This window comes from Cricetulus griseus (assembly GCF_003668045.3).
Source record: "Cricetulus griseus strain 17A/GY chromosome 1 unlocalized genomic scaffold, alternate assembly CriGri-PICRH-1.0 chr1_0, whole genome shotgun sequence".
NCBI lineage: Eukaryota > Metazoa > Chordata > Mammalia > Rodentia > Cricetidae > Cricetulus > Cricetulus griseus.
The window spans coordinates 257889800-257961422 of NW_023276806.1; the positions used below are offsets into that span (position 1 = coordinate 257889800).

Below are 71623 nucleotides of genomic sequence, written 5' to 3' on the forward strand. Positions count from 1 at the left end.
CAGAAGCAGCATGTTGTATACATAATAAATAAATAAAATCTTTAAAAAAAATCCTGGTTACTATGCTGATTGACCACACACAACACAACATACACACAATATGACACACAATACACAAACATACAACCCAACACACACACACAGTATAACACACAACACACACACAATACAGCACACCCCACACCACACCAACACAATACATACAACACATACAACACACACACAATAACACACAACACATAATACAACATACAACACACACAATAAAACACAGCACAAAATACACACACACACACACACACACACACACACACACACACACCTCAGGACTAGGGAGATGGCTGAAGCAATAAAGGGCTTGCTAGGTAATGTGAGGACATACATTGGGACCCCAAAACCAAGTTTGTTTGTTTTTTTTAAATGTGGAAACAGTGGCTCAAAAAAAAAAAAACAAACATTCAGGGCTGGAGAGATGGCTCAAAGGTTAAGAGCACTGGCTGTTCTTCCAGGAGACCTGGGTTCAGTTCCCAGCACCCACATGGTAGGCAGTTCATGGCTGTCTGTAACTCCAGCTGCAGGGATCTGACGTCCTCACACTGACATACATGCAGATGAAACAGCAAAGCACATAAAAAAATTCATATATCTTCAAATCCCTCACGTAAGTTATAGATGCTGATATAAAAACATGTTCATAGACACACAGGTAACTGACGCCCGGGTTCTTGTCTTTATCTTCTCCTTTTAAAGCGGAATCTCATGTCGTCCAGGCTACCTACAACTCACTATGTAGCCAAGGATGACCTTAAACCCTTGAGCCCCAGGGTTCTGTTTCCCAAGTGCTGGGATCACAGGCATAGGACACCACATGAGGTTTGGAGAATGGACCCCAGGGCTTTGTGCACTCTGTAAAGTATTCTGTCCATTGAGACGTATCCCCAAATGTTCTTTGGTCATGTGATTTAAAAGATTTATATTTGAATGATGTGTATATGTGCATGGGTATGGGGGTCCACACACATACAGGTGCCCCAGATGGGATTCACAGGTAGTTGTGAGCCACCCAGTATGGGTAGGCGCTGGGAACTGACCTTGGGTCCCTCTGCAAGAGCATTGAGTGCTCTTAACTGCTGAGGCATCTCTCCAGCTATGTGATCACATGATCTAATGGATCCAAACAGGCTGTCACAGAGAGCTACCCATTGCAGGTAAGCAGCCCTGTCCCCCTTCCCCCCTCCCCCCCCAGACACACACAGACACACTGGCTCTGAGCTTGCCGAACCCTCCAGGGTTTTGGTGACCACCCTCTACAGGACATGTTGAGAGCAGGCTGAACCATGAGGATGGGCCCCAAAACACCAGCATCCACGTGTCTGAGTGCACAGTACAGTGAGGAGGGTGTGTGGTGCAGCTGAGAGGCCCGGGGGAACACAGGACCTGCAGGTGTCCCTCGTGCAGCAGCCCATTAACTGACCGAGTTAATTGCATTAGGCTATCCTCCCTCTATAAAAACAGTTCTCATTCTGGATGGACAGTGGGCGCTGCTCCCTGTGGGTGAGCTGCATCTGCCACGCCCACAGGCCTGACCTCTGCTGCTGGTCTTGGGAGCCACACCCTAGCCACCAAGCCCAAGCCAGGCTTTGGCCTGAGACAGGTATCTATTTACAAGCTGAGTAGGCAGGCAGGAAGGACCATTAAACTGCTCCGGGGATCTTCTGTTTCGGACAGTGACTTCCCAAGCCATCAGGATTCCACTTCCTTCTACACCGATGTGCTGGGGATGCTGAGGGAGACAGTGGTGGGCAAGAACAAGGAGCTGAAAGCCACTGGGAAGCAGAAGCCACAAGAGAGTCAATGGCTGTAGTTGACTTTGGTCTTGGCTTCCAAGGCTCGGAGAAAGAATTGGGGTGTCCCTGTAGAAGAGCTGTGCTGTGTCACTTGGGGCCCCTCCCCTGGCTTCTCACCTTCCCAGTGCAGCTTTCCTGTGGCGCCTCCATCCTTTTTGTCAGTAGCCAGAGTGGGTCTGGGTGTCCCACCAACTGTGGGACCCTCGGTGATGTTCGGGGAGGTCACAGGTCCCTGAGGGGCTATCAAGCAGAAGCTCAGTATTGGGGTTACTGACCCCACAGTCAGGCTGCCTTCATGACAGCCGGTGGCCTCCTCTGCCCCACGGGAAGATGGAAGATGTCTTCCCTGGGCTGGGGGACTTTGTCAATAATCTCTCTTTGAGAGGAAACTGGCCTCTGAATTAATTCCCTGGGTCTCAGATTGTAGCGTCTGCTTGATTTTTTGTTTGTTTGTTTGTTTGTTTTTTGAGACAGTGTTTCTCTGTATTGTTTTGGAGCCTGTCCTGGAACTCGCTCTGTAGACCAGGCTGGCCTCGAACTCAGAGATCCCCTGGCCTCTGCCTCCCGAGTGCTGGGATTAAAGGCGTGCACCACCAATGCCCAGCTTTGATTTTTTTTTTTTAATGTGTTTGTAAGATTTTTTTTAGGAGGGGGGTTGTTTTATTTCAGGGTCTCTTGTAGCCTAGGCTGACCTTGAACTTACTATATATATCTGAGAATGACTTCAAACTTATCAAATCTTGTTATTAGTTGTTATTCTGAGACAGGGTCTCACTTCGTAGCCCTTACTGGCCTGGGACTTGATACATAGACCTGGGTAGCTTTGAACTCAGGTATCTACCTGCTTCTGCCTTCCAAGCCCAAGAATTAAAGACATGCACCTGCCGGGCGTTGGTGGCGCACGCCTTTAATCCCAGCACTCCCATGTCCAACCACACAGCTTGTTTTGACACTTCAGCAGGCTAAAGGATGTCAAGTATCCTTGCCCAAAGCATGGCACAGGGACGGAAGGGACGTTGTGCCCATCTGTCCTCTCTGGTCTTGGCTTTTCTGATTACAGGAACTGGCCTGGGTGATGTCTGGGAAGGAGCCTGTCAGCACAGCTGGGCTTGACCACAGGAAACCTTCCCAGAAGGCCTCTCTCTAGAGAGAGAGGTCCCCAGGGTACAATTGGTCTGTAGCATCATCAGTGGATGCCCAACTGCATTCTGGGAAGTGGGAGGCTGTTGGGAAGTTCTGCTATGATGAGAGCAAGGATGAACAGAGTGTACAGTCTCTCAAGGGAACCAGGGAAGTGGGGAGGGAGGGCTGCCCAGCCCTGTGCGCATCTCCAGCCCTGCCTGGGAAGAGGGGAGCTGATGAGAGACCAGTGGCCTTGCTGCCTCCGGGGAGGCAATTGTGCCTCTCAAAGAGCAGAGCGGTGACTCACTAGAGCACCCCACAGCTTGTCACAAACATCTCCCGAGACATCTAACTCCCTCGGCCTTGATTCTATATTAACTCAACCGTGCTCCTAGGTTCCATAATTAATTAGGTTTCCTAGGTACCTCGAGACTAGAAGAGGGTGTCCCAACCTGTGGGCACATATATTACTAACTCCATGGGAGCTCCCACATGCACTATGAATAGAAAAAACAGCCCCCTCCATGCTCTCCTCCTCTTTGAGAACAAATTGGCATCGGTTGCTTTGTGAAAGGTGAGGGGCGGCCAAATAGCCTAGATTTGAATGATTCTAAAATGTCAAGGGCTAGACAAGAAACTCAGTGGGAGAGTACTTACCCAGCATTCATGACACCTTAGGTCTGATTCTCAGAACTGCAAAAGAAGACAGAATTTAAAATAAAAATAAAAAAAAAACAAAAACAGCTAAACTTTTTGGCACATGACTGTAATCCCATCAGAGAGCAAGACAAGACAGCTGGGATGTATATGTCCCTGTTGGTAGCACGGTTGGAGACATTAAACAGGCTCTGGTGGCCGTGCCTGGCCTGTCATCTCAACACTCAGGACATGGAGGCAGGACATGGAGGATCAGTTCAAGTTCATTCTGATGTAGCCTGGGCTACATGAAACCGTGTCTCAGCAAAAGCACAGGGCCTGGGGAGATGGCTCATCCACTAAAGCGGTTGCCACAGAGGCACTGGGCCCAGCACCCAGGTAGAAGGCCAGGCATAGGAACACATGCTTGCCATCCCAACCCGGGAAGTCAAGTGGCCAGCCAGTCACGCTTCATCCAAGGTACCCTGCCTCAAACAGCAAGGTGGGGCCGTCCAGACGGCTCAGTGAAGAAGAGTGCTTGCTGCCAAACCTGCTGACCTAAACTCAATCCAGGGACCCATGTGTCGGAGAGGATAGGTCCTCAAGTTGCCTCTGGTGTGGTCAGCAGCACATTTGATCTGTAGGTGTACAAACATGTATGCAGATATGCACACACAGAAGATAGACAAGATCTTTTAGAGAGAAATCAGGGGGCTGGAGAGGTGGCTTAATGGTTAAGAACATTGGCTGCTCTTCCAGAGGACCTGGGTTCAATTCCCAGCACCTAGCACCCAGTGAGAAACCAAAATTTTACATGTTGTTTCATTTTAGAAATTTTTTTATTCTTATCTATTTGTGGGGTGGGCTGGGCTGGGAGGGGCATTGTGTCAGCCAGCGCTGTTGCATGAATGTGGAGGTAAGATGGCAACCTGCAAGAACCAGCCCTCTCCTTCCACCGTGTGGGTTCCAGAGATCACTCTTGGGTCATCAGCCCTGGCAGTAGGTGGCTTTACACACTGAGCCATCTGGCTGACCATTTCTGTCATCTTAAATTTAACAACTCAATTCAGTTGTCAGAAATATGTAAGGAAGAAGTTGCAGAGGCAGGTCAGCAGTTAAAACTGCTTACTGCTCTTGCAGAGAAAGGACCAGAGTTTGGTCCCCAGCGCCCACATGGCAGCTCCCAATCACCGGTAACTCCAGCGCCCTGAGATCAATCTGACACCCTCTTCTGGCCTCTGAGGGCACCTAAACTCATATGCACACACCCCTAGACACACATTAAAATTATAAGATAAATCTTTTGAAAGTATGTAAGGCAGTTTGAAATAATTCAGATACAACAATCTTGTGGAGTTTTATGTGCTGGGGATGCACAGCCCACATCCATTTCAAAAAGAGCTTGTTATCTTCTGCTTTTGAGACAAGGTCTCACGATGTAGCCCTGGCTGACTTGGAATTCACTAAGTTAATCAGGCTGGCCTCAAAATCATAGAAATCTGCCTGCCTCTGCCCCCTTGGCCTCAAAGACTTAGTTTTAAATTTTATTTCAATTTATCTTGAAATTTATTTTTTCCTTTTTTGCAGTGCAGAGTTATCAGGCAAACCTAGGGATATATGTATGTGCGTTTGTGAGTAAGGGTATATGTATATGAGTTCTGCAGACACTCCCAGAATCCAGTCATGTAGACCTGGCTGCCCTCAGACTCCCTGTGCAGCTGAGACTGATTTTGAACTCCTGATCCTCTGCCTCCATATTCCACATATCCCAAGTTCTGGAATTATGGATGCCCAGCAATAAGTAAATATATATATACATATATAATTGAAGTTAATTGTATCTATTTCTTTTTCTTTCTCCTAATGTGGATAGTTAGCAAGCGTTAAGTCACATACATATTGGGGAAAATGGTGACAGGAAAGGTCTGGTTTAGTTCATGGTTCTGTTCCAATATTAATTTCTTAACTAGGGTGCATTTGCCAAAGTTATGCAACACACTAATCTTTGAAGGCGTGGGCGAAGGGTTTAGAGGAAGTCTCTGCAACTTTTCTATAAATGGAAGATTAACCAGGCGCTAATGATTTATACTTATAATCCAAACACTTGGGAGGATGAGGCAGGGGGATTGCCACCATTTCAGGCTAACCTGGGCCACCTGGTGAGTTTCGAGCCAACTGGATCTATGGTGTGAGACACTGTCTCAAGAAAAATTAATTGAGTTGGATGTGGTGGTGCATGACCTTAATTCTAGCACTCAGGAGGTCCAGGCAAGTGAATCTCTGTGAGTTTGTAGCCAATCTGGCCTAAATAACAAGTTCCGGGCTGGAGAGATGGCTCAGAGGTTAAGAGCACTGACTGCTCTTCCAGAGGTCCTGAGTTCAATTCCCAGAAACCACATGGTGGCTCACAACCATCTGTAATGAGATCTGCTGCCCTCTTCTGGTGTGCAGATATGCATGGAAGCAAAATGCTGTAAACATAATAAATAAATAAAAATCTTAAAAAACAAATAACAAGTTTCAAGCCTTCCAGAGCTACATAGTAAGGCCCTATCTCAAAAAAAAAAAAAAAAAAAAATTAGGCCGGGCGTTGGTGGCACATGCCTTTAATCCAAGCACTCGGGAGGCAGAGGCAGGCGGATCTCTGAGTTGGAGGCCAGCCTAGTCTCCAGAGTGAGTGTCAGAATAGCTTCCAAAAAACTACACAAAGAAACCCTGTCTTGAAAATCCAAATTAAAAAAAAAATTATTCCCAAAAGAAAACTGTAAACCCCCTTCTCCATTACATATGTAATCACGTTATAACTCTCTTTTTTTTTTTTACAACTTTTTTTATTTGAATTAGGAACAGGATTGTTTTATCATTATAACTCTTTTACAGAATATATGTTTAATGTCTTTTTTACTTTCGAGACAGAGGTTATATATCTAAGACTGGCCATGGATTCCCTGTGTGGCCCAGGATGAGCCTGAACTTCTGATCTTTCTGCCTCTACCTCCCAAGAACCGGGATCACAGGTTAAACCATCATGCTGGGTTTATGCAATGCTGGGAATGAATCCAGGCATTTGTGTATGCTGGAGACACGCTGTGCCAACTAAGCTACACCCCAAACACCTTACATACATTCCATGGGTGCATGGGTGGAGTTTGTTTGATTAATTTGTGTGTGCTGGGAATGGAACCCAGGTCCTCTGGGTAGTTCCGAGTTGAGAGCCAGTGCTCTTAAACCCCTGAGGCAGCTCTCCAGCTTTGTTTGATTATTTTTATCACAGAAGTTAAAATAGTTTTGTAAGAAGGTCTACCCTAAAACTAGGTATGGTGGTGGCGCATGTCTGTAATGCCAGCATTTGGGAAGCAGAGGCAGGGGGGCATCAGGAATTCAAGGCTAGCCTGAGCTACACAATGAGTCCAAGGCCAGCCTGAGTTACGAGACCCTGTCTCTGAGATTCCACCCTACAGTGAGGGCCTTGAGCCCTCCCACACTCTTATCTTTGAACTTCTATCCTAATGGCTGCTTCCAGTCACGAGACCCTATGTTCTTTCTGGGGGGCTTTAGAAGGAAGTGTGCAGCCACTTTTGCTCACTGCAGGAGGCTTGGAGGAGGTGAGAGATGGGAGCATAGGCTGGGGATGGGGTGAGGTTGGGGTTTCTGTAAGAGAGATTTACTAAGGACCATGGCTGCAGCTCAGCTGGGAAAGGCTGGGGCTTGTCTGCTGGGGCTTTCATTGGTTGGTAAGTGACTTTCATCTCCAGCCAACTTCAGCAAGGACCTTAGGAACAGCTGCTTCAGCCTGAAGGCAGGAATTGGCAGGCTGCTTCTGACCCTGACCTTCTCAGGTCCCGAAGCTGACACATGATGTTACAACACGGGACCTGCTGGTGTCCTGGAGTTCCAGGAGGGACCTCAGGTATGCCTTCTAACACACTTATCTACTTTAAGCCCCGGCTACCTGAAGCCACGCCACAAAGCCTGGCCACCATAAGCTGGTAGTCGCTGGGTAGTAGTCCTGTTCTCACAATAGGTCCTGAAGCAATCTCCTGCCTCAAGCCTCCCCCAACAGCAGAACATTGGCCTCTCTGTCCTATGCAGGCTTCGGCCTCCAAAGCCTTCAGGTGGGGAAGGCCAGTCAGCAAGAGCTCTCTGAAGCATGGAGGGACTGGGCCAGTTTGGCTAGGACGGATGCGGCCACCAGCCACCTCCACTGTCCAGATGTCAGCAGAGCCCTGCGGGGCCTGTCCTGACGTGCACCTCTCCCTTCACTGCCCCAAAAGTGCACTTTGTCTGCCGCAGCCAGATGCGCCGGCTTTGGTGCTGGCGGCCTCTAACGAGGTACATATGTGTAGCCTGGCCTGGGCCGACACTACCAGGGAGAAGGGAGGCCCCAGGGGAGAGCCGGCTGCAGCTGGCCACACGGTGAAGGAGGGAGGAGGAGATGCTTAGGGAAGGATTCCTGCTGGAAGGCCGGCTGGGGACATCTCTGCCTAAATAAGGACCTGGCTTTGAGCAGGGAGGGGCTTTTCCAGGCTCAGGAGTGCTAAGAAAGTGTGTGTAGCGCTCTCCCCCAGCCTTTTCCTAACAACTGGGGCATGTTTGCATTGGTTGTTTCCCTTTTCCCTAACCACAGAAATTATGGACAGAGATAAAAAGACAGTTTAGAGAACTCGATATAAACCAGGCCCGGCGACCCACACTTGTAATTCCGGTTTAGAGAAGTAAGGTTGCTGAGGCAGGAGGATCTCATGTTCAAGCCTGGGTAATTTTGTGAGATAAAGGACTGACAAATTGGCCCACGGCCGAGGGCTCAGGCTAAGGACAACTTTCACCAGTGAACATTTCCCAGCTGGGCGAGTGGCCTTTCTCCTCCTCTTTCATCTCTAGGAGTTTTGTTCTGTTTTCAGACAAGGTTTCATGAAATCTCCTTGAACTCGGATCCGCCTGACGCAGCCTCCTGAGTGTTGTGTTTACAGGGCTACACGTCGATCTGCACCCGCACGCCCCCCCCCCCCAGTTCTTTGCTTCCTTCCTCACAGCCCTGGCTGGAAATGGAACCCTCAACACCTCATTGGAGTGCACAAGCTCAGATAAGCAGCAAGCACTCCACCGAATGAACTACTTCCCCAGCCGGCCGTGAGTGAGTCGGGTTTCTTTCATAAAACCAAAGCTAAGGTAGAGAATCTAGAAGAGCATCCAGGAGCATGTATGCACAGTTACTGCATGGAGCTCCAGGACCCTGCTCAGGCCACACTCCCATGGGCTTTGTGTCACCCGTCATCATACAGAGCCACACACATGGTGTGTATACAGTACCATCCCCTTTGTATGAAGCCGGGGAGCACTGTTATGTTTGTCTCCTGTGGAGTCACAGAATTGACTGGAACGAGCAGGTCCCAGCTATCAGCCGTCCTCTATTCTCAATTTCAAACTCCCTGAGGCTTTGAAAGCCTCAGGCTAGATAAAGCCTGTGTTATCACAGCGTGCTTGGCTGCAAAACTTGACCCCGAGTGAACTCGGTTGGCAAGAAAATGGACCCGAACTGAGGTGAAGTTATTTATCGTCATTGGTTACACCTCTCGGCACGTGAATATTCATAGACTTCGCTCAGAGAGCTCTCTGTTTGCCCAGTGCTGTCCCAGAACCTGCCTGCCCATTTACAATACGCAGTTCAATCCGCTGACATCCTCTAAACGGTGAGTGATTTTGAATTCGGAAAACTCTCCCCAGCTCCAGGAATTCCAGTGAAGAATTATGGATCTATATTTATGAAATTTCTCTTTCAAAAGCTGATGAGCATGCCACGCATGGTGGTACACACCTGTGAATCATAGCACTTGGGAGGCAGAGACAGGAGGATCAGAAACTCAAAGTCAGTCAGGACTGTATAGTAAGTTTGAGGCCAGCCTGAACTACATGAGACCCCGTTTCATCATTCCAAAGGAACAGAGGCCAGGAGTGGTGGTGGCTCACCTTTAATGCCTGAACTCAGGAGGCAGAAGCAGGTAGTTATCTATTAGCCCTAGGCTACACTGGGCTGTATATTGAGTTCCAAGCCAACCAAGGGCTACAAAGTGAGACCCTGTTTCAAAGGACAGTGTGTGTGTGTGTGATTTTTGTGGCACACACTTGTAACTGTAATACTTAGAAAGCTGAGTGAGGCAGGAAAGTCTCAAGGCTAGCCATGGCTACCTAGCAAGTGTGAGGGCAGCTAGGGCTACGTGAGAGAGGGAGGGAAAGAGGGAAGAAGAAGGAAGGGGAGTAGAAAAAGTGAAGAAAATAAAAGAGTACAGCTAGCTCAGCATAATAGCACTCCAGGAGACTGGGGCAATAGATGTCTAAGTGCAGGCATGCCCACACAACAAAACTCTCAAAAACAAACAAACAAACAAATAAGGAAGAGGAAACCAGAGACATGCCTCAGTGGCTCAGGGAAAAATTGCTGCTCTTCCAGAGGACCCATGTTCAGTTCCCAGCACGCACATGGTGGCTCACAGCCATCAGTAACTCCTGTCCCAGGGCACTGTACACACGTGGAGCACATATGTGCATATAGGAGAAAACACCAAGAAAATAAAGGCTAAAAGATTTTTAAATAGGAGCCAGACATAAGGTGTACATACAATACGCCCCCATTTATATGAAGTTTGAGAGTAGACAAAACCAACTGGCAGAGGTGAAAGTCTACGTAGCAACTTCCCCTGGGTGAGAGTGGCTGTCCTAAGAAGTGGGTGAGGGAAGCTGACCCCACCTGGGACTATCCTGCAATCTGAAGGGCTGGAGGCTGAATGCCTGCATATACACACAGGTGGAAATGGGTCAGCCGGGCGTTGGTGGCGCACACCTTTAGTCCCAACACTTGGGAGGCAGAGGCAGGCGGATCTCTGTGAGTTTGAGACCAGCCTGGTCTACAAGAGCTAGTTCCAGGACAGGCTCCAAAGCCACAGAGAAACCCTGTCTGGAAACACCACCACCACCACCCCAAAAAATAAAGTCTGTTTTAGCCTCAAAAAGGACCAGCACCTAAAGCAGCTCTTGCTGTTTGTTGTCCTTTGTTTCTGAGACAGGGTCTCCCATATTCCAGGCTGGCCTCCCCAGTTATGTAGCCAAGACTTGCCTTGGACTCCTGAGCCTCCTGCCTTAACAAAACTGGGATTACAGATGTGTGACACCACACCTAGCTCTAACCTTTGCTTTGAAAGTACTGTATGGACAAAGAACTTTGGGGGGTCAGGCTTGCCTGGGTGAGCCTTCAATGCACCAACCCACTCACTCTGCCCCACACCCCCAGGGCACCTTGGATGCCTATAGACCCTGCCCACCTCTAGTGCCTAGCTCACAACACACCCAGACTATGGTGTACATGGATCTGGGGCTGGTGTACAGCATCCACCCACGATGCTGCCAGTCAGCACTTGCACCCAGACAATAATATCCTGTAATTGCATCTAGGATTTGGAATTTGTATCTGAGAACAGAAGGGGACAGGAGGTTCCCTGATTAAACAGGTCCGATAACAATATATTGCTAATAGGACAGAGGTAACTTCTCCCATAAGTTCTTCTTGCTCAATAGCTCATTGCAGGCAGCTTTGTCCTCCAACCCTCAAACCGGCTCCACCTCCTCCTTCCCACCTCTGTCCTATCTGGGCCCCAGAGTTGGCACACTAGGGCCTCACTTCAGCAGCCAGTACCTCCCCTGACCCGACTCTACCCACGCCCAGCCTCCCCGTGTCCACGCAGAGCGCACTGGCCTGCCAGGTGGCCTTGCTGTCCTCTGCTGCCCCAGTCCCTATAAAGAACACTCAGAATATAAACAAACAAGTCCACTTGGGGTTTTTCCTCATCTTTGCAGAATCACACTGCCCGCCAGAGGCTGCTGAGCCAATGGAAATAACCCATGCCTGTCTAGTCTAAAGTGCTAGTCACCAGCCAGCACCCTGGGCAGCCAGGGTACCATCAAGAATTAAACTTTAGCTGGGTGGCAGTGGCACACACCTTTGATCCCAGCACTCAGAAGGCAGAGGCTGGCAGATCTCTGTGAGTTCAAGGCCAGCCCGGTCTACAGAGTGAGTTCCAGGACAGCCAGGGCTACACAGGGAAACCCAGATTTGAAACAAACAAAACAAAGCAAGAACTAAACCTTAATGCAAATGTGCTTTCATCTTTTCTTCTATTTTCCTTTGGTTAATTTTATTGCTTTAGTAATTACCTGAAGTGGTTATTTTCATGTAGTTTTAAAACAATGTTCATTTATTTAATTTTTAATTGGGAAGGGGATTATTGAGACAGGATATCATGTAGCACAGGCTTGCTTCCTACTCTCAATGCAGCTGAGGCTGGCTTTGGACTCCAGGTTCTCCAACCTCCATCTTTGTAGTTTGGGAATCGTGTGTGTGGTGTGTGTGTGTGTGTGTGTGTGTGTGTGTGTGTGCCCACCGTAGTGAGCACCTGGGGGTCAGAGGACAAGCTGTGGGGGTCAGTTCTCTCTCACCTTGTTTGTCCCGGGAACTGAATGCAGGATGTCAGAACCTTTACTCACTGAACCATTTTGCTGGCCCTGGGTGGTATACTTTTTAAATTTTTGTTAATTTTCTTCAGTAAGATTATAATGTAGTGGGTTTCATTTTTATGTAAATTCATCATTATGCAAATTCATCTTTTCTCTTACTTCCTCCGTTGTTCCCACTTTCTCTAATCTCCATCCTCCTCTGACCCAGCCACTGTGTAGACCAGGCTGGCTTTGAACTCACAGAAATCTTCCTGCCTCTGCCTCCTGAGTGCCAGGACTAAAGCCTTCACTCCTGGCTAATTTTTTTTGATATAGCTATCTATAGATAGATAGATAGATAGATAGATAGATAGATAGATATAGATATAGATATAGATATGTCAGGCGTTGTAACAATTGTCACTCTTGCAAACAGGACCTCTAGTGTATGGAGTCACCTGGAGGCCCACCCTAGCATTCAAGAGAAGTTCAGAAACCAGCACTGTTGGAAAGTTGCATTATGGGTCTTTTCTAGAACACACTGAGGAAGCTCAGGAGGACCAGGCCACGAGTACTTGGTGCAGGTCATATCCCTGTCCAAGCACTAGACCTCAGCAATGGTAGTCCTGCTCCAACTCCTCAACATACAAATTCATGCTCCCATCCCCTAAAACTATATACTTCTAACCCACACCCCACACTAAAACTCCCCAGACCCACACCCTTGTACCCTCATTCCAAGCCCCAAGTCCATATACCTCAACCTCACACATACCCACACCTCAGACCCAGACCTTGACCTAATTCCTGGGGCCTTGTTCTTCTTACTTCTTCCTTATTTTGGTAGGGGTTTTTGTTTTTGTTTTTTGTTGTTGTTTGTGATTTCTGGGGGCTGGTGAAACAGCTGAGCCATTAAGAGACCTGGGATCAATTCCCAGCACCCACATCAGGTAACTTACAACTGTCTGTAACTGCAGCTTCTGTAAGCACATTGTGCAGAAAAAGCTGTGTATCCACATATACAAAATAAAAATAAATACTTAAAAAACAAATACATACATCCAGTGAGTTCTGACTATACCCCAGGCTAGCCTTGAGTCTTCAATCCTCTTGCCTCAGCCTCCCAAGTGCTGGAATTTCAGAATTTCAGGTATGCAGCCCCATGCTTGGCTCATTTATTCTGCTGGAACTAAAGGCTTGAGCGAACACACCAGACCTCATTTTTTTTTACACTTTATTTATTTATTTATTTATTTATTTATTTATTGTGTGTATGCATGAGTGGTCATGCCTGCCACAGTGGGTGTGTGGAGGTCAGGAGATGACTTACACAAATCAGTTCTCTCCTGCTACTGTGTGGGCTCCTGGGATTCAGGGTGTCAGGTTTGGCAGCAGGTAATTTTACTCAGGAAGCCATCTCACCTGTCCCCATGCCTTCTTATTTAGATAAATTTAACAGGTAATCCCAGCACGTGGAAGGTAGATGCAGGAGGATTCCTAAGAGTTCCAGGCCCACAAGATCTACTTAGTGAGACCCTGTCAAAAAGGAAGGAAGGAAGGAAGGAAGGAAGGAAGGAAGGAAAAGAAAGAGAAAAGAAAAAGAAACCTAACCCCTCTAGGTTTGCCTGCTTCCACTCACCTGCAACACATCCTAACTGGACATTTGCCATCCTTCCCTTCTATAGGAAAAAAAGCCATAAATAAATAAAAAATATCAACAAGCTGGGCAGTGGTGGCACACGCCTTTAATCCCAGCACTCGGGAGGCAGAGGCAGGTGGATCTCTGTGAGTTTGAGGCCAGCCTGGTCATCAAAGAGAGTTCCAGGACAGTCTCTAAACCTACAGAGAAACCCTGTCTTGAAAAACAAAACAAAACAATTAAAAGAAAATAATATCAATAAGTATTTAGCTTTGAACTTTGGGTTTTTCTTTTATCCACATTACACAACTTACTATACACTACATTACAATAACCAATTTACATCTGAAATCCAGGGGCAGGACAATTAGGGGACCCAGTGGGTAAGGACATCATGAGGCCCAGAAATGCCAGCATCCCAGGAATACAGAAAGGGTCTTTCTCATCTTTCTTTTCTTGCTATGTGGAGAGAGTGACCTTGAAGTCCTTGTCCTCCTGCCTCTACCTCCATAGTGCTGGGATGGCAGGTTTGTGCCATCACCCTTCATTGTTTGTGTTCTGGGGTGACAATCAGGACTTCCCACATGCTAGGCACCTCCTACCTTTCTTGCCTAGAAATACCCAATGGTAAGCTGTGTCACCTGTCCCCTCTCTCTGAGGACAAGCCCCAGGCACATGGATTTAATAGGCTAACTGTGTGACCCCAGCCCAGGATGCTGTTCTTATTAACTAGTGACTCAATGAGGCTCTGAAACCCCAGTTTCTCAACCTGGACCCGGGGCTCTGCAGCCACGCCCAGCAGCTGCCCCCAGCAGCTCCTGACTGGCTGAGCCTGCTCTCCCACTCTCCCCTCTCAGAGTCAACCCAGCCTGAGCTCTCTGCCGCTGAGTGTCTCAACCTTTTACACTCACGGTAAAAAATCACGATGGGCGTTGGTGGAACACGCCTTTAATCACAGCACTCTGGAGGCAGAGGCAGGCGGATCTCTGTGAGTTCGAGGCCAGCCTGATCTCCAGAGCGAGTGCCAGGACAGCCTCCAAAGCTACACAGAGAAACCCTGTCTCGAAAAACCAAAAAAAAAAAAAAAAAAAAGACTGGTCCAGTGTTCCAGTGTGGGGATGGTACAGGATCTTAATCACTACACTCAGGAGGCAGATACAGCTACATCTCTGAGTTCAAAGCCACACACACACACACACACACACACACACACACACACACCCTAAATGAATGAATCTTTCCCTCAGAGGTCTTCCGAGGGTTTCTCACACACTCTGATCTTCCGGGCAGATAGCAGCCTGGGCTCTGAGTGACACTCCTGGTACTCAAGGTGAGGTTCAGGCATTATCAGCAGCAGATCTGGAGAAACTATCCTGGCTGGATGTGAAGAGACCACAAAGCAAGACTCACCCCACCCTTGGTGGACTCAGAGCCCAGCAGACAGGGTCTGGACCACTAGCTATGGCTGCCTCCCTGACAGTCACTGAAGGCAGACTCTGATGACAGACCGAGACCCAGAGGCCAGGGTGCTGGCTGGAACCAAGCTGGGAAGCCATGTTTTCATGGAACTGGAGGAGCCAGCCCACGCTTCTCAACCCAGCATGCCTCTCCTGTTGGTATGCCCAGCAGTGGCTCTGGGCCACCCTGTCTCAGACCTCCCTGGAAATGAAGCTGCACCTTAAAGCAGACATGCTTGGAGCAGCCTCTCCAACTATGGGAAAGCGCTCAGCTCTCCTTGGTATAGGTATGTCTGGACCCCCTGCCTTGGCAGACAGCTGATGGCCTGCAGCCCAGGTGCCTCGCCCAGGTGGGACCTGATCTGAGAACCTGGAAGTCAAGTAGATGAACTCTGAACATCCCCCACCACACCCCTTGCCTCGGGGGACAAGGCCACACACGTGGCTTTTCCTGGAGAGACACTTTCCATTTCAGAAAATCCCTGATCTTGGCCTCTGCCCAGAAAAAAATGAAGGTGGTGTGAGCTAGAGAGGAAAACGAGCAGCTTTATCCTTCCAGGGCACAATAACCCTGGTCACAGCTGGCCTAGGGTCACAGTGACCAGCCCCCAACACACAGCTCCCCACTCAGCAGGTGACCAACCTAGAAACTACAAGCACAAATGTGCATTCTTTCCCCATGAGAAACTCCAACTCTTTAAAAGCTCCCCCACCCACAGGAGGGCAATACATTAAGCTGCTATCAGTCATCTACACTTTAACATGAATTAGCTTGATCAGTACACCAGGAAATCGCCCTAGTCCAGCCCACTACTTCTTACGCGTGCATTCATGTTTTGCTTGTATTCATTTGTGTGTGTGTGAGAGAGAGAGAGAGGAGAGAGAGAGAGACAGAGAGAGAGAGAGAGAGAGAGAGAGAGAGAGAGAGAGATCCCCTAGACTGAGTCAAAGACAGTTGTGAGTCTCCTCATGGGTGCTGGGAGTTGAGCATTGTTGAGCCCGGGTCCTCTGGAAGAGCAGCCAGTGCTCTTAATTGCTGAGCGATCTCTCCAGTCCCCCATCCCCACCCCACACACACACCTTTTTTTGAAGAAACCAAACGTGGGAGATAAATGATGGACTCAAGGTCAGACAGACAGGTAGAGCTACTCACTCAACGGCAGGAAGAGCTACTATTACTATTGTCAACAGCTGACAGGGAAGAGGAAAATAGTGAAGAGGGTGGCGCGTGTCACTTTGTCACTCAGAACTCTCACATGTTTTCCCCCAGAGCAGGCACAAAGCCGACCCAGCAGCAACCACACCCGACCCCACCCCAGAGCATAAAATGTCTTTGAAGTCTCCTGTTTTTATCTTGAAGTTCATTCAAATGCAACACTCTACCATCAAGCAGCCGGTTTGTTTGTACACCATCAAAATAACAGTGAGATCAATTTAGTGTGGTTCCCTTTCCAAAGGTGTCTGCACCTTTAATCCCAGAATTTGGGGGAGGGGCTCTTTGAGTTAGAGGGCAGCCTGGTCTACAGAGCAAGTTCCAGGACAGGCTCCAGAGCAAAACACAGAAACCCTGTCTCAAAAAACAAACAAACAAACAAAAATTATGGTTAAATTTTAAAATACAGGACAGAGTAAGATGGTACACATCGAGGAGCGTGTCATCAACGAAGAATATAAAATCTGGAAGAAGAATACACCGTTTCTGTATGACCTGGTTATGACCCATGCTCTTCAGTGGCCCAGTCTTACCGTTCAGTGGCTTCCTGAAGTGACTAAACCAGAAGGAAAGGATTATGCCCTTCATTGGCTAGTGCTGGGCACTCATACATCTGACGAGCAGAATCATCTGGTGGTTGCTCGAGTTCATATTCCCAATGATGATGCACAGTTTGATGCTTCCCATTGTGACAGTGACAAGGGAGAATTTGGTGGCTTTGGTTCCGTAACAGGAAAAATTGAATGTGAAATTAAAATTAATCATGAAGGAGAAGTAAACCGTGCTCGTTATATGCCACAGAATCCTCACATCATTGCCACAAAAACACCATCTTCTGATGTTTTGGTTTTTGACTATACAAAACACCCTGCTAAACCAGATCCAAGTGGAGAATGTAATCCTGATCTTAGATTGAGAGGTCACCAAAAGGAAGGCTATGGTCTTTCCTGGAATTCTAATTTGAGTGGACATCTCCTGAGTGCATCTGATGACCATACTGTCTGCCTGTGGGATATAAATGCAGGACCAAAGGAAGGCAAAATTGTGGATGCTAAAGCAATCTTTACTGGCCACTCAGCTGTTGTAGAGGATGTGGCCTGGCATCTGCTGCATGAGTCCTTGTTTGGATCTGTTGCTGATGATCAGAAACTTATGATATGGGACACCAGATCCAATACCACTTCTAAGCCAAGTCATTTGGTGGATGCACACACTGCTGAGGTCAACTGCCTCTCATTCAATCCCTACAGCGAGTTCATTCTAGCAACTGGCTCTGCAGATAAGACTGTTGCTTTATGGGATCTGCGCAATCTAAAACTAAAACTCCATACTTTTGAATCGCATAAGGATGAAATTTTCCAGGTTCACTGGTCTCCACATAATGAAACTATTCTGGCTTCAAGTGGTACTGATCGCCGCCTGAATGTGTGGGATTTAAGTAAAATTGGAGAAGAACAGTCAGCAGAAGATGCAGAAGATGGGCCTCCAGAACTCCTGTTTATTCATGGAGGACACACTGCCAAGATCTCAGACTTCAGTTGGAACCCCAATGAGCCTTGGGTCATTTGCTCAGTGTCTGAAGATAACATCATGCAGATATGGCAGATGGCTGAAAATATTTACAATGATGAAGAGTCAGATGTCACGACATCGGAACTGGAGGGACAAGGATCTTAAACCCAAAGTATGAGGTGTTTCTATTGAATGTATTGCTACATGAATGCTTGATTTATCAAGCGCCAAAAAGGCATTGTATAGTAGGAAATGTAAGTGGGATGGCTTATGGCGTTCTTTACCCTCTGATTCTAGCACTTTCAAGTGAGCTGTTGCGTACTGTATCATATTGTAGCTATTAGGGGAAAAAAAGGAATGTTGCTTAAGAAAGGACATCATTATTGTTTTAAAATACACATCGCTGGGTATTGCCTTTGATTAAACTGTTTTAAGTCCTCATTTTCTCAAACTTTTAAGTGCTTGCTGAAGTTCCCAAATATGCAAGGATAACTTTTACACTTTTTCCTTCCAACACTTCTTGATTGGCTTTGCAGAAATAAAGTTTTAAAATAAAAAAAAAAAAAAAAGATGGTACACATCTTTAATTCCAGCACAAGGGAGGCAGAGGCAATTGGATCTCTGAGTTCAAGGCCAACCTGGTCCACATAACTAGTTCCAGGTGAATGCAAGCTACGTAGAAAGACCCTGTCTTTTAAAAAGGGATAGGGAGGGGGTACTGAAGCCAAAAGGATGTCTCTGAGGGTTGAAGCCCTTGCTGACAAGCCTGAGTGAGATATGGTTTTGATTCTCAGAAGACTCATGATGGAGAGAAGAACTGAATTTAGCAGGTTGTCCTCTGATTTCCCCACCTGCTCCCTGACACAGACAGACAGACAGACAGACAGACAGACAGACAGACAGAAAATGAACTGGAGTGATGGATCGTCGATTAAAATCAGTGGCTGCTCTTTCTTTTTTGTTTATTTGCTTTTGTTTTGTTTCTCTGTGTAACAGCCCTGGCTGTCCTGGAACTCTGTAGACCAGGTTGGCCTCGAACTCGCAGAAATCCTCCTGCCTCTGCCTCTGCCTCCTGAGTGCTGGGTTTAAAGTTTCACACCACCACCTCTCCGCCTGGCTGCTCTTTCATATATTAGTGGTGCCTGTGTTTTTTCCCCATTGGCTTCAGTCATTTATCACACTCTTATCCTATTGGCTAGTCGGAAAAGAACTGGCATACTAATGGAGGAGCAGGAAAAAGGGCCGCTACTCCAAGTTATCAAATCCTTAAAGCAAGAGGCCTTTGTGTAAACAAAGGCTTTACCAGGAACATAATTTTTATTTGTTTGCTGTTTATTTTTTCTGACACTGTTTCTCTGTGTAGTCCTGGCTGTGGTTGAACTCACTCTGTAGACCAGGCTGGCCTTGAACTCAAGAGATCTGCCTCCTCTGTCTCCCGAGTGCTGGGATAAAAGCACAGCCATCATGCTTGTGTTTTACTCTTGGCTGGGGACTGACCTCGCAGTCTGATCTGATTGATTGGAAAAAAGACACAGGAAACAAGGGAGGAAGGGGTGGGGGTCACAGCTCAATGACATCAAATCCTTGGGATAGAGCTAGAGGTCTGTGTAAACAAGGACTTTACTGGATGAAGGGATTAAAAATTTTGGGTAAGGGTTCGAGAGATGGTTCAGAGGTTAAGAGCACTAACTGCTCTTCCAAAGGTCCTGGGTTCAATTCCCAGCAACCACACAGTGGCTCACAAGCATCTATAATGATATCTGGTGCCCTCTTCTGGCATGCAGACATACATGGAGGCAGAATGTTTTATTTATAATAAATGAATGAATCTTTTAAGAAATTTTGCATAAAAGTCTTGAAAAACAAAAGAAAAAAGAAAAAGACTCATATGATATTGCTAACAGTTCCAGGGGATCTGTCACCCTCTTCTGGCCTTGGAGGGCACTGCATACATGCCGTGCACATACACTCATGCAGGAAAAACACCTATGCACACAAAATAATAAAAATTAAGAATATAAGTAAGATTAATTTGTTGGGGTGCAGGATGTACCCTTCCTGAAGCTGGGGCTTCTCCTTGCCTCTCCTGCCACCCTCCTGTCTGGGCTGGGGTCTGCCTGGAAGATGGGCACCCTCAGTATTGTACTTGTGGAGGGTTAAGCTGGAGCTACCTCAATGCAGAGATGGGAAGGGCCGTTCTAGCCTCAGGTGGGCTGGTGACCCAGCAACGGATGAGAAGGGGCTACCCCTCCCAGCTTCTGGTCAGCTTCTCATACCTCGGACCCTATAGCCAAATAAATAAATAAGATTAAATTTGTAAAAAAACAAATGTGGGACCTGGTGGCTGAGGCCTATAAACACACCCACTTGGGAGGCTGAGGCAGGAGGATAAGAAAGCTCAAAGCCTGTCTGGAAACAGTGAGAAGTAGAGAGGTACAAATACAGCTCAGTGATGGAAGGCTTGCTTAGAAAGTATATGACCCCAGCTTTAATCCCCAGAGCAGAGGAGGAAAAAAAGTGTGAGCTGTCTGTGTCTGGGGCCTGGGGCATCCTCCACCTGAGATGTCAGCAGGATATCCAAATGTGAAGGCCACACACCTCTTACCCAACAGTGTCTAGTCTGAAAATCTAACCAACACCCAGAGCAAATGATGACCAGACAGACTGCTGTCTTACTTCTGCTGGCCCTGGGGCTGGTCTGAGCATCTTTGAAGACTTGTCCAGTTTTCACAAGGACCAGACATCCTGCCTCTCACTCCAGGCCTGCTGATTTCCTCATGATCCTTCTTGAAGAAGCTCAGATCATAACAGTAAAATAATAACCACCCATGCTGTCAGCAGGCTTGATTCATGCCTGCCTGGTCAGTTACCTACACCACCCCAACCCCTTTACCTGCACAATGACCTCCTGGAAAATAGATCTGATGACCACCACAGTGTGTGACAGATGAGGACATGAGTCCATTAGCACTAACCTAATCTAAGGTCACACTGTTGCTGGGCGGTGGTGGCGCATGCCTTTAATCCCAGCACTCGGGAGGCATAGGCAGGCAGATCTCTGTGAGTTCAAGACCAGCCTGGTCTACAAGAGCTAGTTCTAGGACAGCCTCCAAAGCCACAGAGAAACCCTGTCTCAAAAAACCAAAAAAAAAAAAAAAAAAAAAAAGAAAGAAAGAAAAACATCACACTGTTAACCTGGCAAATGGCAGGTACAGGGTTGGTATCAAGGCCCAGGCTTTGAGTCCTGGTCAGGGCAGTTGGCATATGCTGGCATGTTAGCTGTCATTGCTATGCAACTTCTATCTCCCAGATCCTCATGCAGGCTGCTTAGCAATGTTTTAGACTTTACTCCCTGACTTCGGGAAACAGGGAGGGAAGGGCAGGCTTAGGGGAAATGAAAGAAAATAGAAGATGCCACACCTAGCTCTTAGGAAGTTGACAAGCATTGCTGCGTGCAGATGACAACAGACTGACATGTGTATAACACTTGCCAGTGTTCAAACTCCTCCCATTATCTCACCAAATCTTCTCCACAACCCTGCCAAACAGCATTCATGATCTCTGCTCTGGGATGAGGAAACGGGAGGCTGCAAGTCACAAGGGGCTGCCCCCAAGATCATCTCGCTGCCGGGGAAGAGCTGTAACTTGACCCCAAGTCCTATGACAGCCCTGGGCCAAAGGGAAATGACACACAGTCTTGACAGCCCCTGACAGTGGCTTCCAACTTGCTCTGAGGACTCCTTGGTCTTTTCCCTGGAGATTGCTGCTGTCTTGCAAATAAGAGCATTTATTTTAGGATTTGGTCTGCTGGGAAAATTCTAGGGAGAAAAACCCAGGGCTTCAGCACGGTGGAAGCAGTGAGCCAGGTGTTTGCTCAGACTGTCCGCAGACAGTATTTGGAGCACAAAGAAGTTCAGCCACTTCTCTCATTAACTCATCCCCACAGGCAGGTAACTGCTGGCTGGGTCCAGACTGCTAGGGCCATTCAGGAGAGGAGACATCACCAAATATCCACATGGGTGACCATGGCATGGGTAGTTCAACAGGATGAAGAATGGAGAGGCACAGAGTGGCAAGGACAGGGGACAGGCCTTGGGGAGGCCCAGCTGGAAAGTAGGTAGATACTTTTACTGGCAGGAGATGAAAGACGGGCTCTAAGTCCTTAGGGGCCATTTGAACAGTTAGGCTGGGGACCAGCGGCTGGAAGCCATGCCTCATGTCTGTAATCCTAATCCTAAACAGACTAAAGCAGGAAGTTCACTGAGATTTTTTAGGTCAGCCTGGGCTACATGATGAGTTCCAGGCCAGTGAGGGCTACAGAGTATGAGCTTCTGTCAGCAACTGTGAGTATGCTCACTCACAGTTTTGGGGAGAGATTATGGGGAAGAGATTGTGTTCCATAATTCGGAGTACACCAAGTGTGTGCCTCATGCCTACAAAGTCAGAATAGAACACACCAGATCCTCAGGAGATGGAGTTATAGATTTTGTGAGCCAGCCAATGGGTGTACGGGGAATTGAACTCAGGTCCTCTGTAATAGCAGGATGTGCTCTTAACCACAGAACCATCTCCAACCCTGTTTTTATTTTTAAAAACAGGTATCACGTAGCTTAGGCTGGCCTCCTCCAACTTGCTATGTGTTCAAGGCTATACCTGAACTCCTCATTCTCCTGCCTCCACCTCCCAAGAAGTGGGATTACAGGCCAATGCCGCCATGGCTGGCTTGCTATTGAACTTCAGAGAAAGCAGCACAGTGCCAGACCATACAGTATTTCGTTCCAGCCCCACAGGGCATGGTATGGTGCACTATAGTCAAACCCTGCAGAGAAGTCTTTGGACAATCAGGAGAGGGAATAAAGGCAGCTGGCGGCAGGCAGTTCAGTTCAGGTCTCAGTGCTAAATATATTTTGTCTTCAGTCCTTCTAGGCATTTGGAGTCATAGATAAGGAGTTGTAGACCTAAATAGATGCCAACACTGGCAGACTTACTGCTCCGCCCTTCTGTGAGGGCTTCTTCCCAAGCTGATCACCTCAGTTACCAGAGAAACCAGGACTCAGAGACACTGAGTGACCTGTCCCGAGTCACTCAGTTGAGCAGAGGCAGGATCCCTAACAGATCCAGTCTGTGTAATTATTATTGTTGTTGTTATTGTTGTTATTATTTTGGTCATTTGGGCTGAGACAAGGCCCTGAGTGGCCCAGGGTGATCCCTATGTAGCAAAAGGTGACCATGAACTCAGGAGACTTCTGCTTCTATCTCCCTGTTGCTGTTTTCACAGACATGCTCCACTAGGTTCTTCTCCACCTAGGGAGAAGTCCATTCCATCTACTTGGTTTGGTCGACTGCATTTCAATGTTAGGATTACCCACCATAGAACAGAGACATCCATAGCAGGGCAAGTGAGTTCTCACTGGTTCTTTTAAATATTTTTAAACCAGATAGGATGGTTCATACCTGCAATCCCAGCACTTGGAAAACTGAAGCAGGCAGTCTCCCGTGAGTTTGAAGCTAGCCTTGGGATATCTCAAGTTAGCCTAGGGTAACAGTTAAAAACTCTGTCTCTCAACAAAATAGAACAACAAAAAGACCCTGCAAGAGGGTGAAAATGGAGACAGGAGGATCAAAAGTTCAGGGCAACCCTGAAGTAGACAGGGATTTGGAAGTCAACTTGGGGTCCATGAAACCCTGCCTCAAAATAAATCAATAAGTGGGCTTTTTCTTTAAAACATATTTTGCTGCCCCAATCAAGCACTCTTCTTGTACATGTGGCCACCAGACAAACCCTGCTTCCCTGGATTTCTTATAAGAAATCCGGTTTGCAAAGGTTATATGAACTGTGACACTCGACTCTGCTGGGCAACAGATGACAAACCTGCCCTTTGAGAAATAGCTGTAGAACAAGGCTCTAGCACATGCCAGCCTAGGGACAGTCAGTGCCATGGAGGCCAGAGCTGCGAGAAGGCAGAACAATAGATGAGTCACAGTGTATGTGTGTGTCACCCTTGCTCAAGGTAAAATGGGATTGTTGGGTAACAGTCAGGACAATGTCACAAGGCATGATGAGCCAAGTGCACGCCTGAGAGGCCCGTGGCCAGCACTGGATCAGAAGACAAGTGGGTGGGGCTGTGCTGGCTGGGGGCGGGGCTTGGAATTTGCTGGCGCTAGCGTGCTGCTGAGTGGTCGGGTGGTAGTCCAGCTTTTAGAGCTGGCGTCCACATCCCCAGCTGATCTCATTACACCTCGAGCAACTCCACACCCGGCTTGTTGAGCTCTCCATCAGCTTTTTTTTTTTTTTTTTTTTTTTTTTAATAAGGCAGGGGTTCATGCAACCCAGACTGGGCTCCTACGGATTCAAAGCTGTCCTTGAACTACTATCACACACACACACACACACACACACAAAAAAAAAAAAAAAAAAAAAAAAAAAAACAAAACAAAAAAAAAAAAAAAAGGAAATCTTAGCTGGAAGCCCAGCTTTGCTCCCAGCACTAGGGAGGCAGAAGCTGGCATATCTCTGTGCGTTACAGGCCAGCCTGGTCTACAACCTCTGTGAGTTGGAGGCCAGCCTTGTCTACACGCTGACCTGCAGCCCTGTCTCCCCTCTCTTGCCCCAGCTGTGGTGCAGCCTCCCTGCTGCTCTGGAAGCCCCCCGATCCTCAAGTTCTTCCTTTGTTTATCTGCTCATTTGCTCTTTCCCAGATCAAAACCTCACATGTGTGCCTCTGACTGGTGGAACCTAGGTCTCATGCCTACACTGTAGTTGCAAGGATATCTGGGAAAGTCAATATCTGTCCTTTATTTTGGGAAAGTGGGATTTATGAGGTCGGAAGACCCACACACAGGACAGTTGATCAAAGGACGCTGGTGCCCATGAGACATGACAAATGTTCCCCCAAACTGTGGCTTGGCTTATTCCCCTACAGATGTGAGATGATTTAATTACAGTACTGCCACAGTCTCACACAGGTCAGGCTGACCTCAACTCATTTGTAGTTTAAGATGACCTAGAACTCTTGATCCTCCTGAACCCTCACTCCTGCCCTGCGTGTGGGAGGGAGTCAAGAGTGGAGAGATGGTCTAGCAGTGCCATTGCAGAGAACCAAAGTTTGGTTCCCAGCACCCACCCGAGGTGGCTCACAATGGCTTTTAACTCCAGCTTCAGGGTATCTGATGCCCACACAGAGGACCCAACAATAATAAATCTTAGCCAGGTACGGTTATGGGTGGTACACGCCCTTACTTAATCCCAGCACTTGGGAGGCAGCAGCAGGTAGATGTCTGAGTTTGAAATCAGCCTGGTCTACATAGTGAGTTCTAGGCCAGTTGGGGCTGCATAGAAAGACCTGGAATCAAAATACAAAATAAAACAAAAACCAAACCCCAAAACTTGAGTGGCTGAAAAGACAAGCCAGCAGTTAAAAAAACACACTGCTCTTGCATAGGACCCCAGGTCAAGTCTCAGAAGCTCACAATACAATAGTCACTTACTCCAGCGCCTCAGGGAACCTGACACTCTGACCTCTGACAGGCCTGCAGGCACTCATATGTATACATGCATACACACACACACACACACACACAAGGACCGTCATACATACACACTATTTTAAAGACAGACAAGGTTTTGGAAGAACAAAGTCCATAAACATTGCGTAGTGACCACAGACCATCAGTTGCGGTATTCCCAGCCCCCCAGGGGGAGTCAGATCTCCCCAGCCATCACCCACGTTTTCCAGCAGAGCCAGATTCCATTCTTATGGTTAAATGATGGACGCCTGTTTCTTCTGGTCTATAGGGAGCTTGCATTACTGTGTCCCAGACCAGGAACGACAGACAAGGCCTAGCCACACCGGGGCAGGGCAGGGCTGCAGGGTGAGAGGGGTTGAGGCCCATCACAAAGACAGTCTGCAGCCTCCCCCTAACCCCCGGTCCCCAGAGAAGAGCAGCTGATGGGTTTCTGGAGCGATCCAATCCAATTATGGCCCCCTCCTCTCTGGTGGAGGCTGAGCCGCCACGCCCTTCCCCGAGGTGGAGACTGGTGGGAAGGCAGAGAGAGCGATGCTGAGCTCTGCACATATTGACCCCGCACACCTCCTGGCAGCAGTCTGGCTCACCGTTACGCTGAGGCTGCTATGACAGCGCCGGTTTCCAGGCGACTGTTCTGGGGGAATGGTCTGTTTTGGCAACCAGAGGGCCCCTGGGTAAGCCGCCCCCCCTCCTCCCGCGCGCCCTGTAGGCCGCACCATTTGCATGGCAACCTCCTCCCCTCCCAGGAGCAACTCTGCGACATGTGACAGCCGGGGTACCCGCCCCTGTTCTCGGCCAGGCCCGCCCCGCGGCTCGCTCGCTCCCGCAGCCTTGTCAAGGCCTGTCCTTTGGGAGCACTGGCTACCCGCCCAACCAGGGTATTTCCGGAGAGGCTAGTACCCTGGAGACCACGGAAAGTGATGCTTGGGGGACAAACACAAATGGGGGAGGGGTGATGAAATACAATCTTTCAAACCAGAGTCTGGTAGCATCCCAGTGCATCGTGGGTAACGGAGGATGGCTCAAAATGTTTATTTAGGTAATCCAGTAGTGAGGTCCTGGTTGGTATTCAGAAAATACCTTTTGGGTCAGGTCATTGGTAGTGTGTGAACATGGAAACCGGTGGCTTGGGCGGGGCGGAGGGGGGCACGTTTATTTTTTATTTATTTTTCTTGAGGTAGTCTCATGTGGTCCTCGTTGGCCTAAAACTTGCTATGTAGACCAGGCTGGCCTTGAACTCAGAGAAATCCACCTACTTCTGCCTTCCAAATGCTGGAATTAAAAGGCCTGCGCCACTATGCCCCGCCCAATACTGATTTGTTTGTTTTTACTATTCAAAATGTTATATTTATTCTTGAAGAGCTTTTTTGTTTTAGTAGTATATATCAATTGTACATAACAGTAAATTTCCTTATGACATTTTCACACATGTGCAGGATATATTGTGATCATGGTCATACCCCCTATTAACAAAGACTTCCTACCTAGAAATATCTGCTGGTGATGTTCTTGGGAAATATTGTCAAATACTTGGAGGGGAGTTGGTCCGTCCGAATTTCTTGGAAGAAACTGAAAGAGAAAACAGATGATTCTTTGGGGCCCTTGCTGCTTCCTGTGCACACCCCACCGAGTCCATGATGCTTAGTGAGAGGCCAGGCTGGACCTTTAGACCACAGGAACTGCCCAAGGACACTTGCCTTGACTGAAACCCAATAGGGGGCTGGGCAGGGGCAGGTCACTCCAGCTCAGCGATCACATTTCCCTGGCAGCTGTCCAAGGGGCAGTTCCCAGCTGCACCTGTTTGTAGGACGATTGCTTTTATCAGTATTGACACAGCATGGAGCCCCGGGAACAGCATTGCAATAAATAAATGAGGGGGTGGAGAGCCCAGCGAGCCGGGGGCAGCTGAAACCTATGAGGCCTTTTTCTGCTTGTTTGTCACGTCCAGTCCAATTCCCTGACCCTGGAATTTTCTGAAGATCCTACAGGCTGGCTTGTGCATAAGAGCCCTGGGTCTTAAAGAGACAAAATTGCAGAATCACCTAAGATCCATTCCTTCATGCCTGGCTGCTCAATTAGAAGCACTTGCTGCTTGTGCAGACAGCTTAGGTTCGATTCCCAGCGCCCACGTGGAGGGTCACAATTATCTGTTACCTTAGTTCCAGAGGTTCTAATGCCTTCCTCTGACCTCTGAGGGAAGCAGACACACATAGTACACACTCATAAACATAAAATAAAAATAAATCTAAAAGAAAAGCTTCCTCATACCAGCTGTCTCCAATCAGTGGATTTCAAGGTTACTCCATGCCCTTAGCTGACATTTAGTTTGTCCTGGACCTGGGCATCAAGGGAATTCTTCCCTCTGCCAACTTTATCATCAGAGAGAGGGGTATAATTAAAGTGCACATTTTTTGGAGTTATTCAAACCTAGAATGAAACCATGGCAGAGTCTAGCTGTGTGATTAGAGATGTGTTCACCAACCAGTCAGAGCCTTCACTGGAGGCTTTGGGGTGGGAAAATGCAAAACAAAACAAATCTGGGCTGACATGGGACTCAGTTTGTAGAAAGCTTGCTTAGCGTTCAGGAAGCCCTTGGTTGGATCCCCAAGGCCACAAAACCCAGGACGGCAGTGTTTAGCGTGTGCCTGTGATCCCATCACTGCAGGGTGGAGACAAGAGCACCAGCAAGTTCATGGTCATCTCTCCTGTGAGATCAAGACCAGATACCTACCCAGTCAAACAAAACAAAACAAAAGCAGATCTGGTCTATTCTGGAAACAGCAAGGAGAAAGAGGCTAACAGCATCTGCTGAGAACAGCCAAATGTGTCCCCTTGATAGCTGCCATCCTGTTCTGGTCTTCGGGAGGCCTCTGAGCTAGGTCCCCTCACCTCTGCTCCAGAGTGGTCAAGTACCATAAGGCATAAACAAAAGCTGCCCATCTGAGGCCACCTAGCCACGCCCTGAGATAAATTGCCTCTGTCAGAGCTACTTGAGGTGAGTCACTCACATGCCTGCCACAGACAGGAAGGCAGGGCTCCAAGGGGCACCCCGGTGCCAGTTGCCAGCCTACTGAGCTCCAACCCCAGTCCTTACGCCCACCAGTTACGTGCCTGTGGGAAGCTTACCACCACGATCCTGGCGTTCTTGGTATGAGGTGGAGATCACATCCATGTGCTTGCTGTTATTATCCAGTGTGTGGTGGGTGCTCCATGATGTTAGCACTTGGGGTCATTGTGCTTAATGAGGTTGGGGACCCCAGCACAGCCATCTCTATATCCCCAGATCTTTACGTTGAGTTGGCACTGGGCAGAAGGCATCACTGACTGGTGAATGAATGAATGAATGAATGGCCCTCAAAAAGTTAAAAAGCTGGTGTGGGGATGTAGTTCAGTCCCTACAGTGCTTGTCAAGTGTTCTGAAAGCCGTGGGTTCAATTCCCAGGTGCACAGAAAACCCACCAGGGACATCCAAGGCTGGCTGTCAATGCAGCTCACATGTGGAGGCTCACATAGGGTTAAAAGCCATCTTGCCTGTCCCCAAGCCCCAGAGGCAGGCAGCCTCTGGTCCCTCAGTTTTATCCATCTAGGATAGATAGATACTTCAGGAAAGAAAAACAGGAAGCATCCCTGAGAGCCAGTGTGGCTCTCTCCCTCCCCTTCCCCTTCCTCCTCCCCCCTCCCCTCATTTAGTGGAGGGTTAGGAGGTGGGAGGAAGATGGTCTTCTGGGTCACATTTTGCCAGGAAACCAGGTCCCTCCTTTCAGACTGTGGGTTCCAAGGGGACAGATAAATAGCAGAGAGAAAGATGCAGCCCACAGACAGCAAGGCAAGCTCCTTGGCAGCCCAGGCACCATTACTGCACCGTTTATGGTTCCAGAAGGAGCCCTCCTCTCCATTCATTCATTCATTCATTCATTCATTCATTCATATGCTGCGGTAAGTGCTGACTACTACTATGTCCTGAGAGATGGACTTCATGCGTGGCAGGAAAGCACTTTGTCACCCAAGCTCTGTCCCCAGCTCCACTAATCAGATTTCTGTACATTGTTTTTGTTTTTCAAGACAGGGTTTCTCTATGCAACCCTGGCTGTCCTGGAACTCTTTTTGTAGACCAGGCTGGCCTTGAACTCACAAAGATTCCCCTGATTCTGCCTCCCAAGGGCTGGGATTAAAAGTGGAGCCACCACTGCCCAGCTTGTTTTCTTTTATGACAGTGTTCTATGCACTTTGTAGCCCTGGCTGGCCTGGAACTTGCTCTGCAGACCAGGCTGGCCTTGAACTCACAGATTCTGCCTCTGGAGTGCTAAAATGCTAGGATTAAAGGTGTGCACCACTTGTCTTGCTGCTGCCTAGAACAAAGTTTTAATAATAATTTCCAAGCTGGACAGTAGTGGCTCACATCTTTTTGTTTGTTTGTTTGTTTGTTTGTTTTTTCTGTTTTTTCGAGACAGGGTTTCTCTGTGTAACTTTGAAGCCTATCCTGGAACTAGCTCTTGTAGACCAGGCTGGCCTCAAACTCACAGAGATCCACCTGCCTCTGCCTCCCGAGTGCTGGGATTAAAGGTGTGCGCCACCAATGCCCGGCACGGCACACATCTTTAATCCGGGCACTCAGGAGGTGGAGGCACGCAGATTTCTGAGTTGGAGGCCAGCCTGGTTTACAGAAAGAGTTCCAGGATAGCCAGAGCTACATGGGGAAACCCTGTCTTCAAAGATCCAAATAAATAGATAAATAAATAAAATAAAATTTCCTTAAGTGCCAGATATAGTAGTGAGGATCTACAATCCCAGTATTGTGCAGGCTGAAGCCAGAGCGATTTTAAGTCCCATGCCAACCAGAGCTACAAGGAGCTACCCTGCATGTGGGAGGTGGGGAAGGAAAATGTCCTCATGTTGTCCTCAAGCAAATCCCTCTGGAGTTATCAGGAGGGCAGCGGAGGGACATTATCTAATCTGTTTTCCTGTAATAAATGAGGAAACTGAGGCGCACCCTAGCTCGGTCAAGGTGTTCTGAGATATTCTGAGTAGACGTGGGAATCTCTAGACAGCAGCACCCTTTGACCTTTGAACCCTCCCCTGGAGGTAGGAGTCAGCATTTAGCTGGTCTTAGCCTCTGATAGGATTTGCCCCTTATCCTGCTTTGTCATTCCAACAAGGTCTTCACCTTGCTTAGAAGGCTGAGTGGGCTAAGAGCCAGGGTCCCTGGGCTGCTCCGTGTGTCTTTGATTCTTTCCCCCTTCCCCCGCCCCATTCCTGGATATGGTAGGCAATTGCTGTAACCCTCGACTCCATCCCTAACCTTCCACAGCCCACTGTGTTTGTTCTTGAAGGCAGCCCTGAGCTTGCAGAGTCTCAGTGCCCCCTTCCACAGGTAGAAAGAGAAAGTCACATCTCAGCTAGGATTTCCAGTAACACAGAACTGAAAGTAAGAAGAACCCGGGGTGGGGTTGGGAGAGCCTGTAATCTCTTGCTCTTGGGAGCAAAGGCCTGGAACCTCAAGAGTTCTAGGTTAACTCTGGGTTACACAAGTCTGGGAAAGCCTGGTCACTAAAACAGAGTCTCCTGCCTCAGGGCAAGCATGGGGTAACCAAGCTTAAGCCTTGTATGTAGCCCAGGTTAACCAGTTGAGGAACCTCCTGCCTCAGACTCTTGAGTGCTGTCATAACAGATGTGTTCTAGCATCCCTGACTGGGTTCCTACAGGAAATGGCAGACTCTCCTGGGGTGACCAGTTAAGGACACACTTTGAAAAGTTAAACACTGGGGCTTGGGGCTTGGGGCTTGGGGTTTGGGGCTTGGGTTAGAGGTCTGTGTAGACTGCTGCCTTAGCCCACTCAAGGCTCTGGGTACTTGGGGGGGGGGTGAAAAAAAAAGAAAAACAGAGAGACCTGAGGTGGACCTGAGGATGACATGCCTCCGTTGGTAGACAGCCCAAGGTTCCATCACAAATCAAGTATATTGGTAGATCCCTGTACTCCAATCTCTGGAGATTCAGAGGCAGGGGGATCAAAACTTCAAGATCAGGTCTGGAGAGAGATGGCTCAAAGGTTGAGCACACAGAGGATATAGGTTCAGTCCTCAGCACCCACCTGTAACTCCAATTCCAGGGAATACAAGGTCTTCTTCTGGCCTGCACAGGCACACTTCATGGGCATACAAATACACATAAACGGGAATAAAACATTCTTAGAAATTCAAGGTCACGGGGCTGGAGAGATGGCCCAGAGGTTAAGAGCACTAGCTGCTCTTCCAGAGGACCTGGGTTCAATTCCCAGCAACCACATGGTGACTCGCAACCATCCGTAATGAAATCAGGTGCTCTCTTCTGGCCTGCAGGCAGAAGAACACTGTATACTTAATTTTTTTTTTTTTTAAGATTTATTAAGGTCGCCTTCAACCTCAAGCTTTAATAGGGAATTTAAGGCTAGCCTGAGCTACAGAGAGCAAACCCCTGCCTCAAAAACAACAGTAACACAGCCAGGCATTGGTGGCCCATGCCTTTATTCCCAGCACTCAGGAGGCAGAGGCAGGTGGATCTCCATGAGTTTGAGACCAGCCTGGTCTACAAGAGCTAATTCCAGGACAGACTCCAAAGCCACAGAGAAACCCTATGTCGGGGAAAAAAAAACCCAAAACAACCTAACAGTAACAGGGGTTAGAGTGACGGCTCAGCAGTTAAGAGTACTTGCTGCTCTTCCAGAGAACCCAAGCTCAATCCTTAGCACCAACATGGTGGCTCACAACCATCTGTAACTACAGTGCCAGGAGATTTGAGGCATTCTTCTGGCCTCCTTGGACAGGTACACACATGGTACATATGGACACATTGCAGACAAAACACTCATACACAGAAAATAAAATTTACAAAGCAATAACCAACAGCCAGGCATTGAGATGCATGCCTTTAGTCCTAGCACTCAGAGGCAGGAACAACCCTTTCTAAGTTCAGGCCAGCCTGGGCTACACAGTGAGACCCTGTCTCAGACAACAACAACACACATTATAGGATTGTTACAAGGCAGTCAAGACTACAAAACAAAACAAAAAACCCAACGAACTGACTAATAAAATGAATTAATTTTTAAAGCTCTAAGTATGGAGAATTCAGGGCTGGCCAGATGGCTCAGCGGTTGAGAGCACTGGCTGCTCTTCCAGAAGACCAGGGTTTAATTCCCAGCACCCACATAACAGCTCACAACTGTCTTTAACTCCAGGTCCGGGGACCCAGCACCCATGGCAAAACACCAGTGCACATTAAGAAACCAAACCAAACCATGGAGAATGCACTAGCAGTGAGAAGGAAGGATAGACCTTGGTATAAGAGGTTCTTTTTGCTTTGCATTGGAGTTGGAGGAAAGACAGCCTCCATTGATGTCTGGTACCACCTCACCCCCCACACCCCACCCCTCACCCCGAGCCCAAGAGGCTGAGCAAGCTCTCCAGTCCATGTGCTCATCCCCAGGGCCCCGTGTGTGCATCCATCTCACTGTCTGCAGTGTCACTATTTCCTAGCTCATTTTATGGCTGAGAAACCCAAAGCAAAAAGACCATTAGGGAAGTGGCCTCTGATTCTACAGCCGGGACCCAGAGCACGGTGGGCAGGGACTGCCTACCGCCAGTCCCCTCACCTGACTTCTCTGGGAGCCCTGAGGGTTCTAGAGCAGCTGGCAGCTGAGGAATGACTCCCTGACACTTTGGTGAGGAGAGAGCTCAACTTCTTATTAGCCATGTGTTCCAGGCCAGTCACATGAGCGAACAAGAGCCTTGGTGTTCAGCTGCAAGAGCCTTGATAACAAACATCTCCACCTACCTCAGGGGTGATTCGAGGGTTCCGAGAAATCAGGGACAGGGCAGTGCTTGGAACTCACTGCAAAGGGGAACAGAAACAGACAGCAAGCAAGTTCTGTCTGCTGTGGCCCCCCCAGGTCCTCAGCCTGTTTTCAAGGCAGAGGGTGATAGAAGTCAGAACCGGGCCCTCTGCAATCCCATACCATTTACTGCTCCTCTTTGGGTTTCTTTTCTTTCTTTAAAAAAAAATTATTTATTTCTGTATATAATTGTTTTGCCTGCATGTATACTATGCACCATAGGAGTGCCTGATACCTGCAGAGGTCAGAAGATGGCCTCGGATCCCCTGGAACTCAAGTTGTGAGGCTGCCATGTTGCTATGTGGGTGCTGGGAATCAAACTCAGTCTCTTTGCCAGAGCAGCAAGTGCCCTCAATCTCAGACCACCTCTCCAGCAACACTTCCCCTCAACCCCTGCCCCACCCCCACCCACCCCTTTTTTTTTTCCAGTAGGGACACACTATGTAGCCCTGGCTAGCCAAAACCTAGCTGGCCTCAAACTCACAAAGATCCACCTGCCTCTGTCTCCAGAGTGCTGGGATCAAAGGTGTGTCCCCATCATGCCCTACTGTTGTGGGTTTTTTGTTGTTGTTGCTTTTAAGACAGAATATCTGTATCCCATGGTGGTCTTGAATTCCTGATCCTCCTACCTCTACCTTTCAAGCTGGAGGGTTGCACAGGTACACCATAACACACACACACACACACACACACACACACACACACACACACACACACACACTTCTGTTTTGGCACAGAGACATAAGAGAGGGTCCACATCCAGCCTATACCTGCTTAGGCATTCCCAAGCAAACGTTTTTTCTACACTGACTTACTGGGAGTGCTACCCCTGAACTTTAGCTGGGCTCCTTTGTCCTGTTTGTCATAAAACAAACAGGCTTTCAGCTACTTGGGCAGGGTTTAACTAGCGATCAGCCCTGCAGATAAGTGGATCACACGCTCAACAAGCTCCCAGGGGAATAATTTGTACCAGAGAGCACTTTATAATTTATATTTTTGAAGCTACAGCCTGGGAGTTATCTTCCCAGTGACAAGAGACAGTCTCCCCCGAGCTCCACACCCCCCTCCTGGACAGGCTGGAGATAATTGAGAGGCAGAAAGCACAGTCAGGAGACAGAGCAGTGTGCTAACATCTCAGGCGCATTGTATGAATGGCTCACTCAGGGCAGGACCTCTTGCCATCCAGTTTTCTGAATATCGTCACCCCCACCCCTGCCCATTTGCAGTTCTGTGTACCATCACTTCCTTAATGCAAAGGAAATTGGGAGGAAGAGAATTCAGGGGTGGGCTAAGCTTCCTGGAGGTCAGGACAAGCACGGCCAAGGTCCACTTGTTTGGTTCCCTTCTGTCATGACCCTTCCTTCTGAAAAGTCATTTGCTGTCTCCTTCTCATGCTGTGTTCAACTCAGTCTAAGTGGACAGGTCCTGTTTTCCATACCCCCAAGTCAAGGGATGCAGTTTGGGGCCAGAGGGCAGCTCAGTTGTTAGAATACTCTCCTAGGGGCCGGGCATTGGTGGTGCACGCCTTTAATCCCAGCACTCGGGAGGCAGAGGCAGACGGATCTCTGTGAGTTCGAGGCCAGCCTGGTCTACAGAGCGAGTGCCAGGATAGGCTCCAAAGCTACACAGAGAAACTCTGTCTCAAAAAACCAAAAAAAAGAAAAAAGAAAAAAAAGAAAAGAAAAACCGGGGGAAAACAAAATGCTGTCCTGGAATACACAAAGCCTTAAGTTCTCAGGATCCCACAGACTGCACCTAGAGATACATTCCTTCCAATCCCAGGAGCATTTGGAAGTGCAGGCAGGAGAATCCTTTACTTTCGAGGTCAGCCTGGGGTACAGGAAACCCTATCCAAAAAAAAAAAAAAAAAACTGATAGAGGGGAGTCAGGGACTTGGTGTTAGATTTTTGTTTAAATTAGAAATAAAGAAGAGGAGGTGCAAGATGAAACAAAAGATGAGACATAGTAGACATATTAACCAGTTTATTATAGGCCTGGCAGAGTAGAGAGACTAAGAGAGAAGAGGAACATGGTGAATGGCTGACCGCCATTAGAGAGGCAGAGACAGCTCGAGGGTGGGAGAAGAGAAGAGCAGAGAGAGCATAAATGGGCAGTCTTTTACAGGGGTCCTCTGCAACTGCATGCAGACTTAGTTCCCACGGAACCCTGGTCTGACCCGGTACTGCCTGAGTGGATTCTGCCAGGTAACAGAGGCAGCCAGCATAATGCCTGAACCTTTCACTTGGGTTGGGGGGGGGAGGTGTGTGGTTCAGTGGTGAAACATGTGCCTTGAATGCAGAAGAGGGAGAAATCCAAGCACTAGGATGACATAAGCAGGAACATCAGGGGTTCAAAGCCACCAATACCCGCCTTACCCCCCTACACACACACACACACCAGAAAGAGGGACTAGTTCGGTCAGTTGGTACTTGCCTAGCACACTTCAATTCAACCACTTGGGTTCAATCCCAGCAATTGCATAAAGCAGGTGTGGAGGACTCCTGCAACCCTAGCACTAAGAGGTGGAGCCATAGGGCTGGAGAGATGGCTCAGCAGTTAAGATCATGCACCACCTCTAGCAGAAGACCTGGAGTTCAGTTCCCAGCACCTATGTTTGGAGGGCCACAGTCACCTGTAACTCTGGCCTCTAAGGGAGTCAAGTGGTGCCTCTACCTTCTGTGGGCACCTGCCCTCATGTGCCCATACCCACGATTACGTACACATAATTTAAAAATAACGACAACAAATCCTTAGAAATTCCAGATCACTGGGTGTGGTGGTGGACAACTTTAGTCCTAGTACCCTGGGGGTAGAGGCAGATGATCTCTGAGACATGTGTTTTGAGGTTCCTGTCTCAAAAACAGAACAAAACAGAGTTCTAAGCCATCCTTGACTATATAGCCAATTTGGGGCTAGCCTGGGCTACAGGAGACTCTGCCTAAACCAACTTTCCAATTAGTTAATCCCCACCCCCCTTAACTAATCCACACCTCCTATTCTGAATTTCTTGATTTTCATCCTCACAGGCCCTTAACACTGCTGCTCAGAGCTCTCCCCGGCAGTGGAGAAGGCCTTACTCAAGCTCACCCTGCTTTTTTCCCATTGAAGGTGTATCTCTCCCAAGCCCCTTGTCTGGGGCTTTTATCTTCAACACAGAGGCACAGTGAGAGGCACAGAGTCAGGCTTGAAAATGTCTTAGGAGGCTGGCAGTCGATGACTCACGGGATGTGTAAATTTGTCCAAACTCTGCTTTCTCTTCTGCAGTCTGGGATAAAGTGCCCAGGCTCCTATCTAAGGCAAACACCCTCCGGGGCCAGCACTCTGCCCCTCTGGTTCATCTACCCTCAACACCCCGACTCCTCCTGCATGTTTTCCCTTCTTTGCTGAATCATTTATTTCTACATATAAGTAAATAACCCTCAGTTTCACCCATCTTTAAAAAAAAACAACTCTCAGCTGGGTGTGGTAGTTTTTGCCTTCAATACCAACAACTGGGGAGTGGAGGTCGTGGAAGATCAGGAGAGGATCAGGAAGCCTAGTGAGTTTAAAACCAGTGTGTAGGCTACAGGAGACCCTGTGTTTTGTTTTGCTTTATCATCATCATCATCATCATCGGTTTTTTTCAGACAGTTTCTCTGTATAGCCCTGGCTGTACTGGAACTTGCTCTGCAGACCAGGCTGGCCTCGAACTCACAGAGATCCTCCTGCCTCTGCCTCTTGAGTGCTGGGATTAAAGGCTTGGGGTATCCCCACCACCAACCCCACAGTTTGACCTTCTAAATCTTTGTTTGGTTTGCTTTTTGTTGTTGTTGCTGGCGGGGTGGGGCGGGACAAGAACCCCCAATGTACTCTAGCTGGCTTCCAACTCTCCATGCCCCTGCCTCCACCTAAGGAATTCCAGGCAGGGCGTCTTCTCTCCATGGGCCTTCAGTGGGGAATTCTGTCGTGATAAGGCACAGTGGCTGAAGGAAGTTGGTAAAAGCATGGGGGAAGAGGGGGAAGGGGATGGGAGGCAGACCTCCCATCCCCTTCCCCCAGGAACTCAGCACACTCTTCTAGGGGTGGAAAAGCTTACAGGTCTTGATTAGAGGCGAGGTGGAGAGGTGTAGGCCCTCCTAGTGCCCAGGCCTCCTCCCAGCCACTCCCCCCTTCTCGCTTTGGCGGCAAAATCTATCCGGGTTCCCCTGTGGCCTCCCAGCCTCGCCCTTCATCTGACCGTCTAAATGGTGAACTCTGCTCGGCGGCTGCTTCCTTTCAGGCCCTCCACACCCTCCTCCCAGGAGCTGGGTGGTCTCTCTTGCCCGAGTCCCCGGCCTTCCACTTAGCATTCCCTCAGGAGTCCAGGGCATCCCGAGAGGAAGGCATTGGCTCCCCCAGAACAATATCCAGACACGACCAGACCTCCCAGCCCCCTCCCAGGGACAAGGCATCAAATGAAGCCGAGTGGTCCTGGCACCCCTGGACAGATCCTTTTGTCCGAGTTGGAAGCAAGCTGAAAAGATGAAAGGGGCTTCCATGCTGACCCCGTCACCTCTCGTTATCTCGTGCCTGCTCCCCGAGGACTCTCAGAGGCAGTCGGCCGCTTTTTCTCAGGCTCGCCCCGGGGTTAACGACCTCCTAGCAGCTCCTGCAGGCAGGAATGCAAGGAATGTACCTGCCCCAGTGGGGGCGGGGGGAATGCGTGGATAATGAGGTCAAAACCAAGCACCGCCTCCTTCTCAAAGGACTCCCGAAAGAGAGGCTATTAGATATAGTTCATTAGTAGGGGGGGAGGGGGTGTGCGATGGGCGGCTGCTTTTTTTAGACTGTGGCCTGAAGAGACACAGACGCCTTTCGCCAAGTTTGGACTCTCCCTCCAGGTCATCGGAGGGCTGCGCTTTTGACTCAAGGGCAAGCAAGCCCGTGTGTTTCCCTGGGTTCAGGTGACAAATGACATCTGGGGGCTCCAACACTTGATTTGCAAACTGGGTGTGATAGCTGCACTGCAATTTAAGCTCTGGGGAGATGGGAGGACCCTGAAGCCAACCTGGACTACACTGTGGTTTCTAGGCCATCCAGCGCTACAATAGGAGACCCTGTCTCAAGGAGGAGTTTCTCAGACAAGCCCACTGCTCCTGCAGAGGACCTGAGCTTGGTTTCACAGTACCCATCGCTTGGGCTGCTCACATCCTCCTGTAACTCCAGCTACAAGGCATCACCAGACTGACCTCCCTGGGCACCTACACACACAAACACAATTTACAATGATAAAAAAGAGTCAGAGAGTGCTCAAGCACGTCTCTCCCCTACCCCCATCCCCTACCCCCAGACACCCCTCTGTGTAGACCAGGCTGGCCTGAAACACTCTGTAGAACAGGCTGGCCTCGAATTCAGAGATCCACCACCAACACCTGTTAGCACACACCTTTCTTTGGTGTTGGGGGGGGGGCGCTCGAGACAGGGTTTCTCTGTGGCTTTGGAGGCTGTCCTGAACTAGCTCTTTTAGACCAGGTCGGCCTCGAACTCACAGAGATCCTACCTGCCTCTGCCTCCTGAGTGCTCAGATTAAAGGCGTGTAACACCAGTACTTAGGAGGGAGAGGCAGGGGCAGGCAGATCTCTGTGTTCTAGGACAGCCTGGTCTACACAGAAATCCTGTGTTGGAGAGAGGAGAGAGAGAGAGAGAGAGAGAGAGAGAGAGAGAGAGAGAGAGAGAGGGTGTTTTTCTGTCTGCTTAGCACATGAATCTACTGGTATTTTAATTATTGTCTGTGCCTCCATGGCCCTGAAGTCATTGCCTGTCAGTCACTGAGGCCACTGTCTTGCATGGCTTCCAGTTCCTCCTCCCTGGCTCTACTGCAGCCGTGATACATAGATTTAAATTAAGTCTCTATTTTTCTATTCATCAATAAGACTTGAGAGTCAAAGGCTGGGGTAAAAACTTGCTAGCTTAAGGTCAGCAACTAGCTGACCTTGATTTTTGGCCTGAGACGCCACAAGAAGCAAGTCTATTCCATGGTTCTAGAACCAAAGAAAGCTCAAACTCTAGTCCCTGCCCTTCCTTTTCTTCCTGTGTTATGTATCTTCTATCCAAACAGCTGGCATCTAGCTGGGTGGTGGTGGCGCACGCCTTTAGTCCCAGCACTTGGGAGGCTGAGGCAGGCGGATATCTGTGAGTTCGAGACCAGCCTGGTCTACAGAGTGAGTTCCAAGATAGTCAGAGCTACATAGTGAGACCCTGTGCCAAAGCAAGGAAGGAAAAGAAGGAAGGAAGGAAGGCTGAGTTCAATCAGCAACACCCACGGTTGCGTGCCTGTAATCCCAGTGCTGTAGAAAAGGATGCTTGAGGGGCCCCTGGGGCTGTCTGGCCACCCAATCTTCATGACTGAGGAACATACTAGATGTGGACCTCTAGTCTTCACATGCATGCTCATACACTAGCACACAGCAATAGCCAGACACACACACACACACACACACACACACAGAGAGAGAGAGAGAGAGAGAGAGAGAGAGAGAGAGAGAATTTTTAGATGGCCCTTGTGCCTGAGGACCCCTAGAGGGCTACCTCCCAAGCCCTACCCACCTAGTTGCATGGCCCTCTGCCCCTGAGTGACACCTGCTCAAGAGGAATCCCAACTCCTGGCAGATCTCTGGATGCTAAAGACACACACTATTAATTTTGAATTTTCAGCTGTTGCCCGGGCTCCACCTTGTGTCACCTGCTAGCCAGCTGGAGGTGCCACAAGAAGCAGGACTCATAGTAGCCAAAAGATATTTTAGTACCCAAACTCCAGATCTGAGCTTGTAGGACAGTGTCCAAGTGCTACTTTGGGAAAGCATGCTCTGAGATGTGCACAGTCCAGCTTCTCAGCCATGGCTAGAGATGGGTGGGCGCCAAGTCACTTTTGCTACCAGGGAACTCACTGGAACAGCATTAGCTGTTTTTGTTCGTAGCTGTGAAAAGTGCATCCATCTTGGTTGCTGATACTCTTTGGGAAACCAGGTTCAAATTCAAGGGTGTGCAATCTATGAGCAGCCTTGGAATAGGCTTGGAACTTACTCTGTAGACCAAGCTGGCCTTGAACTTGAGAGCCACCTGTTGCTGCCTCCTGAGGGCTAGGATCAGGAATGTGTCACTACACCTGGCCTAATCTTATTTGTTTTTTAAAGTTTTATTTATTTATTTATTTATTTATTTATTTATTTTGGTTTTTCGAGACAGGGTTTCTTTGTGGCTTTGGAGTCTGTCCTGGTACTCGCTCTTATAGACCAGGCTGGCCTTGAACTCACAGAGATTCACCTGCCTCTGCCTCCCCAGTGCTGGGATTAAAGGCATACGCCACCAACACAGGGCAAAATTTTATTTATTAATTTTACATGTAAGAGTGTTTTGTCTTCATATATGTCTGTACACCACGAGTGTGTGTGTGTGTGTGTGGTGCCTGCAGAGAGAGTGGGATTCCCTGGGACTAGAGTTACAGAAGGTTGTTAGTTGACATGTAGGTGCTGAGAATGGAACCCAGGTCCTCTGGAAGAGCAGCCAGTGCTCCTAACTTCTGAGTCATCTCTCCAGCCTGGGCCCAACTTCTTAAATCATGAGTCATGCTACCATGTGGAGTTTGGGAACTGAACAAAGGAGAGGAGGGTGTCATGGAAAGTCAGGCAGCATTGAAAGATTTCTGAAGGCACAACCAACAAAACTTAATCCAAAAGCACACTGAGGGATTGACCCTGGTGTCACTCATCCATGTTTCCAATGACCTGGTTGTAACCTTGGTTTGGAGGCTGTCCCACCAGGACCAGCCCTGCCTGAAATCCCTCAGCTTAATATCCATGCTGTGTATACTATGAGCTGCTGTATTTGACTGTATGGACCCAAGAAACAATGATTTAAGAGCTACATAGTGATACCCTGTCTTTTTGTTTTTTTTTTTTGTTTTTGTTTTTGTTTTTTTTTTGTTTTTTTTTTTGGTTTTTCAAAACAGGGTTTCTCTGTGGCTTTGGAGGCTGTCCTGGAACTAGGTCTTATAGACCAGGCTGGCCTCAAACTCTCAGAGATCCGCCTTTCTCTGCCTCCCGAGTGCTGGGACTAATGGCATGCCCTACCGCCACCCAGCTTTATTTAAGTCTTTCTACACTTTCCAACTGTCATTCAAGTCTGTCTAAAGGTTAACAGTCCTGGCTGTCCTGGAACTTGCTCTGTAGACCAGGCTGGCCTTAAACTTGAGATCCACCTGCCTCTGCCTCCGAAGTGCTAGGATCAAAGGTGTGCTCCACCAAACTGGACAGAATGCTGGTGAGATGGCTCAGCAGTTGAGAGCACCAGCTATTCCTGCAGAGGACCCAGGTTCAGGTTCGTTTTCTGGTAGTACCTCACTGAGGCTCATAACCATCAGTAATTTCACTTCCAGGGGCTCCATCTACATATATAAATCTGAAAATCAAAGAAAAATATGTTTGTGTAACTTTGATCTCACTTAATTGTATCCTTTTAAAAAATTGTCAAGTTTCTGTAATATGTACACCCACACATATATTATATTGGAGCAGAGGGTCTTCTATTTTATCTTGAGACAGGGACTCACTCACATTGTGCCTGTGGCTGATTTGGAGCTCACTGTATAGCCCAAGGCCGTCCTCAAACTCTCAGCCATGCTCTCGTCTTAGCCTCCCCAGTGCTTGGATGACAGACAAGTCTAGTGACTTGCTCCTGTAACTTCAAACCTAGGGGTGGGATGAACCACAAAGAAGACAAGAAGGGACAAACAGGAGAAACTGTGAGGGGAAGCCTGTGACTCCCAGGCGCCATCCAATGGGCCCAGCTCCATCTGGGCAGGCCATCCAGAAACTGTCAGCTCTCATGGATAATGAAGGCCAGCCGCCACACCTTACATGGCCATCCAGGCAGCCAGCCGCCGGAATCCCGGGGATTACGCAGCCTCTGGAGGGCTTGGAACAAGCTCGGGTCACCTGCTGCAGCCACAAGTGTGTGCCTGGGCTTCTGCGGCTTCTGTCTTGTGACTGAGGAATTTTGAAATGGAAGCGCTGAGCTCACAAAGAAGAAAATGTCTCCTTGATGTCACACAGTTGCTGCCAATCCATCCAAGGTAGCTAAAGACCTGCAGCAGCCCACACAGCTGGGACTTCCCTCCCAGCAGGCCCAGAGATATGAACACTTCTAGAATGGTCCCCATACCACTGAGTGCCTCCAGCCCTCCTTTCACAGACACTGACCAGCTAGAATCTGAGGGGTCCCCTGCTCCCTGTCTAACCCTTTCTGGGATCACTTCAGGGGTAAAACCAAATCACAAGCAGGTTCTTTCAACTTTAATGAGTCCAGGCTGTGCAAACTGAAGCTTGGAATTCCACTGCCTGCAGCCAGAGCCTGTCTGGGTCTGTACTGTTCTTTTTGACTGTTTTGTAACCTGGGAAGGGAAGAGACTAAGAATACATACAGATAGGTGTGGCTATGAGTGAGGATCAAGAATTCCAGACCACCTGGGGCACTTAGGAACCTCATCCAAACAAGTTTATAAAATGGCCCTGGGTGTCCAAGGGAAACCCTGATGCAGAGAGAATCGTGAGTTTTCACGAGCCCCAAGGAGGAATGCATGCCTGTATTCCCAGCAACTAGGGAGTAGAGGCAGAAGGATCAAAAGATAGCTTAGCAATCAAAGGGAAGGAGCTTGCTGCCAAGCCTGAGAACCCTGTTTGACCTCAGGACCCACATGGTGCAAGGAGTCAACTCCCAAAAGTTGTACTCTGATGGCACCACGGGTCCTGAATGACACAAATTCCCATACAACAATAAGTGTAATTTCTTTTTAAAGTTCAAAAGCCATCCTCAACTACATAGTGAGTTTTCAGTCACCCCAAGCTTCACAAAGATCCTGTCTCAGTACATAAGAAGGTATCCAGGGGAGGGAGGTGCACTTGGGAGTCAGAGGCAGGTGGATATCTGAGTTCAAGGCCAGCCTGTTTTTATAGATGGAACTCCAGGAGAGACAGGGCTACACAGAGAAACCCTGTCTCAAAAAAGCAAGAGCGGGTAAATGAGTACGTGAGAGAGGCATCTAGAGATTTGACATAAATAGGCCGAATACTGTAGACATCTGTCAAGCTTCCACTTGGTGCTGAGGTGGAGGGCCCCACCCTCCTGCCTCTCATTAGAACCCTAGTCCTGCTTCTCAGAGCACCAGCTCCTCAGGTGCTTGGTATGGGGAACTGCAGTGACCAACTGGGACTCTTCTACTGTGCTTACATTACGTTTCTGTCCAATCATTTGCCCCTCCGGGCACTGCCCTCAATTCCTCGTGTACCACCACCCTAGGCCCCTGTCTCCGGCAGTACCTGCTTCAAAGGCCTTTGCCACACCCACAACCCCGTCCAAACGCTCTGGGATGGGATGGGCTTCAGCATTAGCCCCCCGACAGGGTCCCCAGGATGTCAGGGAGCTGTGTACACAGGAGGAGGGCCTGGTTGCAATGTCGCTGAGGCGAAAATCTGAATCATAGTCAACGAGGGCAGCCAAATTCCAGGCTGGGAAATCAGGGCAGTCTGGAGGGTGAGGCTTCGCCGTAAACAGAATGAGTAATGAGGTCAGAAGCTGCGGGGACCAGCATCATGTCTAGATGCCTGCTGTTCAAGGAAACGGAAGCAGCACAAGACCGGGTCTGTGGACTGAATAATAAAAACGTCCTGGAGACTCAACACACAAGCCGGTGGGAGAGAACGCTAACTTCCTGGGATTTCCAACACCCTCTGTGCCACGCGGACCTGGATCCTTCCCGCTTGCTCGCTCGCTCGAGTGAAGGTGGTCCCTTGTCACCGCCTCCCCTGCCCCAGGGGCGATGCTTTAATGTCAAAATGGCTCTGTCACCTAGCTCACTCTGAGCGCACTGTGGAAGAGAGCTGAAACTCCCAGTCCCAGGTTGATGGATGGCACCCCACCCCCACCGTGGGTCTCTCATACGTGAGGTGAAGATAATAGCCCAGCTTCGTGGCAGTCTTACATAATGGCATCCCCAGTCTGAAGAATAGCCCTGAAAATATTTGAAAAATGCTTACAACAGTGCTTGGCTCACAGAGAATGCTGTATTAAGTGTTAGGTAAATAAAAACAAGCTGCTGGGCTGGTAAATAAGGCCAGTCCTCAAAGCCAATTCTAAATTTAACATTTGAATCCTCAGGCCCTCAGCCACTGGGGTCAACAGCAGGGCACCATGGGCTGAAGGACTACAGGCCTTTCAAAAATTAATTTTCATTTCAACTGAGAATAGAAATCCATGTTGACTTATTTTACTTGCACAGACAGAAAATAGCCTTCTGGCTCCTCAGTTTCTCTGTGGAAACCACAGAGAATTCCAGAAGGACCAGTTCAGATATTGTGCCTTCCCTGATTTAATAGGTCTGTTTTAAAGAGTCACACTGGGTGCAGTGACACACCTGTAATCTCAGCGTTTAGATAGTGGAGGTGGAAGCATCAGGAACTCAAAGTCAGCCTCAACGGCATAGACATCTTGGGCTGCCTGAGACCCTGCCTCAAAAGAAACCATCGAAAGGAACAAACAAAAACAAGGGCCAGAGAGGGAATTCGGAGGAAGCCTGAAGACTTGGGTTCTGTGCTCTGGGCTGTGTAAAAGGTGGAAAGAGAGCACAGACTCCACAGCTGTCCTCTGACCTACACATGTGCACGCCCATCACACGTCCACACACAATAATAAATCATTCTCAAAGGCAGTTTTAAAAAATACTTATTTGCCCAGTGGCGGTGGCCTCATGCCTTTAGTCCCAGCAGAGGCAGAGGCAGGCATATCTCAGTGAGTTCAATGTCAGCCTGTACTGGAAAGCAAGTTCCAGGACAGCCAGGACTGTTACACAGAGAAACCCTGTCTTGAAAAAAATAATCAAAGCTTGGCAGTGGTGGCGTACACCTTTAATCCCAGCTCTTGGGAGGCAGAGACAGGTGGATCTCTGTGAGTTCCAGGCCAGCCTGGTCTACAGAGAGAGTTCCAGGATAGCCTCCAAAGCTACAAAGAAACCCTGTCTTGGAAAAAAAAAAAATCAAGCAGAAAAGCCACAAAGAAATATCTCTACTAAATATATATCAAATGCATATAGATAAGCTTCATGAGACAGCTCAGCAGTTAATAACATGCCTTGCTCTCGCAGAGTTCCGAGTTTGGTTCCCAGTACCCACATCTGGCCCTACCAGCATCCCAAGAGACCGAGTCTCTGGTCTCTAAGGGTACTACCCAGCGTGCACATCCTCACATAGACACACACATACACATAATATGTATCCCGAGCTATCAGAAGCAGCAGGGTTGGGAAAGACAAAGGAGGGAATTGTTCGTGCGCCTGTGGTCTACAGCATGATAGTGAACCCTGCTGCTGTGACTGCTTGGTGGTGGCAGTTGGAATAGATTGCTAGACTCCATCAAGCAGAAATCTTTATTAACTGAATCTCTCCGTCAACTGGGAGATGGTACTAATAGATGTCTGAAAATGATGACCCTGATAAACCGAGAACCCTGAGCCTCTTTTGAAAGGAGGAGGGGGGACCAAGGAAGCTCAGGATAGTCTCTGACAGGTGTGCTTTATTGTATTCTAATTTTTTTTTAAACAAGCAGCATTTTTTTTTGCCATGTGTAGTATGACAGACACAGTTTATTTACTGCCTAAATAACTTCCTGCCCATCATAACATCAAGACAAAACATTGCTCCATTATGGTAGGAATGAGCGCTTAATAAATATTGTTTGCTGCGTGAGGGATATAGCTCAGGTGGTAAAATGCTTGCCTGAGTGTGTATGACGTCCTTGGCTCGATGCCTAGCGCTGGCATGTCAGCCATACACATGTACTCCCAATCTCCTCAGGAGGTGGAAGCAGGAGCTTTAGATCTTCCATGGCAATGTAATACGTAGCCTGGGCTACTTGTAACCCTATCTCAAAATAAGAATTATTTGGGCTTTTTGTTTTTTAATGGATTTAAGATGGTGTAACAGTCCTGGCTGTCCTGGAACTGGCTTTGCAGACCAGGCAGGCCTGGAACTCACTGAGATAGGCCTGCCTCTGTCCCCTGAGCGCTGGGACTAAAGGCGTGCACCACCACCACACGGCAGCAATACTTATTTTTTCTTGAGTTGGACATTTATAGGATGAGGAAGGTGACATCAGGAGTTCAAGACTACCCTGGGTTATCTAAGCATAAGGCCAGATTAGGTTGCCATGAAGCCTGCAACTTTCTCCTTCCCGATGTTTCATGTCTGTGCAGACTTTCTGTTGTTTGGGTTGGTATTTTGAGACAGGATCTAGATATGTAGCCCTGGCTGACCTTGAATCTGTGTTCCTTCTGTTCCAAGCTGTGTACTTTCCTGGGCCAGGATTTCGTGACTGGTCCCAGCTCCTCCCTGACGGCCTTCACTCGTGAGACGGTATTGCAAGCCAGAGCTAAGATGGTCCAGCATTACAGATCTCACACACCAAGTGTTGGTCCTGGAGGCGGGGGCACTAGGTGCTGTCATAACAGAAAAAAGGAGAGATGCATTTTCAAAATCTGCATCTGTGGAGGTGCCAGGCAGTCAGGAGTCCGCGGTGCACAGCAAAGGTAGAAGAGAAACAGATCCTTCAGGGACAGGACGCCCCTGGGACTCCCGAAACACAAAGCAGGCCTGCGATCCCACACCCTCGCTGCAGCCTCTCCCGCCTTCCCCGTTACCTCCCCTTTCCCGCGGCTTCCCCTGCTCGGCCCCTGCGCTCACTCTCTGCATACCACAGAGGTCAGGCACAAATAAAATCCATACATGGATACGGCTCTCGGGTCACCGGTTTTAGCCAACCACCCGGGCAGAGGAAGGCCCCAGCACCCCTCCAGGACAGCGTGGCTTGTCAACACCCATCCCTTAGTAAGTAAGGTCCTGGATCGGGCGCCCACGGGCCACTATCCATCACCAACTAACCTTAAACCAACTGCATCTTCAGAGCCCCCCCTACCCCCCCGGGAGGAAATTCCACAGCCCTGATGTGATCTGAAATGCGATCCCCTCACTCCAGCCGTCCTTCTCACTCTCCCCAGCCAGAACTCAAACTGGGTTTCCCGGGGCCCCTCGCTGTAGGGCTTCCCTGCCCCCCTCTCGCGCCCCCAGCCTCTTTCTCTCTCCATTTTACACACTGTAACCCGAGAGGCTGGAAATCCAGCCTCCTTCATCTTCCGTTTCCCACATCCTGAAAGTTTGGAGAGAAGAAGCCCACCCAGATGAAGGAATTCCAAGCATGTGCGCCCCCCTCACTCCTCCTCCAGCCCCATTCACAAAGCAGATTACTAAAGAGCCCACGCTCCAGGGAGGCCCCCCTTCTCCAACCCTCCCCACCTTTCAAGAGCTAATTCTACACCCTCGCTCCTCACCCTCACCAGAGCCCAAGACCATGTGCTCAGAAGCAAAAGTGAGCTTTTTCCCTGGATTCTGATTGTAAGAGAAGCGTTCGAACCTCACCCAGACCAGGACCGCCCCGGTAAAGAGATTCTCACAGCTATTCAGCCGTCTCTTCTTCAGCCCTTCCAGATAAAAAGGGCTCAGAGAAAAATGTGTCTTTGGATCCGGGGATAAGATAGTAACGTAACAAGTGTGAGTTCAAAGAGATGCCGCCTGTCCCTGGGAGCAGATCACAGGCTGTTCCAACCTGGGGACACCTTTCTAAGATTTGTTTCCAGGCCAGATTAAAAAGTGGCTTAAGGGCTGGAGAAAGAGCTCATTGATAAAGAGCACCTGATGCTCTTGCAGAGGACCCAGGCTTGGACCCCAGCACCCATCTGGTGGCTCTCACAGCCATCCATAAAACCAGTTCCAGCAGATCCAACAGGCAAACTGCCCATAAACATCAATAATACATATGTGCCTCTGTGTGTGTGTGTGTGTGTGTGTGTGTGTGTGTGTGTGTGTGTGTGGTGTGTGTGCGCGAGAGAGAGAGAGAGAGAGAGAGAGAGAGAGAGAGAGAGAGAGCGAGAGAGAGAGAGAGAGAGAGAGAGGCTTATTGGATCTGTGGAGATGGCTCCCAAAGGTGATTGCCATCAAGCCTGATTATTTGAGTTATTTTCCCTGGGACCTGAAAGGTTCAGGCATTATGCTGGCCTGCCCCTGTTACCTGGTGGAATCCACTCAGGCAATACCCTGGTCAGCCCAAGGTTCCATGGGAAAGAAGTCTGTACGCAGGTGCAGAGGACCCCTTTAAAAGATAGGCTCTTGCCCCTTTACTCCTCTTTCTCTCTCTCTCTTTCTCTCTCTCCCTGTCTCTCTATGTGCTTTCCCGTCTCTCTGTTTCCCCGCTCTCTCTCTCTATGGCGACCGGCCATGGCGGTCAGCCATTACCCTGTTCCTCTTCTTAGTTTACCCATTCTGTTGCGCCTTATAATAAACTTATAGTCTTAAGTCTCATGTCTGTCTCAATATTTCTCTTTTCTTCTTTTTAAACAAAAGAATAACAGGACCCACATGGTAGAAAGAAAAAACTGATTCCTGAGAGTTGTTCCTCTCACCTCCATACTCAAGCTAGTGTGGTGTGCACACCTGTGTGCTCACACAGACAGACAGACAGACAGACAGACAGACACACACACACACACACACACACACACACACACACACACACACACACGCTTTCAACATTTAACAACAAAAAGAATGGCTTATTTGAGAAGATGAACTGAGGTTCTTATGTGTGTGTATCTGTGGTTAGGTTCACTTTAGCTTTGTTCTTTGTGGTGTTGGGGATGCAATCCAGATGCAGGGGGCACATGCAAGGTGAGCGTTCTACCACGAAGAAAAATTCCCGCCCCCTGACAACGTGTCTGTTTTTTTCTTTTTTTTTAATTTCTTGAGTTTCAGCTACCTGGAAATGCATGATTACAAAACATTCCCAGAGGTTCTTTGGGCTGTGTCTGAAGTTCTGTCACAGACAGGCAAACAGAGAGCCAGGGCAGCGTCTCTGACCTCAGCCCTCAGAGGTTAGGAAGTAGCCCCTCCTCCCTTGAGAATTCCTTTATTTCTTTTCTCCAAGGGTGATTAGCTACCTCAGCCATCCTTCCAGGAGGGCCAAAAAGCTGTTTTGAATCTGTACCGGCTCAGAATAATCAGTTCCTGGCATTTCCTGCTTTGTGTGAAGCAGGATTTCCTGTTTCGAGGCGGGCGGGCTCTCCTGTCCCGATGTCAGGGAGCCTGTGCACTGGATTACTAATCCACATTGTTTTTCTTTCTGTTCAGGATAGTTAACTTCCTTGCTCAATTCCCCAGCATTTGACCAAAAAGAATGATAAAAATTCCCGACCCATGGAAGCACAGAAAGTCCTGGGTTCAACAGCTCTGCTTACATTGCCTAAGAAGTCTTATGGAATTCCGAGAAGAATTCAAGAGGCTAGACCTGGAAAAATGGAGCAACAAGAATAAGGAAATAACAAGCTGTGTGCCAACAAGATGGTTTAGTGAGTAAAGGGGCTTGCTGCCAAACCTCATGACCCAAGTTCAATACCCTGAGCACCCACATGGTAGGAGAGAACAGACTGTCAAAAATTGTTCTCTGATCTCCACCTCTGTGGCATGGTGTGTAAGCATAAACACCAACACACACTCACACAAATTTAGATGTAATAAAAAGTTTTTCCAGGTGGTGGTGGCGCATGCCTTAAGTTCCAGCACTCAGGAGGCAGAGGCAGGAAGATCTCTGTGAGTTTAAGGTCAGCCTGTTGTACAGATCGACTTCCAGGACAGCCAGGACTGTTACACAGAGAAACCCTGTCTCAAAAAACCAAAAACAACGATAAAATTTTTTTGAAAGAGATGACAAGCTATGTCAGGAGAGCCACATTGTGGTCAGTCACTCAGATCATCCGAAGTGCTGTGTGGCTGGGCTCCCTTTACTTGTAGAAGGCTAAACTCCAATCCTTGTTACTGAAACCACTCTCCCTGACAGCTGCAAAAGCTGATTTGTGCTAGTCTGAGAACTAACAGTAAATGCAGATCTAAGCCCCGCCCACCCCCACAACATGCCACTCACTGCATCTCAGATGCGGTAGTCTGTGTGGAAGGTTCTCTTTTGTAGCTCAGAAACTCTCTGATCTCAGTGAGTTCCAAGAAGTTTTTGTTCTCTGACAACTGTTGGTCCTTCTTCTGTCTCTTCAGAGTCTAAGGCTGTTAACCATACTCAGTAAAACTCAGCAGCCTAGGCCAGGGGTATTGCTCAGCTGATGTTTATTCAGCATGCACAAAGCCCTGGTTTAAACCCCATCTTTAATAAATACAATAGTAATAATTTAGCTTAAAAGAGGGCTGGAGAGATGGTTCAGGGCACTTACCACTTTTGCAGAGGACCCAGGTTCTGTTCGCAACACCTAAGTCAGGAGGCTCACAACACTCTACAACTCCAGTACCAAGGGACAGTAGCCTTCTGACCCCCTGGAGCGCAGACATGCACGTAGTAGTTTGTACTGAAGGAACCGGCTTCCCTTTTGGCAGCCATAATGGTTGAACATGTGCCTTTATGACCTTGTCCTAGAAACCAGAAAGTCAGATGCCTGTCTCGTGACAAGGAACCAATCAGAAGTTAACTGGTGGCGCTATGCTTTATGGCTCTGGGTGTGCTTTACGGACAAGCGCACAGCAATGACGTAGAGAGCATAGCAACCACCCTGGGAGGGCCTATGAGCCATAACAACCAGTTGACCAATCAACACAGGGCAAGCCCTCCAAGCCTGGAAGCACACCAATCCTGAGCCTGTGCGTACCCCTAGACACTCCCCTTACGCTGCCCTATAAGATCTTTGGGGAGACCTTAGGAGCCGTCTTTTTCTAGCCGTCAGCCATGGCGGGTGGGTAAAAGACCCGAGCTAACATGGGGTTAGCTCGTTAAATTACAATAAAGCCTCGTGCAGTTTGCAGCAAGCTCTCGAATCCGCCTGGTGATTGGGGTGACCGCGAACCTGGCCTGAGACCCCGGATACTTGAGTTTTCGGGGGTCTAACAGTACAAACTCACATAATAAATAAGTACTGAAAGGTTCAGGCATTATGCTGGCCTGCCCCTGTTACCTAGTGGTACAGGCAGTACCCTGGTCAGCCCAAGGTTCCATGGGAAGTAAGTCTGCACGAAGGTGCAGAGGACCCCTTTAAAAAACAGGTCTCTGCCCATTTACGCTCTCTGTTTCCTCTCTGCTTCCTCTCTCTCTCTCACCTATGCGCTCTCTCTATGGCGACCGGCCATGGTGGTCAGCCATTACCCTGTTCCTCTTCTCTTAAGTATCCCTACTCTGCAGGGCCTTATAATAAACTTATAGTCAATATGTCTCATGTCTCAGCATTTCTCTTTTCTTCTTTTTTAAACAAAACAATAACAAGTACTTTTTTTTTTTCTTTTTTAATCTAGCTGGGCATCGAGGCCCACACTTCCAAAGGTAGAAGGATCAGTGGTTCGAGGTCCTTCCTGGGCTGGAGCGATTGCTCAATGGGTAAAAGGACTACTGGCCTTGAAGACCTGGTGGCCAGATTCAATCCCTTGAACCCACAGAGGACAAGAGTCTGATCACCCCACCAAAGTCGAACTCTGACCTCTATAACTTCATGCTGTGCCACAACTATGCCCAAACTCTCTCTAATAATAATAATAATAATAATAATAATAGTGGAACTTTTTGCCAGGCTTAGTAGTATACACCCACAATCCTGACACAAACATTCTTGATGAGGTCGTAGTTATGCTGGGGTTCAAACTCAGGACCTGGGCATCCTAGCAAGTGCTCTCAGCTCAGCAGCCAGAAACTAAGTAAAATGTAAATTCTGGGCCTCAGGGTGGCTCTGTGGAAGAGCTAGATGCCTAGGATGTCTGGGACTCAAGGCTGGATCCTCAACACTGGAAGACAAAATAACAACTTCAAGCCTGTGATTTCTTTTTTCTGAGACAGGGTTTTTCTGTATCCCTGACTGTCCTGGAGTTCACTCTGTAGACCAGGCTGGCTTTGAACTCACAGAGATCCACTTGCCTCAGCCTCCCAAGTGCTGGGATTAAAGGCGTGTGCCACCATGGCAGGGCTGCCTCTGATTTCTTTAACAGGGCAATGGAGGTGTCTAAACACAGGTCGCCAAAGGAAACAATTAGAGAAACTTCCCCAAACTGGTTTACAGCCCCTTCCTTCTGGTCTCTAAGCTTCGTTGTATTATTTATTTTTATTTATTTTTACTTATTTATTTAATTTGTTTTTTTGTTTTTTGTTTTTCAAGACAGGGTTTCTCTGTGGCTTTTGGAGACTGTCCTGGAACTAGCTCTTGTAGACCAGGCTGGTTCTGAACTCACAGAGATCCACCTGCCTCTGCCTCCCGAGTGCTGGGATTAAAGGCATGCACCACCAATGCCCCGCTTCATTTTATTATTTTTGAGGGCAGGGTCCATTCTACAGCCTTGGTTGGCCTGGAACTCACTATGTAGAGCAGGCTGGCCTCGAACTTGCTTGGCTCCTCCTGCTTCTGCCTCCTAAGAGGTAGAGTCAAAGGCATCATGCTTGGCTATCAACATTTTATAAGTGTCTGTGTGTGGAAAGAGAGAAGGCATGAGTATGATAACCAGCTCTAGGCCTTTGTTTTACTCTTTAACCTAGAAATAAATCGCTTAAATCTCCCGTGGTATTCGGAGCATCCTGTATGCGCAGAGTCTCTGCACAGTTGAGGCAGGAATGTGAGAGCTGCTACTCTTACCTGGTACCCTCAAGGCCCAACCTGCTCTTTCTACCTTTAGGCTAAAGATGTCAGGCTGAATCTCAGGCAAGGGGTGGGCCAGAGTGGCCCAGCCGAGAACTCTGCTGTCTCAAAAACTCAGCACCTCAATCAAGGGATAAAGCGATAATTAGGCCTCATTATCATGCAAGGCAGCCTCAGCTAAATTGGAATGTACGGGAAAGGCTGGAGGCAGAGCTAGCTGTGGCTGGAGACAGGCTTTGATGTCTGCTGGGAAGGTTGTGTTTCATTCAGCCGTCCAACCAACCAAAACCATGCGGGCTGGAGCAATCTGAAACCCTTGGGATCCTGGCTTTAGGAGGACCTGGGCGAGTGCTGGGCCTGAGTTCTCGGGGAGGGTGTCTGGATGCTTCTCTGCCTTCCCCATCTCAGAAAACCAGACAAGAGTGTGATCAGGGAAAACTTGCCAGAGCTTCGGCAGACTTTTTTTTTTTTTTTTTTTTTAACCCGGTGAGGGAAGGAAGGGAAAGAAAAAGGAGGGAAGGGCTTCTGTATGTCCCCGAGAGGCCCCAACCAGCATTGCAGATGCTGTCGGAGCCCTCAGAGGCTGCGAGCTACACTCAGTGATGTAGCAGAGAGAAAATGAGCCAGGAAAGTAGGTTAATCTCCCACAGAAACAGAAGAGGTGGCAGGTATTTTTTCCCCTAATACACCTTTCACTCTAATTGCTTCAGACTCAGAGCTGTGAAGCACAAGGGGTTCCTCTTGTCCTCACCTCACCCCAATGTTCAGTGAATATGTTTTGCCATTATTTATTTATTTATTAATTTATTTATTTTTCTTGTCTTTTTTGTTTTTTCGAGACAGGGTTTCTCTGTGACTTTGGAGGCTGTCCCGGAACTAGCTCTTGTAGACCAGGCTGGTCTCGAACTCAGAGATCCACCTGCCTCTGCCTCAAGCATGTGCCACCACCTCCCAGCCTCTTTTCTTTTTTTTTTTTAATCTTTTTTTGGAGAAAGTCACTGTGTAGCCCTGGCTAGCCTGGAACTTGATATGTAGACCAGGCTGGACTTGAACTCAGTTGTTTACCTCTGCCTCCCCAGCACTGGGGTTAAAGGAATGAGCCACCAAGCCAGACTTGTCTTTTGTTTGTATGTTTTGAGACAGAGTCTCTTGTAGCCCAGGCTAGGCTCCATCAAATTGAGCCCCAGCCCCAAATTCTTTACTTTGGGGATCAGCAGAATGATGATCACATACCACTACAAAACACCACCTAGACAAGTTCAGTGTTTCCAAAAACAGCTGCAGGGAGATCACTTCGAGGGTTAAAGGCACTTGCTGCCTGCCAAGCCTGACCACCCAACTTTGATCCCAGGTCAAAGGAGTAGAAAGAACAGAGTTCTCTCCCTTGTTCTCTGACCTTCAAATACACATGTGTATACACACACACACACACACACACACACACACACACACACACACACTGAAAAGAAAAAGGAAGACAAAAGACTGAGATACTGTGTTTAGTGTATACCTACTTACAATTCAAGGTCATTCTCAGCTACATAGAAAATTCCAGGCTGTCTGGAGATATGTTAAAATTTATCTAAAATAAAATAATAAGCCATTAAAAATGTAAAAAAAAAAAAATGGCAGAGTACGTTGTCCATCGGGTTGTCCTAAGAAAGTCTTGGTGTTTTAGAGGCCTAGGCAGCAGGATCAGGAGCAGCAGGGAGTTCAAGGCCAGCAAGAACTACTTGGGGACCAGTGTCAAACAGAAGGTTCTAGCTCACAGTTGTTTGTTTGTTTCTCCTCTCCTTCTGTGACTGGATGACCCTCAGCACCTGCTACTGTTGCTTTGTTTTCTGTGTGAAGCGGTACTGATGTCTCTGGCCATCTTGTGAAAGCCCCTCCTTTACCCTACCACTCTCCAGGAACTGGGTGAGACTTGCATGGAATGCATGGGTCCCTTTACTCCCTAGTGGCTCTTGGTTCTGGAGAAACCCTGAAACGACACTGACAAGAGTGACCCAGGAATTTCGGATAAATGGGTTGCACAACATTGAAATTACCCTTCTTGATAGCTCACTCTGTCCAAGTTTTGGGAACAACATGTGTATCTGTCTGTGTGTGCGGTTTTTTTGCTGTTTGTTCTTGGTTTTTGAGACTAGGTCTCACCCTGTAGCCCAGGCTAGCCTTTAAATAGAACCAATCCTCCTGCCTCAAACTCCCAAGTGTTGGGATTACAGATGTGGTGTGTCTCATATCTGGAGTTTTGTTTTTTCTCAGCTTAAAGGGTGGAGGCATGGGGGGGGGGGAGCCCCAGCAGCTGAGTGCTTTTTAAGTAATAAAATAGCATTCTCCAGAATTTCCAGTAAAACCCCTAAGATTAAAGCAGCTCATCCCTGAAATATGTGTGGGATGCTGGGAGCTCCCTGGATTTTCCAGGCAACCCAACCCCCTGCCTACACCCTCAAAAAAAAAAAAAAAAAAAGCTCCCCAGGGGGCAAAAAAAAAAAGCAGATGGGTTGCATCTGAACAAATCAAACTCCCCTGGGGCCAGGGCTCATAGCTCTAAATGCTAGCAGAGTGAATAGCCAGAAACCTACATTTGGTAAATTATTTATCTTATCTCTGGGACTCGGCAAAGCGTGGGGGAAAGAGGCTTCTGAAGAAGGGTGCTGTCTGTGGGTCGGGACTCCAGCTGGAATTTGGACTTTTACTAGAAAAGGGAAAAGTTCAGAGACCAGTGGGGCTGTGAAGCAATCTTTTTTTTTTTTTAATGGTCAAAGCAAAGCCAAGGAAAACTGACTTCAGAGTTCCGTGGAACAGGTCTGGTTCGTGTTTTGTCTAGCAGGCTTTGCGTTCCTCCCGTATTAAGAGAATGTCAAAGCACACCAAACCAATAGATAATAAAGAACCCTGGCAATTCCTTCCAGAATGCTCCATCCACCCTCCCTTGGAAAGGACAGTCGAAAGAAAGCTGAGGCAGAGAATGACTCCTAGGGTGAACTTAGTTTCCTTGCATCTGTTTTTCTCCCCAGTGCTGGGCCAGTATCTGGTACCAGTTCCTGATGCTACAGTTATTGGCTGTGGGGGCATGTGTGGAAACCTGCTGATCTGGAGTTCAGAGTGGGGATTCTAGAGTCTGAATTGGTTCTGTATGATCTAAGCACTTCCCCTTAGACTAACATGGAGATTGTTGTTTTGCTTTTTATTTTGCTTCGAGGCAGGGTTTCTCTGTGCTTAGCCCTGGCTGTCCTGGAACTCACTTTGTAGACCAGGCTGTCTTCCAACTCACAGAGATCCACCTGCCTCTGCCTCTCAAGTGCTGGGAGTGTGTCACTGACCCTTTTGTATCTTTCACCCATATTAATCCCAGCACTCAGGAGGCAGAGGCAGGCAGATCTCTGTGATTTTGAGACCAGCCTGGTCTACAAGAGTTAGTTCCAGGACAGCCTCCAAAGCCACAGAGAAACCCTGTCTTGAACCCCCACCCCCCAAAAAAAGAGTCTCACCCAAATGGTACTGGTTTTGAAGGCATGGAAGGGTCATGGAAAGCAGCTGAGACTTGGCACTGTGTGACAGGGTTGAAGTCCCTGGAGAGAACCTGGGAGAGGCTATGGGTGAAAGTGCAACCCAGTTGCAGCAGAGACCCCAGCATTTTGGAGATGCCAGTGAGTACCATGGGACAACTGTTAAGCACAGCAGCAGATGTAGAGGGGATCCAGCCTGAACCTAGGAGTCGATCAGTGGGCACTCAGGGCAGAGCTGGAGAAGTGACCCAGGCCCTTTGGAGGAGCCCAGATGATCATGATTGGATTCCAGACATTGAACATTGTGGGGTTTTTTTTTGTTTTTGTTTTTTTTTTGTTTTTTACTGTTGGAGTTTGGTTTGGTTTTGTTCAGATTGTGACTGTGCCCTGGTTCCTCCTTCTTAAAGTAAGAAAGTACTTTGTAGTTGGAATTTTCTTTGGGCCACCAACTTGCTCCTAAATAAAGACATGGAGACTTACTAGTTATGAATACTCAACCTTAGCTTAGGCTTGTGAATCAGTTCATCTGTTTCTCTTCATCTATGTTTTTCCTTGGGGCTTTTTACCTTTCTTTCATTCTGTATGTCCTACTTTCCTGCTTCTTATGTGTTTGTCTAGCTCCTGGAATCTCCCTTTCTCTCTCTCTCTCTCTCTCTCTCTCTCTCTCTCTCTCTCTCTCTTGGTTTTTTGAGATAGAGTATCTCTGTGTAGCGTTGGAGCCTATCCTGGCACTCGCTCTGTAGACCAGGCTGGCCTCGAACTCACAGAAATCCACCTGCCTCTGCCTCCCGAGTGCTGGGATTAAAGGCATGCGCCACCAACGCCCGGCAGCAACACATCTTTTCATAATTAAAGAAATACAGCACACATTTTGCATAGTTAAACAAATATTTGACAACATAAACAAATGTAACAGCTGGGTGTTGGTGGCACATGCTTTTAATGCCAGCACTCAAGTCAGAGGTAGGTGGATGTCTGTGAGTTCGAGGCCAGTCTGGTCTATAGAGCAAGTGCCAGGACAGGCTCCAAAGCAATACAGGGAAACCCTATCTCAAAAAACAAAAACAAAAACAAAAAACCCAAATGTGGGGCTGGAGAGATGGCTCAGAGGTTAAGAGCACTGACTGTTCTTCCAGAGGTCCTGAGTTCAATTCCCAGCAACCACATGGTGGCTCACAACCATCCGTTATGAGATCCAGTGCCCTCTTCTAGTGTGTAGATATACATGGAAGCAGAATGTTGTATACATAATAAATAAGTAAAATATTAAAAAACCCAAATGTAACATATTTTTGCATAGTTAAACAAATATTCTGCAACAGTACTTTTATATATATATATATATCACAGGAGTCCCCAGTTGAGAGACTTTAAATTTTTAAAACAGATATTTTTGAATATTATACAGATTTTAGATTTTTTAAGAAGGACTGGATATTTAATATTTTTGGTTGTGAGCCTAGCCTTTAACGGCTGAGCCATCTCTCCAGCCCCGGACTGGATATTTTAAAGAGACTGGATTTTTAGCCAGGCAGTGGTGGCCTTGAACTCACAGAGATCCTCCCTAATTTTTTTTTTAATTTTCACAAAATTATAATTTCACATGTCAATCCCTTCCCCTCTCCCCCCTCCCCCCATCCCTAAATTTTTAAATGTTGTTTTCAGAGTTTACTTTGCAACAACTAATTGGGAATAAGTGAATGGCTTGGAATTTTAGGCAGAGGGTGTCTGCTCTAAACCCCTGCAACACATGGTTCTAGACTGGATGCCTTTTACATGAAGTAACTCAAATGGTGTAGTCCTTGCTCCCAAGCCTCACTGAAGGGAGGGGAGGACCTGCTTCTTCCTTCCGTCATCCCGGAGTATTGCTAGCTGCGTGCCTGAGAGGTTGCCAGGGCATGTGGGGTAGGCAGCTGTCTACATGGTAATTTGATGGGTTTGAGGAAATCCCCTGCTTAAAATATCTTCCCCCATGGATGGCCTTGGCGATTGCCCTAAATGTATCACTTACCGTTTAGTGCAAGGTGCTCCAGAGAAACAATTGTTACCCAAGAGTGGATGGAGAGCCAGCGGCATGCACTAGTGCTCAATAGTGCTTCCTGCAGCCAAAGGAATTCACCAGATGGGGTGAAGCGGACACAGGGCAGGTTCCGGTTAATTAGGGAGTTAGTTGATTCTCCGGGGTCAGAAGTCTGGGGTGCTGGGCCACTCAGTGAGGGACCTCAAAGAGGATACTAACAGTTAGTTACTTTCTGACCTGATCACAAGACTAGCCCAGGCGATGGGAGGAGAGGGCTCCAGATGTTCCACATGCTTTGGTAGCCTATGTGTTTTTAATGCCAACACTCAGCAGTCATAGGCAAGCAGATCTCTGTGAGTTCAAGGCCAGCCTGGTCCACATAGAGAGCTCCAGAGTTATAATCAGACCCTGTCTCTACACATAAACATAAGTAAAACAGCTCACCATAGTGCCGAACAGGTGTAAGGGTTACAGCCACAACTTCACTGATGGTGCCAGTGTGTACGGTTAATTACGGGGCTAAGTCACCATGTCCCAAGCGCCTGTGTTGTACTTGGCAATTATTGAATTGTGTCTAGGAGGGGGCTATTATTAGCCTCAATTATAGGCAAGGAAACTGAGTCTTCAGAGGTTCAACTTGCCCAGCCTCCAACTGGCTGAGTCAGGACTGGAGAGGGGAGGGGAAAGTGAGCACACGGGAAACAAGAAACAATGACTCCTCAGAGACATAACAATCAACTATGACCTAGCCCAAGTCATCAAAAAAAAAAAAAAAAAAAAAAAAGTTGTCATAGCCTTGGATGAGACCTGGATTTCAGAGTCAAGCTTGCCACCCCCACCCTAGGCCTCGCATTTGCTTGAGCAAGTAATCCACATCTGAGCCCAAGAACCTTCCCTCTTTAAAAAATTATCTGCTAGGTGGTAGTGGCATTGCCTTTAATCCCAGCATTTAGGAGGCAGTGGTCTGAGTTCAAGGCCACTCTGGTCTACAGAGAGAGTTCCAGAACAGCCAAGGCTACACAGAGAACTCCTGTCTCAAAAAACCCATAAATAAGTAAATAATAATAATAAAAAAAAAGCTAGATGTTGGTGGCACACGCTTTTAATCCCAGCACTCGGGAGGTAGAGAAAGGCGGATCTCTGTGAGTTCGAGGCCAGCCTAGTCTCCAGAGCGAGTGCCAGGATAGGCTCCAAAGCTACAAAGAGAAATCCTGTCTCAAAAACCAAAAAAAGAAAAAAAAAAAAAGAAAAAGAAAAGTTATTTTATTTTGAGACAGGATTTTGCTGTGTAGACATGGCTGGCTGTAATTCACTATGTAGTCCAGGCTGAGCATAAAAGATCTGTACCCACTTCTGACTCTTGAGTGCGGGGATTAAAAACATGCTATGAAGCCAGGCAGTGCTGGTGCTTGCCTTTAGTCCCAGCACTCGGAAGGCAGAGGCAGAGACAGAGGCAGACGCAGGCAGATCTCTGTGAGTTCCAGGCCACTCTGGTCTACAAAGCTACACAGAGAAACCCTGTCTTGAAAAACAAACACCACACACACTATGAAGATTCAAAGTTTAAAAAAAACAGTGTGTTGCGCTGTGTGTGCTGTGTGTGTTGTATGTCCTGGAGGTGTCCCTGGAGGCCGGAGGATGGCATCAGATTCCCCTGGAGCTGGAGTTAACAGATGAAAGCCACCATATGGATGCCAGCAACAGAACTTGGATCTTCTGGAAGAACAGCACACGCTTGCTCTAATCCCTCAGCCGTCTCTCCAGCCCCCTCCCATTTTTATATGAATTTTGTGACAGGTTCTCAGTGAGTTGTCTTGAATTTGACAACTCCAGCTTCAGCTTGTTGAAGAGTTATTAAGAAAGCCCTTAGCTTGCTAGGACTTTCAATAGTGGAAATCTGAGTTCCATGAACAACAGACACTCATTCCCTGCTTAGCTCTGGATCCTAGTAGTCTGAGATCAACAACATTGCAGGGTTGCTTTCTTTTAGGCCCCTCCCTGTGGAATGTAGATAGATGGCTGTCCTCTTCTCCTTTCGTCTTCTCAAGGGTGTCTCTCTGTGTGTCCCAAAGCTCCCCTCCACCCTCCACCTCCACCTCTCTTTTTCGAGGCAGTGTTGTGGGATATCTTTTTGTACACTGTGAAGATGTGTCTCTGCCAAGGATCCTTCTGATTGGTTTAATGAAGAGCTGAACAATCAAGCAGGGTGATGGTGGTGCACGCATGCCTTCAGTCCCAGCACTCGGGAGGCAGAAGCAGGCAGATCTCTGTGAGTTCGAGGCCAGCCTGGTCTACAGAGTGAGTTCCAGGTGGTCTGCCAAGTTACACAGAGAAACCCTGTCTTGAAAAACAAAAACAGACAAACAACAACAAAAAAGGCTGAACAGCCAATAGGCCAACAGCTAGGTTTTGAGAGGATAGGTGGGACTTCTGGGGAGAGTCTGAGGCACGGTGAGATTCCGTAGCCTGACAGGAAGGAAATGGGATGCAAGACACTGAGGAGAGATAACCAGCAACGTGGCAGAATGTAGATGAACATAAATGGGTTCATTTAAGTTATGAGAGCTAGTTGGGAACAAGCCTAAACTAAAGCCAAGCTTTCATAATTAATAAGAAGTCTCCCTGTCATTATTTGAGAGCTGGTGGTCTAAAGAAAATCCAACTTCAAGACAGGGTCCTTTGCTGAACAGACTAGCCTTGAACTCCCAGAGATCTACTTTCGTCTACCTCTAGTTCTCTGGATGTAAAGGTGTGGAATACCACACCTAGGGAATCCCAGAATATGGGAATATGGAGGCTGAGATTTGAGATTCCTGTGAGTTCCAGGTCAGCCTAGCCTACATTGAGACTCTGAGCTCCACCACCCCCAAGTCAGGGTTTCTCTGTGTAGCTCTGGTTGTCCTGGAACTCTGTAGACCAGGCTGGAGACTCTGTCTTGAACAAACAAATGAATGAAAAAAAAAAAGGGGGGTGGGGAACTAGTGAGATGGCTTGGTGCTAAAGGCATTTGTTACCAAGCCTGGTGACCTGAGGTGGCATGTCAGGGTCTAGATGATAGGAGAGAACTGACTCCTGAAAGCTGTCCTTAGACCTCCAGAAGAACACAGTGGCATGCCTTTAATCCTAACATTTGGGAGACAGGCAGGTGGAGCTCTGTGAGTTCAAGGCCAGCCTGGTCTATACAGTAAGTTCCAGAACAGCCAGAGCTACATAGGAGATCCTGTCTCAAAACGAAACAAAACAAAACAAAAACACTACCCCCCCATCCTACCAGAAAAAAAAGGAGGGGCATAGTGGTGCCTGAGACAGCTGGAGCTCATGTGTCCAGGCACAAACATACAATAAACAAATGGAATTAAGTAAATCTCTTAGGAGTAATGCAATCCAATAATCCCAGCATTTAGGAGACTGAGGCACAAGACTCTGAGCTGGATGGCAGTCTGGCTGGGTTACATAATGCAACCCTCTATTAAAAGGCAAAAGCCAAAACAAATAAAATACAAAAACAAAAAACAGCTGGTTGCCAGTCCCGACTCCTCAGTTTCTGATCTTGTGGGTCTGGAGTAGCCCCAAAATTTGCATTTTTGACAGGCTTCCAGGTGCTGGGGCTCCAAGGACCACACACTTTCAGAACCTCCCCCTGTGACCCTGTGACTGGTGTGAAGCCGGCAGGTGTGCAGAGTGGAGAAAGGCCATTTTCCATATTCGTGGTGAGGAGACATCTGGAAAGTCCCCATGCACCTGAAAATTCCCCAGAAAAAGTTTTGGTTATCGAAGCACTCCACTTGTAAACAGGTTACCGGAAGCCTGCTTTGCCTATGCCATGAGCGCGCCCCTTGGCAAATACAGCCTGCCATTACCAGTGGTATCTTGGTGAGAATCGAAGCAACATGTGCCAGTAACCAAATCAGTATGGCATCACGGCCATAGAACCTTGACAAGTCACTTGTGTCTCTGAGACTTGGTGTTAGTCATGTATACAGCAGAGAGCGGATGAGTGTGGTGTGTGTGTGTGTGTGTGTGTGTGTGTGTGTGTGTGTGTGTGTGTGTGTGCACATGCAGTGTGGGCTCACACCCATACACATTTACTTGAGAGCACTGGCATGAATGTGCCTTGGGATGCTGGCAGAGGTCGGAGGACGACCTCAAGTGTCTTACCTTCCACCCTTCGTCAGGGCCTTTCTTTTATTTGCTCCTGGCAGCATGTCTGAGAATGTCCTGTCTGAGAATGTCCTGTCTCCACTCCCATCTCTCCATAAGAGCACTGACTGGGATTACAGACATAACTCCTTTCCCCAGCTTTATGTACATTCCAGAGATTTGAACCCAGGTCTTGAGTTATCTCCCTAACCCAGATGAGCAGTTCTTTGTTTTTGTTTGTTCTAGACAGGGCTTTGGAGGCTGTCCTGGAACTTGATCAGTAGAGCAGGCTGGCCTTGAACTCACAGAGATCTGCCTGCCTGACCCTGCCTCAGAGTGCTTGGGTTAAAGGTGTGAGCCACCACTACTGAGTGAGCAGTTTTTTAATTATCCTAATAGCTCTCAATCTTTAGGAGTCAGTATATGTGTGTACACATAAAAAAAATGACTCTTAAACAGAGACAGAGACCATGGTTTGTTTCTTCAACGTTCCTTCCAGCTTCCCAGAATTTAGGGCAGTACCTTGGACTTTGTAGCCATTCAGTATTATTTCCTCATTTTGTCAAAATGAGTCAGTACCAGCACAAGACACAAGAGAGTCATTTCTTATTTTTTGAGACCGGGTCTCACTATGTAGCTCTGGCTAGCCTCCCATTCACTCTGTAGACCAGGCTGGTCTCAAATCACAGAAATCTGCCTGCCTTTGCCTCCCAAGTGCTTGGATCAAAGGCCTGTGCCACCACTACCTGGCAAGGCAAATACCTTTTTATTCTTTGACAATATCATACATGTAAACACAATGTATCTTGATCATATGCATCCAAATTACCCCTTTCACTTCTCCCAGGCATTCCCAACAGGGCTCATGGTCTCTGTTGTGTGTTTACTTTCTTTTCTTTATTTATTTTTGGTTTTTCTTTTCCTCTTCTTCTTCTTCTTCTTCTTCTTCTTCTTCTTCTTCTTCTTCTTCTTCTTCTTCTTCTTCTTCTTCTTCTTCTTTTCGAGACAGGGTTTCTCTGTGTAGCTTTGGAGCCTGTCCTGGCACTCGCTCTGGGGACCAGGCTGGCCTCAAACTCATAGAGATCTGCCTGCCTCTGCTTCCCGAGTGCTGGGATTAAAGGAGTGCACCACCAACACCCGGCCCCTGTTGTGTATTTTTTGTTTTATTTTTAATTGTTTCCTGCCAGTGTGTTGACTGGTCTGGTAGGCTTGATCTCACATAGATCTTGTGCAGGTACCGTAGCTGTAGTGTGCTCATGAGTGCAAGCGTCACGTCCTGCCCAGAGGAGAACATTTCTCGGCACTCCTCTCCATCCACCAGCCTTGGGGTGGAGGGAGGGGGGTTGGTGTAGATATCCAGTTTAGGGCTGAGCACTCAACAGTCACTTCTCAGCACTTTAGCCAGCTGTGAATCTCTGCATTAGTTGCTGCCTACAGCACAGAGAAGCTTCTCTGGTCAACGTTTGACACTCTCGTTTTGGGCAGCCAATTTCCCTTGAGACATCTCACACATAATAACTTTAGTGTTCTCTTCTTCCTCTTCCTCCTTCTTTAAAACAGGGTCTCACTGCGCAGGTCTGATTTTCCTGGAACTCCTTTCGTAGATCAGGCTGGCCTTGAACTCACAGAGTTCTAAGTGCCTGTGCCCTCCTCTGCTGGGATTGAAGGTGTTGCTTCTTTTGTATTGCCCAGGAACAGGGTACCAACCCACGGCCTGACATGTGCTAGACTAGTTAAGTACTCTATCTTGAAGGCAGTTCTCAGCCTGGGTTTGTGTGGTACGAGGTGCCATCCCTCTTGGGCATAATAGTGTCTTCATCTCTCAGCTCACGTTCTGGGTCTCTAGAATGGGCCCCTATGCTGTCTGTCATCTGAGTGAGCCATCTAACACACAGTGACACCCCAGGTATCTCCCAGAAATGAAAGATGGCTTGCATCTTTGTCACCTGTGGTCCTTGGGCAACTTGTTTCATTTCCTAGGTATTCTAGTAATTAGGAGAAGTAGAGAAAAATATGCACATGTGTGCCATATGGAATCCATGAATATGTATGTGCCATATGTGCCATAGAAAATGATTAATTAACACCCAGCTAATATTAGATGGCAGCTGGACACGGCAGTGTATACCTGTAATCCGGTGACAGTTACAGGGCAGGCTAAGGCTGGGAAATTGCATGCAGGAAGTTCAGCCGCCTGGTCTACGTAGTGATGTCTAGGCCAGCGATTATTTGGTGAGATCCTATCTCAACTCCTCACCCTCCAAAAAAAGTTACATTTTATTTGTTTGTTTCTTTAGACCGGGTCTGGTGTAGCTCAGACTGTGGATGAACTCTGTATGTAGCCAGAGATAATCAAAAACTCCTGATCCTCCTGCCTCTACCTCCCCAAGTCTAAGATGGAAGTCATGCACCCCCGTACCTGGCAGAGGTACTGGTTTTCAGTAGACCACACCTGCTTCTCTAGGCCTCTGCTTTAGGAAACTGGCCATCTTTTTATTCATTTATTTATAGTTATTTATTTCTACTGTTGGGAAAAGAACCCAGAGCCTTGTACACGTTATGCAAGAGCCCTTTATCACTGAGCTATTCCCCCAGCCTAGAATCTGGAAATAAATTTATGCAAGTACTATTTTTTTTTTTTCATTTTGAGATAGGGTCTCTCTGTGTAGACCAGGCTGCTATTAAACTCACAGATCTCTGCCTCCCGAGTGCTGAGACCAAAGGTGTGAGCTACCACATTTGACACAAATACATTCTTGAAAACAAAATTTTGCTTCGAAAATTTTTTTTATATGTTTTTTGTTTGTTTGCTTGCTTGGAACTGAACTCAGAGCCTAGGTAAGTTTGCTTACTGTGCTGCACTCCCAGCCCTGAAGTCTGATTTATTTTATTTTACTTTTTGAGATAGACTATCAATATGTGGCTCCATGTGATCTCAAATTAGAGATCCTTCTGCCTCAGTCTCACTATGGAGCCCAGGCTATCCTAAACCTTGAAACAATCTTCCTTTTTTAGTCTTTTGAATTCTGGGATTAGCAGTACAAATAATTTTTTTGTTTGTTTTTTGTTTTTTGTTTTTTTTTTGCTTTGTTTTTCGAGACAGGGTTTCTCTGTAGCTTTGGAGCCTATCCTGGCACTCACTCTGCAGACCAGGCTGGCCTTGAACTCACAGCGATCTGCCTGCCTCTGCCTCCCCAGTGCTGGGATTAAAGGCATGTGCCACCAACGCCCGCCCGGCCAGTGGTGAGTTTTAAAAGAAGTGGCTGAAGTGGTCAGGAAGAGGAGAGAAGACCTGCTGGCCTCAAATCAGTCAGAAAGAAACACAGTGAACTCAGGACTGGCTGTTTGCCAGCTTAACTCCCATTCATAAGAATGATCTCAGATACGACACTGACTGACTAAGTACGACCCTCTATAAATGAGTGGCTGTCTTTTCTGGCCCTTTCTGTTTAGCTCAGGCTGGCCTAGAACTCCTGTTCCTCCCACTTCAGCCTCAGTGACTGCTCGGATTACAAGCATGTGCCACCATGCTCCAGTCAGGTGGCTCCTAAAGATTGAGAGTTGTTAGGACAATTAAAGAGCTGCTCACAGGGAGGGGGTGGTTCACACCTTTAATCCTAGCACTTGGGGCAGAAGCAGGCAGGCAGATCTCTAAGTTTGAGGCCAGCCTGGTCTACAGATCGAGTTCCAGGACAGGCTCCAAAGCAATACAGAGAAACCCTGTCTTGAAAAAACAGAAAAACAAAAAAACAAAAATCAAAACGAACCCAGCTTGGCAGTACAACTCCACAATTCTATTCAAGAGGCAGAGACAAGAGGATCACAATTTCAAGTGTAATCTTGTCTACAGACTGAGTTCGAGGACTCGAGTCCCTGTTTCAAAGAGAGAAAGGAGAGTAAGGAGGGCTGGGGATGCAGCTGGGTGATAGAGTGATTAATTAGCACACTGCAGGACCTAGGGTCACTCAGTCCCCAATACCGTAAATACCGTCAAAACTCCAAATGCAAAATTGTTAAGAGCTGGTGAGATGATGGCTCACCAGGTGAGGAACTTGCTGTCAAGCCTGAAGAACTAAACTCTGTTCCCAGACTCAAAGTGTGGAAGGAAAGAGCTGATTCTATACACATGCCCCCCCGCCCCACATACACACGTAACAAAAGAAATAAAGATAGAAAAAAGTTTAGAGTTAGTTATTCTGTGTGTGTGTGTGGCCCTGTAAGTTTATAGACACCATGCATGGAGGACAGAAAAGGTTGTCAAATCCCCTGGAACTAGAGTTACAGGTGACATACGGGTGCTGGGAGCTGATCAATCTAAAAGAAAAAAAAAAAAAAAACATTATCAAAAAAGCAGAAAACAAACAAAAAACCCTCAAATGCACCACTTTCATAAAACAAAAACACAAACAAAAGCCCACAAAACAAAACAAGTTGCCTCAAAAGGTCTTTGACAAAGGTCTATAAACAAGGCCTTCAGCCTGGAAGTTTGCCGAGAAGTGCTGGCTGGCTGTGCTGAGATGGGCCCGTTTCTAGTAGCTCTGTCACCTAAAATGAGAAGCAAAACAGAGCTGGAAAAGAGGAAGTATACATTGAAAAGTAAGTTTAAGTTTCTCCAAGCCATCAAGTGGGTTAGTGGCTGCCTTGTTGTCATTTGGATTTCAAGCACTCTGGGCATTGACCAGGATATGGGCTGATAAAGTATTTGGCAACTGCCAGCTTTAAAAGATGACTTGAACTGTGGAATCTCCTGTCTCTCCTTCTGTAAAGAAAGTCAACTGGCTTTTTCATCTCTCACAACATGTAACTGTAGGCTCCAGGAGATCCTACAGATCCCCACTATGGCTTTCTGCTGATGCTTTATTTAAAGAAACTTTTATTCACTCATATCAGGGGTTGGAGGGAATATATATATATATATATATATATATATATATATATATATATATATATATATCGGGGCTAGAGAGATGGCTCATTGGGTTATGGACTGCTCTTGCAGAGCACAGAAGCTGGTTCTTAGCACTCACACCATCTGAAGCTACAGCTCCACGGAATCCAACGCCCTCTTCTGGTCTTTGAGATCAATTTCATATAAGTGTACATATAGATACACACATAGATACACACACACACACACACACACACACACACACACACACACACACACACAGTGACAGGATATAACCCAAAGCATCTTTTGCTTTCCTTTCAGATATCTATCTATCTATCTATCTATCTATCTATCTATCTATCATCTATCTACACAGCCCTGACTGTCCTGCAACTCACTATGTAGAAGAGGCTGGCTGTGAACTCACAAACATTGGTCTACCTCTGCCCCATGTGTGCTGTGATTAAAGGCATGTGCTTCTGTGCCTGCATCCTTGCTGATCTTATTCACTCTGTTCTGTCTTTTACATATTCATACTTGTTTGTTTTTTTGTAAGCCAGCGTTTCTTTGAATAGCCTTGACCATCCTGAAACTAGCTCTGTAGACCAACCCAGCCTTGCCTCGAACTCACAGAGATCTTCCTGCTTCTGTCTCCAGAGTGCTGGGATTAAAGGCATGCACGCCACCCAGCTACATATTCATACTTTATACTTTGAGATCCATTTTTAAAAGGTGGGTGTGGTGGTCCAGAAGCAGGCGGATCTGTGTGAGTTCAAGGCCAGCCAGATCTATGCAGTGAGACCCTGTCTCAAAGCAAAGCAAAACCAAGACCATAAAGGATCTATATTGTGTTCCTAGATCTCTCCAATCCAACTTCTTTGAAACTTTGCCTTGGCCATACTGTTTGAAGTTAATCATAGAATACCTTTTAACTTTCAAAAAATTAATTCATTATTATAATGTATTTCGTGCGTGCGTGTGTGTGTGTGTGTGTGTGTGTGTGTGTGTGTGTGTGTGTGTGTGTGAGAGAGAGAGAGAGAGAGAGAGAGAGAGAGAGCACATGCATGCCCACAGACCCCTATGAAGGTCAGAGGACAATTTTATGGACTCAGTTCTCTCCTTCCACCAGGAATAGCTTCAGTGATCAAATGCCTCAAGCCCTCAGTCTTCCTCATCCAGTACTTCTGTCTGCTGAGTCATCTTGTCCTCATCCAGTACCTCTAGAGGTCTGCTGAGTCATGTAGGCGGCCCACGGCTTCCAGTTTAGGTGGTGCATGGGATCAAATGTAGGGTTTCGAAGATGCTAGGCATTCCCTCTAGCGTCTGAACTCGAAGCTCCATCATCACTCCTCCCTCTACCTCTACCCCCACAGGGCTTCTCTGGGTAGCTCTGGCTGTCCTGGAACTCAGTAGACCAGGCTAGCCTCCTCAAACTCAGAGTTCCTCATGCCTCTAGCTCCCCATTGCCAGTATTAAAGGCAGGCACTACCACACACCCACCCAGCCTGGGGTAATTTTTTTTTAAGAGAGAAGTAAATCATGCAGATGTTAATCACTTCTACTGAATTAACTTAAAAACCTTAACTAGAAAAAGCCGCTGCACGGTGATGGTTCACGCCTTTAATCCAGCACTCAGGCAGATCTCTGTGAGTTCTTGCCCAGGGGTCACTGGGCTCAGTGGTTGGTGTAAACACTTGCCTGGATTAGACCCCTAACATTGAAAATAAAGTGCTTTGGTGGCGCACGCCTTTAATCCTAGCACTTGGGAGGCAGAGGCAGGCAGATCTCTAAATTCGAGGCTATCCTGTTCTACAGATCGAGTTCCAGGACAGGCTCCAAAGCAATACAGAGAAACCCTGTCTTGAAAAAAAAAATGCTTTAACACTGGTATGGCTGTCCCTTCCAACTTCCTCCTATATTTCTCTGATTACAAACATTGCTGGAAAAAAAAAAAAAAAAACATTGCTGATCAACCTTTGACACGAACTTGATTAAATCTATCTTATGGAAATGACCTATGGGTCATTTTGATTAGTGTTTGGCTTAGTGACAGCAAAAGCTACTCTTTCCCCACAACTTTGGCTTTTGTCTTTTTTTTTTTCAGAACCATGTGTTATTTAATTAGGGTGATTTTTCTGATTCTTAGTCTTCTCCATCCCCACCACCTCCCTTTTTGTCCCCAGGGTTGATTATGTGGTCCAGGATGACCTGGAATTTACCATTGGCCAGCCTCAGCACCAGAGTATGCTAGGATTACCTGTTACCACACCCAGCTAATAATTCGTTATCTTTTAAAGTAGGTTCTTTTTTCTCCCCTGTCTTTTTTTTTTTTACATTCCTTTTTAAATTTTTTTTAAGATTTTATTTATTATGTATATAGTGTTCTTCCTGCATGCAGTAGATCTCATTACAGATGGTTGTGAGCCACCATGTGGTTGCTGGGAATTGAACTCAGACCCTCTGAAAGAGCAGTCAGTGTTCTTAACCTCTGAGCCATCTCTCCAGCCCCCTTTTTAATTTTTTTTTTTGTATTTTTTTATTAGTGCAAATTAGGAACAAGCTTGTTTCACATGTCAATCCTTTCTCCCTCTCTCTCCCCTCCCCCACACCCCTCACCCTACTCCCAATCTACCCTCCACCCTATCCACCCTCCACTCCCCAGGCAGGGTAGGGCCCTCGACTGGGGCTCCCCAAAGTCCACCACATCAACCTGGGCCGGGCCTAGGCCCTGCTGTTTTTTTGTTTTGTTTTTTTTTTAATATTTTATTTTAAATTATGGAGGGGGTGGGTCAGGTTCGTGTGAGGGCAGGAGCCTGAAGGGACCGGAACAGGACATAGGACCAGGGGGATTTGAACCATCAGATTTGTGTGCCTGGGATCTAAACTCAGGTCTTCCAAAAGGGGAGAAATCACTATTAATAGCTGAGCTGTCATCTCTCTGGGTCCTACTTGGTTTGTTTGTTTATTGAGAGTGGGGAGGTCAGAGGGCAACTTGGGGATTTGAGGATGCTGGGGATGGAACTCTGCTGGCCAGGACCTTCGCCCACAAAGCCCACAAAGCCAATTCTCCTGTGGGTATCCAGCATTTTACCTTTGGACCCCTCTAGGTATAAGAACATTCCAACATCAGCTCCCAAGGTTGTCCTCCGACCTCCACATACTCAACTGGGGTGCCACCCATGCCCCTTTGCCCCACATCAATGTAATAATAACAGCAATAATAAAATGTCTCCAACAATCTCTCTTCCTGTTGCTGTCACAATCGGCATCACAATCTGTAGTGTTGCCCTGTCATAGCAGGAGTTTGAGCGGTGTCTGGGGCTAGGTTTCTCACACATAGGCTTCACTTTGCTTCTTACAGCAAGGAGGTGGCCGATCCTGTCTGCATCCAATCTACATCTTAGGAAGAAAGGTTAGCAAACGACCGTTTTCATAGCCACTTCTCAGAACAGAAAGCAGCCTAATTGAACCCTCCAGTTTTTTTTTTTTTTTTTTCTTCCTTATTTTTCCTGAGCCCACTTAAACATATCGGTTCTTTGTTGTTTGCCCTATTTGGGGATGAACCCCAGGAATGCTAGGTGAATGTTTATCGTTGAGCTATGTACATACTCAGTCATATGTCTGGCTTCACCATACAGCTGAGTTTAGTAATCCTCCTGTCTCAGCCTTTCAAGTGCTGGGGTTATAGGTATGAGCCACTATATCTGGTTCATAAATTGATTTTTTCTTTTCTTTTCTGAGACAGGGTTTCTCTGTGGCTTTGGAGGCTGTCCTGGAAATAGCTCTTGTAGACCAGGCTGGTCTTGAACTCACAGAGATCCGCCTGTCTCTGTCTCCCGAGGGCTGGGATTAAAGGCATTTGCAACCAACACTCAGCTTCATAAACTGATTTTAATCATGATTTTTGGGTCATATTCTTTCTCGTCCATCAGTAACTATTGGGTGAAAGGTGGGCATGGTGGGGCCTGCTTATGGTCATGTAGGCATCTGGGAAGGCAGAAGGAAAAGAATTGTTACAGATATACTTGGGCTATGG

The 71623-nt window shown here is 47.7% G+C and overlaps 1 protein-coding gene and 1 long non-coding RNA gene across 2 annotated transcripts; one reads left to right on the top strand and one right to left on the bottom strand.

Moving 5' to 3' along the window:
- Window positions 1-1198: 1198 nt before the first annotated feature.
- Window positions 1199-29004, bottom strand: LOC118239494. The gene is made up of 4 exons (XR_004771820.1): window positions 28564-29004; window positions 26922-27234; window positions 3627-3662; window positions 1199-2087 (listed from the first exon to the last, which is right to left on the bottom strand). It is a non-coding gene; the product is annotated as an uncharacterized LOC118239494 (long non-coding RNA).
- On the top strand, window positions 16834-18361 carry LOC100752761 (histone-binding protein RBBP7). The gene has a single exon (XM_027394432.2). The coding sequence runs from the start codon at window positions 16900-16902 to the stop codon at window positions 18073-18075; it is 1176 nt and encodes a 391-aa protein (XP_027250233.2). The 5' UTR covers window positions 16834-16899; the 3' UTR covers window positions 18076-18361.
- Window positions 29005-71623: the final 42619 nt, after the last annotated feature.

Excerpts from the sequence above, each read along its gene's own strand:
- LOC100752761 (XM_027394432.2), top strand. The coding sequence starts at position 16,900 with ATGACCCATGCTCTTCAGTGGCCCAGTCTTACCGTTCAGTGGCTTCCT.